Consider the following 72,089-nt stretch of genomic DNA (forward strand, 5'->3'; position numbering starts at 1 on the left):
ACTAGTGAACAAGTTTTGGGATCTGATGGGATATTTGGTGATATTTATATCTCTATACATAGGACTTGTTTCGATGTTACCGAAGAAATTATCATCTGAATAGCGAACCAAGCAGTTGTTGTACCAAATTATACCCTTTGGACATGAAAGACACTTTGCGTATATTTGATCCGTTGCAGTGTTCACACATTGAGCACAGAGGCGAACGGGAAGGTCACCTCGACACAAGAAGAGGCCCCACACCATTTCTTCCACGTCAACAGTATAGAATTTGTTGTCATTTGCGGCATTGTCAGACAAATAAGAGAGAAGTAATTTGAAGTTTTTGTTAGTAATTGTCCGGTGGTTTCTTGAGCAATTATAAGAAAGATAAATTGGATCTTGTGAAAATCTAGAATCTTGTTTCGAATCATTTGTTTGAGGAACAAACTCATTTGGTGATGGAGCGTTAATAGACCGATAAAAAGGATATGGTTCATACCTAATATTACAACTAGGATATAAATTTCTCCCACCTATGTTTCCATCATACGCATTTAAAAGTTGCCTAATAGCACGACCGAGGCATGTTCTGCAATCACTGAGCAACAAATCCGGCGTGCACTGAACTAGACAGTAAAGGGTCTGTGATTCAGAAATTTGTGCTTCTTTTGTGGCAAACATCTTGTTCTTGTCACCAGTAAGTGGACCTGCTGCTTGCTCTGCTGTTTTATTCATCGTCGAAAACAATAAATGCATGAAGCTTTCTGCGTTTGAGACGACGTCTGTGTTAAACATGCAAAAACCAGAACTTGTATCAACGGTGGAAAAGAAATAGTTATCAGAGTAACGAACAAGGCAGTCGTCGTAATAAATCACGGCTTGTTTGGATAAAGGGCAGTCTAAGGACAATTTTTGGGTTGCATTAACTATGCATTCATGACAGACTTGATGGGAGACGTCACCCCTGCACATGAACAATCCATAGACAGAATCCGTTGGATTTATACCAATGACTGTGGTGTTGTAGAATTTGGTGTTGCCTATGGCTTTTGATGACAATGAAGAGAAGAGTTTTTTGAGATTGCTTTGGAAGTTGCTGCTGGGTGTGGTAACATTGATAGGACAATTTCTATAAATATATAATGGAGAGTCTTGTGCCATAGTTGCACAAAAGAGGAATCTAACATGGATAAAGATAGATAAAAGGAGAATTGTAGAGTAAGCCATGGAATTTCTTTTTTAATGTGTCTCTTTGATTTGCAATGATGTTATAGACACAATTTTATCAAGGTGAACACTATAGCACATTGTACGCAAAAAGCTAATGTCCTCATCTATCATGAGTATTTTGAAAAATAAATGCTACATTGAATTATTGTACCACTTTACATATTTTTGATAGATCAATTAATAGTACGGCTGTATGCACGACATGCCATTTCCATGAAATCGCACGACTTCATGAACGCTTATTCTTAGTACTGCCTGTGGGCTTCTAAACATGAGATGTGCGTCAAAGCTCATTTACAATTGAGAAATATAAAGAATTAATGATAAAGATAGTTTTAATGGTAAAAACATTATAATAGTTTTTATTCACTGGTACAAAGTGGTTGGCTAACAATATGTCAGAATATTAGAAAATGATAAAGAATATTATTGTGCCCATTTTTTATTTTTTATATATCATTGACCGTTTTTTTATTTTTTATATATAAATTTGTATAATGTGCATGATTTTTATATTAAATTATTTTTGAGGGAATATATTAAATTATACTTAATTCGTCCCAAATTATAAGTCATTTTAATCATTTCACGCATATTAAGAAATATAATTAATTTTGTCTGTGAAAGAGATAGTATGAGTAGTTTTACAAAAGTGTCCTTACTAAAATGTAGGAAGGATAAATTAAAGGTTGGAAAGACGAGATATTAATAAATATTTAAGATTATAATAGAAAAAGTAACATTAATACTTCATTGATATTGTAAAAAAACCTTATAATTTTCGACAAAATTATTTTTCTCAAAACAACGTATAATTTGGAATGGAGTGAATAATTTTTTTTTTTAAGAAGCCAAAATAACAAACCAAAATTGACATCGAGGAGAGGAGTACAATCCATTTGATCAATTCAGGAACAAAGCTTACAGATGTCACGATGGTGGTTCTTGTGCTGCGGCGGACTAGTACGGTGGGGGGAACTCTAGTACCTACAAAACCGACACACGCTTTGACGTTCAAGTCAGTATTTGAGAGAGAGAGAGGCACGTAAAAGTGTGATTATGGCGTGGCAGAGGTGCCACGCTTATGTAGACATTTGGGTCATGGATGACTGTTAGATGAAGAGATAAAAGTCATTCCCAGATTGTGATGCTGATATAGTGGATTTTACCTATCTTCGTACAACAGCAAGTATGTCGATTTTGTCAAAAAATAATGTTGTATTTAGAAAACAATGAAATATGGTTAGAGCATAATCTCTACATGGCTAGGACCGTAGTAAGTGCAAATTACTTCTTATTTTGCATATAAAAAAAGAGTAATTAGAAAAGCAAAATATAATAAAAAAAGTTCTAAAATTCAATCATGTCATAGAAACCAATGAAATAATCAAAGAGATGACAAAATCCAAAAGTGAAAAGTGAGGAAATAAAATGTTTTACAAAATAAAAAATTGAAAAATGCTTTGAGAAAGTATCGATCAACAAAACCCACAATTTATACTACAAACACTTAACACTCTCAAAATCACGTTTCTTCAAAAAAAAACACTCTCAAAATCACATATATCTATTGAAACTTTATTTTTAAATATAATATTAATACGACAATAGTAATTTATAAAAAGTTGTAACTAAATTCAAGGGATGGAATTGAAAACTAAAAATAATTTAAAGGAAAAGAAAGTATAATTTAGCCGATAAAACATTTAGTTAACTACAAATAAAATAAAATTATTATACAAGAAGAATGATATTTTTCCTCAAAACTTAATAAATAAATAAGAAGAATTGTTTAAATATGGATTTTAATCTCCTTGCAATTTTTTTGTTCTGATTGAATTCCTACAACTTTAAAAACAATTGTTTTTAATGTAACCTATAATAAAATAATGTAAAGTGGCCCAATCAAATATACTTTTTGTTTGGCCTTTAGTCCTTTATTTTCCACACCACAGCACAAGCTTTTTCCAGTTGTTGTTTTTGGCTAATTATTGTTCATTTTCGCTTGACCTGCCTTAACCATTGACTTGCTCTCATCTTTCATTCTTCCCGTGCAAACCCAAAAAAAATAATCTCTCTAAAATTTTAAAAGTGGATTTAGTTTAGTTCATCTCTCTAGACCAGTTACTTTCTCCGCCTTAAATTAGATGTTTTTTTTTTTCAAATTATTTGTCTATTTTATAATAAAAAATACAATATTTTTCTAAGGGTTCAATTTGTGCGTGGTACGTATAAGTATTTGAGACTTTCGTCTATTTTTTTTTTTTTTGAGAGATTGAGACTTTCGTCTATGATGTGTAAGGTTCATGTGTGGCAAAAAATCAATTCTTAGAGCAACAAATGCCTATCCAAAGCAGGCCACGAGGTAATGATTAAGTCGATTTTAGAGGCCATCTCTTCTTATGTTATGAGCTTTTCCTTCTACTCACCTCATGATGAGTCAATAATTAGTGTTTTAAATATATTATACCTCATGATGAGTCAATAATTAGTGTTTTAAATATATTATTTGAGTCTATTTTATTTAGATTTTATTTGTTTTTATTTCCTTTTTAGAACTATTTTACTTCAATTGCAAGTTATTTAATTTGAGGAATAAATATTCTAAAGATTGAGTCTTGGAGCAAAAGAAAGGGATTTAGAGTTGATTCGGGCTGAAAATACGAAGATTCAATACAAAAATATGACGTCCCCCAAGTCAGAAGCTTGACACGGCTAGTGCCACCAGCCACACGGCCGTGCCAGCTCCCAGGATCTCTTTTGTTGCTTTTAGCTTCATGGACAAGCTACCTATTAGTTTATTTCTGACCTAAAAGCACATGGTTTCTTGTGGAACATTCTAGTGATATATTTCTTAGGGCTTAAGTCATTGTAAACTATGAATAGAGTAGCTAGCTATCACAAGCGGGGGATTCATTTGAAGCCAGATTTTTAGCTATGTATGGACTTGCCCACCGAAATTGACACCAGAGGGAATCAAACCTGGGACCTTGAGAGAAGCACACTCCAAGATCCCAAGCTTTTTATCTCTCAACGTGTCAGGCGATATCGTTATAATCCTTAAATATACCAAAATTGAAAACACATCTCTAGTGTGTTTTTAGTAATTTTTATATATTTAAGGATTGAATTAATAGGGTCTTACGTATTTAAAGACTAAAATAATTGTTTATCTATTTAAGTTACAAACGCATGACACTTTAGCTCTTTAAGTTGCTAACGCAGGAGGAAAATCGTATAATAGATGTGATTTAAGATATAAAACGTTATAATCCTTAAATATACCAAAATTGAAAACACATCTCTAGTGTGTTTTTAGTAATTTTTATATATTTAAGGATTGAATTAATAGGGTCTTACGTATTTAAAGACTAAAATAATTGTTTATCTATTTAAGTTACAAACGCATGACACTTTAGCTCTTTAAGTTGCTAACGCAGGAGGAAAATCGTATAATAGATGTGATTTAAGATATAAAAAAGTAACAAAAATTTAAGAGAACAAAGTGTCATTAAATGATAGAGCAAACAAATTCAAGGGATGGAATTGAAAACTAAAAATAATTTAAAGGAAAAGAAAGTATAATTTAGCCGATAAAATATTTAGTTAACTACAAATAAAATAAAATTAGAATAATATTTTTCCTAAAAACTTAATAAATAAATAAGAAGAATTGTTTAAATATGGATTTATCTCCTTGCAATTTTTTTGTCCTGATTGAATTCCTACAACTTTAAAAACGATTGTTTTTAGTCTCTGATGTAACCTATAATAATGTGAAGTGGCCCAATCAAATATACTTTTTGTTTGGCCTTTAGTCCTTTATTTTCCACACCACAAGCTTTTTCCAGTCGTTGTTTTTGGCTAATTATTGTTCATTTTCGCTTGACCTGCCTTAACCATTGACTTGCTCTCATCTATCATTTCTTCCGGTGCAAACCCAAAAAAAAAATAATCTCTCTAAAATTTTAAAAGTGGATTTAGTTTATTTCATCTCTCAGTTACTTTCTCCGCCTTAAATTAGATTTGTTTTTTTTTTTCCTTCAAATTATTTGTCTATTTTATAATAAAAAATACAATATTTTTTTAAGGGTTCAATATGTGCTGGGTACGTATAAGTATTTGGGACTTCTGTCTATGATTGGTAGGGAAAGAACAAAACGTTTTCTTATATTAAAGATCGCGTGTGGCAAAAAAATCAGTTCTTAGAGCAACAAATGCCTATCCAAAGCATGCCACGGCAAAAGTTATTATGCATAAGGAGATCCTTATACACCGTGCATAATTGCTTTCTACACCCAACATAATTGCTTTCTACACCCCAAATGAAAAGAATTATTTGGGTCCACTATAAAATCTATTTATTTGTGGGCCTAATAAAGCCCCATATTATAATTTTTTTCTTAACAATTTATTTATGAAAAATTGCTTATTCGAAATAGTTTATTTATGCAAAACAACTTATTAGAATGATTTTTTAAAAACCGCTTATTCAAAACAACTTATTTATGCAAAACAGCTTATTCCGATTAATTTTAAAAACCAACTTATTCAAAATAGCTTATTTATGCAAAACAGCTTATTCGAAACAACTTATTAGGATCACTTTTTTTAAAACCGCTTATTCAAAACAGCTTATTTATGCAAAACAGCTTATTTGTTCAAAACAGCTTATTCAAAACAGCTTATTTATACAAAACAGCTTATTCCGATTTCATTTTAAAAAACAACTTATTCAAAACAACTTATTTATGCAAAACAACATATTTATGCAAAACAACTTATTCAAAACAGCTTATTTATGCAAAACAGCTTATTCGAAACAACTTATTTATACAAAATAGCTTATTTGTGCAAAACAACTTATTCAAAACAACTTACTTATACAAAATTGCTTATTTGTGCAAAACAGCTTATTCAAAACAGCTTATTTATACAAAACAACTTATTCCGATTTCATTTTAAAAAACAACTTATTCAAAACAACTTATTTATGCAAAACAACATATTTATGCAAAACAACTTATTCAAAACAGCTTATTTATGCAAAACAGCTTATTCGAAACAACTTATTAGGATCACTTTTTTTAAAACCGCTTATTCAAAACAGCTTATTTATGCAAAACAGCTTATTTGTTCAAAACAGCTTATTCAAAACAGCTTATTTATAAAAAACAGCTTATTCCGATTTCATTTTAAAAAACAACTTATTCAAAACAACTTATTTATGCAAAACAACATATTTATGCAAAACAACTTATTCAAAACAGCTTATTTATACAAAACAGCTTATTCCGATTTCATTTTAAAAAACAACTTATTCAAAACAACTTATTTATGCAAAACAACATATTTATGCAAAACAACTTATTCAAAACAGCTTATTTATGCAAAACAGCTTATTCGAAACAACTTATTTATACAAAATAGCTTATTTGTGCAAAACAACTTATTCAAAACAACTTATTTATACAAAATAGCTTATTTGTGCAAAACAGCTTATTCAAAACAGCTTATTTATACAAAACAACTTATTCCGATTTCATTTTAAAAAACAACTTATTCAAAACAACTTATTTATGCAAAATAACATATTTATGCAAAACAACTTATTCAAAACAGCTTATTTATGCAAAACAGCTTATTCGAAACAACTTATTAGGATCACTTTTTTTAAAACCGCTTATTCAAAACAGCTTATTTATGCAAAATAGCTTATTTGTTCAAAACAGCTTATTCAAAACAGCTTATTTATAAAAAAAACAGCTTATTCCGATTTCATTTTAAAAAACAACTTATTCAAAACAACTTATTTATGCAAAACAACATATTTATGCGAAACAACTTATTCAAAACAGCTTATTTATGCAAAACAGCTTATTCGAAACAACTTATTTATACAAAATAGCTTATTTGTGCAAAACAACTTATTCAAAACAACTTATTTATACAAAACAGCTTATTTGTGCAAAACAACTTATTCAAAACAGCTTATTTATATAAAACAACTTATTCCGATTTCATTTTAAAAAACAACTTATTCAAAACAACTTATTTATGCAAAACAACATATTTATGCAAAACAACTTATTCAAAACAGGTTATTTATGCAAAACAGCTTATTCGAAACAACTTATTTATACAAAAGAGCTTATTTGTGCAAAACAGCTTATTCAAAACAACTTATTTATACAAAATAGCTTATTTGTGCAAAACAGCTTATTCAAAACAGCTTATTTATACAAAACAGCTTATTCCAATTTCATTTTAAAAACAACTTATTCAAAACAACTTATTTATGCAAAACAACATATTTATGCAAAACAACTTATTCAAAACAGTTTATTTATACAAAACAGCTTATTCGAAACAACTTATTTATACAAAACAGCGTATTTGTGCAAAACAACTTATTCAAAACAGCTTATTTATACAAAACTGCTTATTCGAAACAACTTATTTATACAAAAGAGCTTATTTGTGCAAAACAACTTATTCAAAACAACTTATTTATACAAAATAGCTTATTTGTGACAAACAGCTTATTTATACAAAACATCTTATTCCAATTTCATTTTAAAAACAACTTATTCAAAACAACTTATTTATGCAAAACAACATATTTATGCAAAACAACTTATTCAAAACAGCTTATTTATACAAAACAGCTTATTCCGATTTCATTTTAAAAAACAACTTATTCAAAACAACTTATTTATGCAAAACAACATATTTATGCAAAACAACTTATTCAAAACAGCTTATTTATGCAAAACAGCTTATTCGAAACAACTTATTTATACAAAATAGCTTATTTGTGCAAAACAACTTATTCAAAACAACTTATTTATACAAAATAGCTTATTTGTGCAAAACAGCTTATTCAAAACAGCTTATTTATACAAAACAACTTATTCCGATTTCATTTTAAAAAACAACTTATTCAAAACAACTTATTTATGCAAAATAACATATTTATGCAAAACAACTTATTCAAAACAGCTTATTTATGCAAAACAGCTTATTCGAAACAACTTATTAGGATCACTTTTTTTAAAACCGCTTATTCAAAACAGCTTATTTATGCAAAATAGCTTATTTGTTCAAAACTGCTTATTCAAAACAGCTTATTTATAAAAAAAAACAGCTTATTCCGATTTCATTTTAAAAAACAACTTATTCAAAACAACTTATTTATGCAAAACAACATATTTATGCAAAACAACTTATTCAAAACAGCTTATTTATGCAAAACAGCTTATTCGAAACAACTTATTTATACAAAATAGCTTATTTGTGCAAAACAACTTATTCAAAACAACTTATTTATACAAAACAGCTTATTTGTGCAAAACAACTTATTCAAAACAGCTTATTTATATAAAACAACTTATTCCGATTTCATTTTAAAAAACAACTTATTCAAAACAACTTATTTATGCAAAACAACATATTTATGCAAAACAACTTATTCAAAACAGGTTATTTATGCAAAACAGCTTATTCGAAACAACTTATTTATACAAAAGAGCTTATTTGTGCAAAACAGCTTATTCAAAACAACTTATTTATACAAAATAGCTTATTTGTGCAAAACAGCTTATTCAAAACAGCTTATTTATACAAAACAGCTTATTCCATTTTCATTTTAAAAACAACTTATTCAAAACAACTTATTTATGCAAAACAACATATTTATGCAAAACAACTTATTCAAAACAGTTTATTTATACAAAACAGCTTATTCGAAACAACTTATTTATACAAAACAGCGTATTTGTGCAAAACAACTTATTCAAAACAGCTTATTTATACAAAACTGCTTATTCGAAACAACTTATTTATACTAAAGAGCTTATTTGTGCAAAACAACTTATTCAAAACAACTTATTTATACAAAATAGCTTATTTGTGACAAACAGCTTATTCAAAACAGCTTATTTATACAAAACATCTTATTCCAATTTCATTTTAAAAACAACTTATTCAAAACAACTTATTTATGCAAAACAACATATTTATGCAAAACAACTTATTCAAAACAGTTTTTTTATGCAAAACAGCTTATTCGAAACAACTTATTTATACAAAACAGCGTATTTGTGCAAAACAGCTTATTCAAAACAACTTATTTATACAAAACAGCTTATTTGTGCAAAACAGCTATTTTGCACAAACAGCTTATTCGATTCCTAGGTCGCTGATCCCAAACGGAATTGCAGATCATCCCTATTCTTCTGAGGTATGTGTGTATTGTAATTCGTGACAAGTTTGCGTGATTGTGAATTTGTAGAGATTTCAATTTTGAGTTGCGGAACGCTATGCGTGAAATCGTGTAGATTTATAATCTTGAAAGAGTTCAGAGGAAGAGTCATAGACAAGTTGAGCTTCTTTCTCCGATCCCAAAACCACCTTCAGAACAAGAGAAAAAAATTAAAGAGAAAGAGAAACCTAAGCCAGAGGAAGAAAAGAAAGCTGAAGAGGTTAATTAATTATTATTTTTTCTTTTTAAATTTATCTGAATCTGTGATGGATCATTTTTATCATTTTTATTTTATTATATGGTGCAGCCTAAGGTTATGATAGTGATTCTGAAAGTTCACATGTATTGTGAAGCTTGTTCACAAGAAATCAAGAGACGCATTGAGAAAATCAAAGGTATGTTATTGTGTTCTGTTTTGATTGAAATTCATATTTTCTTCACTTTTATTTCATTCACTTGTTTTGGTTCAATTCTCAGGTCCCATCCTTTCAGGAATTTGTCAACTGTTACTACCGATGATTTTGTGTTTGAATTCGAATCTTGCTATGATTTTCAATTTTGGTTACATATAGATGATGGGTTTGATTGGTTTGGTGATGAAGTTTGCTGGAGATTTTCAAGTTCCTTTGCATTCTTGATTTTTGGAAGAAAAAGGACGACGTTGATTGTGAAAGGACGACGTTGAAGAGGAGGAGAATTGGGAGTAATGAGTTGGAGGGATTAGGGATTGATTTGAATTTGGGAAAATTGATGATGGACTTGGTTTGAGAAATTGTCGAAATCAAATTGGGAATTTTTCTGAGAATTGTTATTCTGTTGCTAAGAATTCAAAGTTGGTGCCTGAATCTGATGGTTTTGAAAATGTTCTGTTATGGTTAGAAAATTCCATATGTTTTTTATTTTTGATTGTGATATGCACCATGTTGGATCAAAGAAAACCATTAAGTACATCTAATGGTTTTGGAGTACAACTCACATAAACCATTTCCACAACAAAATGGTTTTGGAGTACAACTCACAGAAACCATACCCATAGCAAAACCATTAAACAATTAGTTTGGTTTCGTGTAGAACACTATCAAAACCATTAAACCACAATTATGGTTTCAGTAATAGTTTTTATTTAAAATCATTTGTCAATAATAATTTTCACTATTCTTTTATTTTATTTACCATTTGACAATTATTTTTCTTTCACATACAAGGCTATTAAAACCATTAAAGCGCGATTATATTCAGACAAAGTCAGAAATTCGTTTTACAACGTAAGAATTAAAAGAGAGATGACGAGGCTTTACAAAAAAGTGGTTACTTATTGATTAATTCACATTAGGTTATAAGTGTGTACTATTAAGTGGTTACTTAATAATGATTTAAATGTTTATCACAATTTTTTTTATTACAAAACCATTTTCACTGGAATTGGGAAATGATTCGATGTGAAATCTGTTGGTATAAGCTGGAATTCGGATTTGATGAATTATTGAGAATGTTGTGATGAATTGTGTTGTTTATGATCAATCCGGTTCGGATCTGGTGTTAGCATTACTCACGGAAACCATTTTCACTGCAAAATGGTTTTGGAGTCTGATGACATCCTGTCATTACGTAATATTAGGGACTTATTGTGACATTTTGATAGAGTTCTCATGCAATTTATACTATTCTGGAGTGCAAAAAGCTTAAAATTTGAAGTCTGTTCGAAGGAAATCGCGCCACGCCAATTTCAAGCCGTGCTGCGATTTTTGAAGCAAAATTTCACACTTCATGTAAAGAGGAAATCGCGGCACGCCTATATACATGGCGCGGCGCGATTTTGATGGGTCAGGCCCATGACTTCTATAAATACTGCACTCAATCTGAAGAACAAGGGTTACGATTTTGGAGAGCAAAGTGCGATTTTGAGACATCGGAGACGGCTAGAAGGGCGATTTCTTCATCCTTTTACCCATTCATGTATGTTTTAATTATTTCATTGATTATGCTATTTGTAAACTCGATTATGAGTAGCTAAATCTCTTAGAGATTAGATCCGAAATGAATCTCTGTAACCCTAATTGACACATGTTGCTGTGAAACTCTATTTTGTTTATGAATTCAATTCTAGTTTATTCAATTCAATTGTTCTTAATGCTTTTTATATCTTGATCACATATAACTTGATTTCGTGAGAATGAATGACCACTGACCATGGCTTTCAACTTAGACCTAATTGAATTGTTCTAATAAACAGGGTTAGTCTAGGAATAGATAATCGTTTGTTAGTGATAATAGGTTAACGTTCGGTAAAACCTTCAAGAATTATTAGACCACCTAAGGAATTAGGGGCTGTAGTTTAAGAAGAGGGTCCTAACTCAAGGGATTGATTAGGACTATTTTGTTAATCATCGTAAATTAGAAAAGGATTCATAACAAATAGGTGCAGTAGACCAATTAGGGGAACTTAGAGGATTCGACGGATCTGATTTCATCTTTCTCTCCTATTTTCTTAATCAAAACGTTATTTCTTTTATTTGATTTCGTAAAATCAAACCAAATCTACTGCCTAGTGGCAAACCAAAAATAAACTTTAATACATCCTATTCTTATAACGCGATTGAATTATTGAAGTTAAAACAGTCCTCGTGGGATCGATATTTTTACTACTTCGATAGTATTTGGTGCACTTGCCAAACGTCTATCAAGTTTTTGGCGCCGCTGCCGGGGACTGTTGATTTATTTCAACAAGGCAATTACGTTATAATTTAGGATTTCTGTCATTTATATTTTTGTATATATATTTAAAAAAAAAAAAAATATTATGCTCTTTGTTTTCTTCTCATTGTACTGTGCTACTGAAAAGTTTATCCAAGTTTTGCAGCTATGATAGACAGGGTACTCCTCTATGACACAGAAGAGATTGCTAAGTTGCAGTATGAAAAATATATGCTATCTTTTAAGATCAAAATTTTGGACAACAAAATCTCGAGTTGTGGTCATTATGAGGCGAATCAACCAGGTAGTGATGGTGAAGGGAAGAAAGAGGTGATCAACATCAATTACAATACTCAACTTCAGAATATTTTAGATGACTTCTTGGTGTCAAATCAAGTTTCATTTGAGAAGTTTGATGTTCAGTGTGGTGATCTTGTTGAGAAAGCACATGAGTCTCAGAGGAAGCTGGTTCAGATGAAGAGTGAGTGTCACAAGGTTGAGGTGGAAGAAAAACCCAAAGTGAGGAGTGTTGATATTTTCCCGAAGTCTGAACCAACGGAGGTTGAGGAAATCACTCGTGTGCAGATGGATGCACGTCCTTCTCTATGGTGGGAGAGCTTAAACTCTAAAGGTTTAACAGTGAGAGCATGGGAGCATCTACTTCTTTGCTACAAATTCATGGAATTCCTACCAAACAAGAGGAAGAAGAAGGATGATATATTCTTTCTGACATATTTGCCACCCTAACAGTGGTTGAAGCGTCAAGCTCAATGACGTAAAAGAAAGCGCTGGGTGGGAGGCAACCCACTGTTTAATTTTCAGGTATGATTTTATTGCTTTCAAAAACAAAAACACAAAAATATTTTTCTTTTCTTTTAATACAAGGCAGGAAAGTCTAAAAATTTGTTCAAGTATACCTCCTGCCAAGAAAATCATGCAAGGTACTGATGTCTTGCATGATTCTCTCCTCAAAAGTTTTTCAGAAATTAAAGGAACTCAGGCATTTTTCAAGAAAACAAAATTTTTGGCCTGAGGAAGCAAAACATGCTCCCTGTTTGACCAAAATCGCGCCGCGCCTCTATATGGTCGCAGCGCGATTTTCACAAGCAAAGAACCAAACTCCCTGTTTTGAGGAAATCGCGGCACGCCTGATATTAGCCGCGGCGCGATTTTCCTCCTCAGCCTATAAAAACCTCACTGTTCATCATCATTTTCATTCCATTCTTCCTACTTTTCTTTACCAAACTTTCCCTAGACTTCCCATTCACGAATCTCTTCCATCTTTATCTACTTTATCACTTCCTAAACATCATCAAACCACAATCCAACCACAAATTCATCAATCCAAACCATTATCATTCACAGTCCTTCACAATTTTCCCAAACTTCACAAAACTTTCCTTTCACCATCTTCCTAAACCACAAATGGCCTCCAACCAAAGAAACACCCGCTCCAAGAAAGCCACCAACCCCAAACCATCCACAAGCAAATCCAAACGCCCTCGTGCCGCATCCGAACCACCCGAAAACGCCATCCATTTCATCAATGACTTAGCCCAAGAGTTCCATCAATCTATGAAGAGTTTTGAAGTCATAGGGGAGAGGAAGTTTGATTTCACAAAGCTTGTGAAATATCCTTTCTTTGAGTCCGAATTACGAAGGAGGGGGTGGACGAGATTGAATGAGATGATCGACGAGGCAAACAACAAAACGGTGATCGTCGAATTCTTTGCAAATGCAAGGGTGTCCGATACACCCTTTCAATCTTTTGTTCGAGGGAAGTACATTGATTTCAGCCCGGATGCTCTCAACGCATGGCTGAATGTTCAAGCACCGGAAGAGTGTTGGGTTGAAAAATTGAGGAGGGAGAGATTTGCTATTACGGAGGATACCTTCGATGAGATCATCACCACCATGTGTAGGCCTGGGTCGACTTGGAAAAAGTCCAGGATGCTTACTTATGCGGAGATGCTGCCGGTACCCAAGGCATGGGTGTCTTATGTGGTCCAGACTCTTGAGAGTGCATCCTGCACTTCTGAAATTCCTCTCAAGAGGGTGCTTGCTGCCTATGCCATCATCAAGGAGCACCCTATAGATATTGGCCGCCTCTTGGCCAATAGTCTTCATGATCTAGCAACCGGAAACACCACACAATTGGGGCATGGGAGTCTAATTAATTGGTTGTGTGAGCAAGAGTTGGTACCGGCTTATGATAGTGATCTCAACACAAGCAATATGAAGCCAATCACCGACTCGGTAATGGATGGATTTATGAAGAAATATGAGGGATATATGAAGGAGAGAGAGAGGGAGGCAGCAAGGCAACAACGAATGGAGCAAGGAGGGAGTAGTAGCCAAGGGGGTTATGCTCCTCTTCACCCAAAGCTTGAGGAATTCATGCATGTGCAAGCTAATTGGATGAATGAGAATTCGGACCAGTTGTGGGTGAACCGTCCTAGGTTCTCAGCTGCGTTTGCTGCGGAGGCTCAATTGCATATGGGTCCGATTCGTGGGTCTTATGAGAGGTTTGGAGGCTCCCGTGAGCACATGGAGCAATATTTTACACATCAAGAAGAGTATGGGCTGCGCATGAGGAGGGAAATCACTGATGATTTCAATACCACCGAGCAAGATCAAGGGGATGGCATCTTTGAAGGATTGAGGACACCGGGGGCTGGACACTCGGATGATGATCAAGACATGGGCTGATCTACTGATGGATTAGCATTTTCTGCTTTGTATTTTATTTTTCAGTCATTTTTCTTTTAATGTATTTTCTTTGTATTTTCTTTTTAATGTCAAAGTCCATTGAACTTATTTCCCTATTGTAATTGCTCCTGCACTTGTTTTATTAATGAATTTGTTTTGTTTCTTGTGACCTATTCCAGTTTAGTAACAGTTGTTTGATGAAACGGTATTCCAAAAGTTCTAAAGGAGGGGTGACTTGATTCAAAGGCGAAGTATACGGCGTTGCTAGGTAGTCACATACTCCCAGAAATCTCAGCCATAAGGTTCATTGCCAAATTTGTTTTCAATTTACTTATATTTAGATTAGTTTTCCATGCAACTACATTTCTAGAACTTGCATTGTTTCTCTATTATCGATTGGTCTTTGTCAATTACACACTGAGGCAAAAGTGCTTGGTCCTGTGAGCCTTTTTGAAGCCTACCCTGTTTTAAATTGTTAAAATTATCCTTTCTTAACCAATTTTGAGCCGGTAGGATTAGAACTTTTTGTTCGGTGACAAACTACATTACAAGCCTAGAGACTTTTAGGACTTGTCCCTTAATGTATTTTCTGAGTTAAGGCATTGTAGAATGTTGCTAAAGATTAAGTTTGGGGTTGCTATTGGAATTTGCAACCAACTAAGTTTGGGGTGGGGGTACTAGAGAATAAGAGAACAAAAATGAAAGAAATGTGAAATTGTCATGCAAAATACACACAAAAATGGTGTATCAAAAAAAAAAAGAAATTGAATGATGAAAAAGGGACAAAACATCTAAAATCCGAGTAACTTCAAACTCGAGTGTCCCTAAATGTTAAAAATGTTCTCTAGTACCTTTGCATTGATTGTATTTCCACAAGGTGAATGAATGAAGGAATGAATTTTGTGCTTTAACTCCCGTAGGAATGCCTAACTCAAATTTTGTGTAGCCTACTTATCCAAATATATCCCACCTTTCACCTAAGCCCCGTTATAACCCTAAAGACCTCAAAAGTGTGTAATGATATTGACTTTGATTGATGTTTAGAAACTTTTCAAGCGTATGGTAATATGTAGACCTGCATGTCGACTGGTAGAACCCCATTTCAAATTGATGCGAGGAGTTGTGAATTGGTGGATGCGAACAAGTCAAACTAGCTCATCTTTAGCTAGAAGGAGAATGAACTTTTGGGTACTATCGTTTTGTCAGGTAACTGTTATTTTACTGTCGTTTGTCACTGTTGCAAGCAAATTCCTTGAGGACAAGGAATGGTTTAAGTTTGGGGTTGTGATGACATCCTGTCATTACGTAATATTAGGGACTTATTGTGACATTTTGATAGAGTTCTCATGCAATTTATACTGTTCTGGAGTGCAAAAAGCTTAAAATTTGAAGTCTGTTCGAAGGAAATCGCGCCACGCCAATTTCAAGCCGTGCTGCGATTTTTGAAGCAAAATTTCACACTTCATGTAAAGAGGAAATCGCGGCACGCCTATATACATGGCGCGGCGCGATTTTGATGGGTCAGGCCCATGACTTCTATAAATACTGCACTCAATCTGAAGAACAAGGGTTACGATTTTGGAGAGCAAAGTGCGATTTTGAGACATCGGAGACGGCTAGAAGGGCGATTTCTTCATCCTTTTACCCATTCATGTATGTTTTAATTATTTCATTGATTATGCTATTTGTAAACTCGATTATGAGTAGCTAAATCTCTTAGAGATTAGATCCGAGATTAATCTCTGTAACCCTAATTGACACATGTTGCTGTGAAACTCTATTTTGTTTATGAATTCAATTCTAGTTTATTCAATTCAATTGTTCTTAATGCTTTTTATATCTTGATCACATATAACTTGATTTCGTGAGAATGAATGACCACTGACCATGGCTTTCAACTTAGACCTAATTGAATTGTTCTAATAAACAGGGTTAGTCTAGGAATAGATAATCGTTTGTTAGTGATAATAGGTTAACGTTCGGTAAAACCTTCAAGAATTATTAGACCACCTAAGGAATTAGGGGCTGTAGTTTAAGAAGAGGGTCCTAACTCAAGGGATTGATTAGGACTATTTTGTTAATCATCGTAAATTAGAAAAGGATTCATAACAAATAGGTGCAGTAGACCAATTAGGGGAACTTAGAGGATTCGACGGATCTGATCTCATCTTTCTCTCCTATTTTCTTAATCAAAACGTTATTTCTTTTATTTGATTTCGTAAAATCAAACCAAATCTACTGCCTAGTGGCAAACCAAAAATAAACTTTAATACATCCTATTCTTATAACGCGATTGAATTATTGAAGTTAAAACAGTCCTCGTGGGATCGATATTTTTACTACTTCGATAGTATTTGGTGCACTGGCCAAACGTCTATCAGAGTCTAACTCACGGAAACCATTTTCACTGCAAAATGGTTTTGGAGTACAACTCATGGAAACCATTTTCACTGCAAAATCGTTTTGGAGTACAACTCACGGAAACCATTTCCACAGCAAAATGGTTTTGAAACCAACTCACAGAAACCATAGCCATAGCAAAACCATTAGACAATTATTTTGGTTTCTCATAGAAGACTATCAAAACCATTAAACCATAATTATGGTTTCAGTAATAATTTCAGTGTATAACATCTTAATCATTATTCAAAACCATCTAACAATAATAATTTCATTAAAAATCATTACACATTTATCTTGGTTTCACATACATGATTATCAAAACCATTAAACCATAATTATGGTTTCAGTAATAATTTCAGTGTATAACATGTTAAACAACGTTCCAGTAAAGAAACTCATAATTCATACTCATTTCTCTCTCTAACTCATAAAAAGCTTATTCAAAATAGCTTATTTTGTGCAAAATAGCTGTTTTGTTTTGCACAAACAAGCTGTTTTGTATAAATAAGTTGTTTTGAATAAGCTATTTTGCACAAATAAGCTATTTTATATAAATAAGTTGTTTCGAATAAGCTGTTTTGTATAAATAAGCTGTTTTGCACAAATAAGCTGTTTTGTATAAATAAGTTGTTTTGAATAAGCTGTTTTGCACAAATAAGCTATTTTGTATAAATAAGTTGTTTCGAATAAGCTGTTTTGCATAAATAAGCTGTTTTGAATAAGTTGTTTTTGCATAAATATGTTGTTTTGCATATATAAGTTGTTTTGAATAAGTTGTTTTTTAAAATGAAATCGGAATAAGTTGTTTTGTATAAATAAGCTGTTTTGCGCAAATAAGCTGTTTTGTATAAATAAGTTGTTTTGAATAAGCTGTTTTGCACAAATAAGCTATCTTGTATAAATAAGTTGTTTCGAATAAGCTATTTTGCATAAATAAGCTGTTTTGAATAAGTTGTTTTGCGTAAATATGTTGTCTTGCATATATAAGTTGTTTTGAATAAGTTGTTTTTTAAAATGAAATCGGAATAAGCTGTTTTGTATAAATAAGTTGTTTTGCACAAATAAGCTGTTTTGTATAAATAAGTTGTTTTGATTAAGCTGTTTTGCACAAATAAGCTATTTTGTATAAATAAGTTGTTTCGAATAAGCTGTTTTGCATAAATAAGCTGTTTTGAATAAGTTGTTTTTGCATAAATATGTTGTTATGCAAAAATAAGTTGTTTTAAATAAGTTATTTTTTAAAATGAAATCGGAATAAGTTGTTTTGTATAAATAAGCTGTTTTGAATAAGCTGTTTTGCACAAATAAGTTGTTTTGTACAAATAAGTTGTTTTGAATAAGCTGTTTTGCACAAATAAGCTATTTTGTATAAATAAGTTGTTTCGAATAAGCTGTTTTGCATAAATAAGCTGTTTTGAATAAGTTGTTTTTGCATAAATATGTTGTTTTGCATATATAAGTTGTTTTGAATAAGTTGTTTTTTAAAATGAAATCGGAATAAGCTGTTTTGTATAAATAAGTTGTTTTGCAGAAATAAGTTGTTTTGTATAAATAAGTTGTTTTGAATAAGCTGTTTTGCACAAATAAGCTATTTTGTATAAATAAGTTGTTTCGAATAAGTTGTTTTGCATAAATAAGCTGTTTTGAATAAGTTGTTTTGCGTAAATATGTTGTTTTGCATATATAAGTTGTTTTGAATAAGTTGTTTTTTTAAAATGAAATCGGAATAAGTTGTTTTGTATAAATAAGTTGTTTTGCACAAATAAGCTGTTTTGTATTAATAAGTTGTTTTGATTAAGCTGTTTTGCACAAATAAGCTATTTTGTATAAATAAGTTGTTTCAAATAAGCTGTTTTGCATAAATAAGCTGTTTTGAATAAGTTGTTTTGCATAAATATGTTGTTTTGCATATATAAGTTGTTTTGAATAAGTTGTTTTTTAAAATGAAATCGGAATAAGATGTTTTGTATAAATAAGCTGTTTTGTATAAATAAGTTGTTTTGAATAAGCTGTTTTGCACAAATAAGCTATTTTGTATAAATAAGTTGTTTCGAATAAGCTGTTTTGCATAAATAAGCTGTTTTGAATAAGTTGTTTTGCGTAAAAATGTTGTTTTGCATAAATAAGTTGTTTTGAATAAGTTATTTTTTAAAATGAAATCGGAATAAGTTGTTTTGTATAAATAAGCTGTTTTGCGCAAATAAGCTGTTTTGTATAAATAAGTTGTTTTGAATAAGCTGTTTTGCACAAATAAGCTATCTTGTATAAATAAGTTGTTTCGAATAAGCTGTTTTGCATAAATAAGCTGTTTTGAATAAGTTGTTTTGCGTAAATATGTTGTTTTGCATATATAAGTTGTTTTGAATAAGTTGTTTTTTTAAAATGAAATCGGAATAAGTTGTTTTGTATAAATAAGTTGTTTTGCACAAATAAGCTGTTTTGTATTAATAAGTTGTTTTGATTAAGCTGTTTTGCACAAATAAGCTATTTTGTATAAATAAGTTGTTTCAAATAAGCTGTTTTGCATAAATAAGCTGTTTTGAATAAGTTGTTTTGCATAAATATGTTGTTTTGCATATATAAGTTGTTTTGAATAAGTTGTTTTTTAAAATGAAATCGGAATAAGATGTTTTGTATAAATAAGCTGTTTTGTATAAATAAGTTGTTTTGAATAAGCTGTTTTGCACAAATAAGCTATTTTGTATAAATAAGTTGTTTCGAATAAGCTGTTTTGCATAAATAAGCTGTTTTGAATAAGTTGTTTTGCGTAAAAATGTTGTTTTGCATAAATAAGTTGTTTTGAATAAGTTATTTTTTAAAATGAAATCGGAATAAGTTGTTTTGTATAAATAAGCTGTTTTGCGCAAATAAGCTGTTTTGTATAAATAAGTTGTTTTGAATAAGCTGTTTTGCACAAATAAGCTATCTTGTATAAATAAGTTGTTTCGAATAAGCTGTTTTGCATAAATAAGCTGTTTTGAATAAGTTTTTTTGCGTAAATATGTTGTTTTGCATATATAAGTTGTTTTGAATAAGTTGTTTTTAAAAATGAAATCGGAATAAGCTGTTTTGTATAAATAAGCTGTTTTGCACAAATAAGCTGTTTTGTATAAATAAGTTGTTTTGAATAAGCTGTTTTGCACAAATAAGCTATCTTGTATAAATAAGTTGTTTCGAATAAGCTATTTTGCATAAATAAGCTGTTTTGAATAAGTTGTTTTGCGTAAATATGTTGTCTTGCATATATAAGTTGTTTTGAATAAGTTGTTTTTTAAAATGAAATCGGAATAAGCTGTTTTGTATAAATAAGTTGTTTTGCACAAATAAGCTGTTTTGTATAAATAAGTTGTTTTGATTAAGCTGTTTTGCACAAATAAGCTATTTTGTATAAATAAGTTGTTTTGAATAAGCTGTTTTGCATAAATAAGCTGTTTTGAATAAGTTGTTTTTGCATAAATATGTTGTTATGCAAAAATAAGTTGTTTTAAATAAGTTATTTTTTAAAATGAAATCGGAATAAGTTGTTTTGTATAAATAAGCTGTTTTGAATAAGCTGTTTTGCACAAATAAGTTGTTTTGTATAAATAAGTTGTTTTGAATAAGCTGTTTTGCACAAATAAGCTATTTTGTATAAATAAGTTGTTTCGAATAAGCTGTTTTGCATAAATAAGCTGTTTTGAATAAGTTGTTTTTGCATAAATATGTTGTTTTGCATATATAAGTTGTTTTGAATAAGTTGTTTTTTAAAATGAAATCGGAATAAGCTGTTTTGTATAAATAAGCTGTTTTGCAGAAATAAGTTGTTTTGTATAAATAAGTTGTTTTGAATAAGCTGTTTTGCACAAATAAGCTATTTTGTATAAATAAGTTGTTTCGAATAAGTTGTTTTGCATAAATAAGCTGTTTTGAATAAGTTGTTTTGCGTAAATATGTTGTTTTGCATATATAAGTTGTTTTGAATAAGTTGTTTTTTTAAAATGAAATCGGAATAAGTTGTTTTGTATAAATAAGTTGTTTTGCACAAATAAGCTGTTTTGTATTAATAAGTTGTTTTGATTAAGCTGTTTTGCACAAATAAGCTATTTTGTATAAATAAGTTGTTTCGAATAAGCTGTTTTGCATAAATAAGCTGTTTTGAATAAGTTGTTTTGCATAAATATGTTGTTTTGCATATATAAGTTGTTTTGAATAAGTTGTTTTTTAAAATGAAATCGGAATAAGATGTTTTGTATAAATAAGCTGTTTTGTATAAATAAGTTGTTTTGAATAAGCTGTTTTGCACAAATAAGCTATTTTGTATAAATAAGTTGTTTCGAATAAGCTGTTTTGCATAAATAAGCTGTTTTGAATAAGTTGTTTTGCGTAAATATGTTGTTTTGCATAAATAAGTTGTTTTGAATAAGTTATTTTTTAAAATGAAATCGGAATAAGTTGTTTTGTATAAATAAGCTGTTTTGAATAAGCTGTTTCGCACAAATAAGTTGTTTCGTATAAATAAGTTGTTTTGAATAAGCTGTTTTGCACAAATAAGCTATCTTGTATAAATAAGTTGTTTCGAATAAGCTGTTTTGCATAAATAAGCTGTTTTGAATAAGTTTTTTTGCGTAAATATGTTGTTTTGCATATATAAGTTGTTTTGAATAAGTTGTTTTTTAAAATGAAATCGGAATAAGCTGTTTTGTATAAATAAGCTGTTTTGCACAAATAAGCTGTTTTGTATAAATAAGTTGTTTTGAATAAGCTGTTTTGCACAAATAAGCTATCTTGTATAAATAAGTTGTTTCGAATAAGCTATTTTGCATAAATAAGCTGTTTTGAATAAGTTGTTTTGCGTAAATATGTTGTTTTGCATATATAAGTTGTTTTGAATAAGTTGTTTTTTTAAAATGAAATCGGAATAAGTTGTTTTGTATAAATAAGCTGTTTTGCACAAATAAGCTGTTTTGTATAAATAAGTTGTTTTGAATAAGCTGTTTTGCACAAATAAGCTATCTTGTATAAATAAGTTGTTTCGAATAAGCTATTTTGCATAAATAAGCTGTTTTGAATAAGTTGTTTTGCGTAAATATGTTGTTTTGCATATATAAGTTGTTTTGAATAAGTTGTTTTTTTAAAATGAAATCGGAATAAGTTGTTTTGTATAAATAAGTTGTTTTGCACAAATAAGCTGTTTTGTATTAATAAGTTGTTTTGATTAAGCTGTTTTGCACAAATAAGCTATTTTGTATAAATAAGTTGTTTCGAATAAGCTGTTTTGCATAAATAAGCTGTTTTGAATAAGTTGTTTTGCATAAATATGTTGTTTTGCATATATAAGTTGTTTTGAATAAGTTGTTTTTTAAAATGAAATCGGAATAAGATGTTTTGTATAAATAAGCTGTTTTGTATAAATAAGTTGTTTTGAATAAGCTGTTTTGCACAAATAAGCTATTTTGTATAAATAAGTTGTTTCGAATAAGCTGTTTTGCATAAATAAGCTGTTTTGAATAAGTTGTTTTGCGTAAATATGTTGTTTTGCATAAATAAGTTGTTTTGAATAAGTTATTTTTTAAAATGAAATCGGAATAAGTTGTTTTGTATAAATAAGCTGTTTTGAATAAGCTGTTTCGCACAAATAAGTTGTTTCGTATAAATAAGTTGTTTTGAATAAGCTGTTTTGCACAAATAAGCTATCTTGTATAAATAAGTTGTTTCGAATAAGCTGTTTTGCATAAATAAGCTGTTTTGAATAAGTTTTTTTGCGTAAATATGTTGTTTTGCATATATAAGTTGTTTTGAATAAGTTGTTTTTTAAAATGAAATCGGAATAAGCTGTTTTGTATAAATAAGCTGTTTTGCACAAATAAGCTGTTTTGTATAAATAAGTTGTTTTGAATAAGCTGTTTTGCACAAATAAGCTATCTTGTATAAATAAGTTGTTTCGAATAAGCTATTTTGCATAAATAAGCTGTTTTGAATAAGTTGTTTTGCGTAAATATGTTGTTTTGCATATATAAGTTGTTTTGAATAAGTTGTTTTTTTAAAATGAATTCGGAATAAGTTGTTTTGTATAAATAAGCTGTTTTGCACAAATAAGCTGTTTTGTATAAATAAGTTGTTTTGAATAAGCTGTTTTGCACAAATAAGCTATCTTGTATAAATAAGTTGTTTCGAATAAGCTATTTTGCATAAATAAGCTGTTTTGAATAAGTTGTTTTGCGTAAATATGTTGTTTTGCATATATAAGTTGTTTTGAATAAGTTGTTTTTTTAAAATGAAATCGGAATAAGTTGTTTTGTATAAATAAGTTGTTTTGCACAAATAAGCTGTTTTGTATTAATAAGTTGTTTTGATTAAGCTGTTTTGCACAAATAAGCTATTTTGTATAAATAAGTTGTTTCGAATAAGCTGTTTTGCATAAATAAGCTGTTTTGAATAAGTTGTTTTGCATAAATATGTTGTTTTGCATATATAAGTTGTTTTGAATAAGTTGTTTTTTAAAATGAAATCGGAATAAGATGTTTTGTATAAATAAGCTGTTTTGTATAAATAAGTTGTTTTGAATAAGCTGTTTTGCACAAATAAGCTATTTTGTATAAATAAGTTGTTTCGAATAAGCTGTTTTGCATAAATAAGCTGTTTTGAATAAGTTGTTTTGCGTAAATATGTTGTTTTGCATAAATAAGTTGTTTTGAATAAGTTATTTTTTAAAATGAAATCGGAATAAGTTGTTTTGTATAAATAAGCTGTTTTGAATAAGCTGTTTCGCACAAATAAGTTGTTTCGTATAAATAAGTTGTTTTGAATAAGCTGTTTTGCACAAATAAGCTATCTTGTATAAATAAGTTGTTTCGAATAAGCTGTTTTGCATAAATAAGCTGTTTTGAATAAGTTTTTTTGCGTAAATATGTTGTTTTGCATATATAAGTTGTTTTGAATAAGTTGTTTTTTAAAATGAAATCGGAATAAGCTGTTTTGTATAAATAAGCTGTTTTGCACAAATAAGCTGTTTTGTATAAATAAGTTGTTTTGAATAAGCTGTTTTGCACAAATAAGCTATCTTGTATAAATAAGTTGTTTCGAATAAGCTATTTTGCATAAATAAGCTGTTTTGAATAAGTTGTTTTGCGTAAATATGTTGTTTTGCATATATAAGTTGTTTTGAATAAGTTGTTTTTTTAAAATGAATTCGGAATAAGTTGTTTTGTATAAATAAGCTGTTTTGCACAAATAAGCTGTTTTGTATAAATAAGTTGTTTTGAATAAGCTGTTTTGCACAAATAAGCTATCTTGTATAAATAAGTTGTTTCGAATAAGCTATTTTGCATAAATAAGCTGTTTTGAATAAGTTGTTTTGCGTAAATATGTTGTTTTGCATATATAAGTTGTTTTGAATAAGTTGTTTTTTTAAAATGAAATCGGAATAAGTTGTTTTGTATAAATAAGTTGTTTTGCACAAATAAGCTGTTTTGTATTAATAAGTTGTTTTGATTAAGCTGTTTTGCACAAATAAGCTATTTTGTATAAATAAGTTGTTTCGAATAAGCTGTTTTGCATAAATAAGCTGTTTTGAATAAGTTGTTTTGCATAAATATGTTGTTTTGCATATATAAGTTGTTTTGAATAAGTTGTTTTTTAAAATGAAATTGGAATAAGATGTTTTGTATAAATAAGCTGTTTTGTATAAATAAGTTGTTTTGAATAAGCTGTTTTGCACAAATAAGCTATTTTGTATAAATAAGTTGTTTCGAATAAGCTGTTTTGCATAAATAAGCTGTTTTGAATAAGTTGTTTTGCGTAAATATGTTGTTTTGCATAAATAAGTTGTTTTGAATAAGTTATTTTTTAAAATGAAATCGGAATAAGTTGTTTTGTATAAATAAGCTGTTTTGCGCAAATAAGCTGTTTTGTATAAATAAGTTGTTTTGAATAAGCTGTTTTGCACAAATAAGCTATCTTGTATAAATAAGTTGTTTCGAATAAGCTGTTTTGCATAAATAAGCTGTTTTGAATAAGTTTTTTTGCGTAAATATGTTGTTTTGCATATATAAGTTGTTTTGAATAAGTTGTTTTTTAAAATGAAATCGGAATAAGCTGTTTTGTATAAATAAGCTGTTTTGCACAAATAAGCTGTTTTGTATAAATAAGTTGTTTTGAATAAGCTGTTTTGCACAAATAAGCTATCTTGTATAAATAAGTTGTTTCGAATAAGCTATTTTGCATAAATAAGCTGTTTTGAATAAGTTGTTTTGCGTAAATATGTTGTCTTGCATATATAAGTTGTTTTGAATAAGTTGTTTTTTAAAATGAAATCGGAATAAGCTGTTTTGTATAAATAAGTTGTTTTGCACAAATAAGCTGTTTTGTATAAATAAGTTGTTTTGATTAAGCTGTTTTGCACAAATAAGCTATTTTGTATAAATAAGTTGTTTTGAATAAGCTGTTTTGCATAAATAAGCTGTTTTGAATAAGTTGTTTTTGCATAAATATGTTGTTATGCAAAAATAAGTTGTTTTAAATAAGTTATTTTTTAAAATGAAATCGGAATAAGTTGTTTTGTATAAATAAGCTGTTTTGAATAAGCTGTTTTGCACAAATAAGTTGTTTTGTATAAATAAGTTGTTTTGAATAAGCTGTTTTGCACAAATAAGCTATTTTGTACAAATAAGTTGTTTCGAATAAGCTGTTTTGCATAAATAAGCTGTTTTGAATAAGTTGTTTTTGCATAAATATGTTGTTTTGCATATATAAGTTGTTTTGAATAAGTTGTTTTTTAAAATGAAATCGGAATAAGCTGTTTTGTATAAATAAGCTGTTTTGCAGAAATAAGTTGTTTTGTATAAATAAGTTGTTTTGAATAAGCTGTTTTGCACAAATAAGCTATTTTGTATAAATAAGTTGTTTCGAATAAGTTGTTTTGCATAAATAAGCTGTTTTGAATAAGTTGTTTTGCGTAAATATGTTGTTTTGCATATATAAGTTGTTTTGAATAAGTTGTTTTTTTAAAATGAAATCGGAATAAGTTGTTTTGTATAAATAAGCTGTTTTGCACAAATAAGCTGTTTTGTATTAATAAGTTGTTTTGATTAAGCTGTTTTGCACAAATAAGCTATTTTGTATAAATAAGTTGTTTCGAATAAGCTGTTTTGCATAAATAAGCTGTTTTGAATAAGTTGTTTTGCATAAATATGTTGTTTTGCATATATAAGTTGTTTTGAATAAGTTGTTTTTTAAAATGAAATCGGAATAAGATGTTTTGTATAAATAAGCTGTTTTGTATAAATAAGTTGTTTTGAATAAGCTGTTTTGCACAAATAAGCTATTTTGTATAAATAAGTTGTTTCGAATAAGCTGTTTTGCATAAATAAGCTGTTTTGAATAAGTTGTTTTGCGTAAATATGTTGTTTTGCATAAATAAGTTGTTTTGAATAAGTTATTTTTTAAAATGAAATCGGAATAAGTTGTTTTGTATAAATAAGCTGTTTTGAATAAGCTGTTTCGCACAAATAAGTTGTTTCGTATAAATAAGTTGTTTTGAATAAGCTGTTTTGCACAAATAAGCTATCTTGTATAAATAAGTTGTTTCGAATAAGCTGTTTTGCATAACTAAGCTGTTTTGAATAAGTTTTTTTGCGTAAATATGTTGTTTTGCATATATAAGTTGTTTTGAATAAGTTGTTTTTTACAATGAAATCGGAATAAGCTGTTTTGTATAAATAAGCTGTTTTGCACAAATAAGCTGTTTTGTATAAATAAGTTGTTTTGAATAAGCTGTTTTGCACAAATAAGCTATATTGTATAAATAAGTTGTTTCGAATAAGCTATTTTGCATAAATAAGCTGTTTTGAATAAGTTGTTTTGCGTAAATATGTTGTTTTGCATATATAAGTTGTTTTGAATAAGTTGTTTTTTTAAAATGAAATCGGAATAAGTTGTTTTGTATAAATAAGCTGTTTTGCACAAATAAGTTGTTTTGTATAAATAAGTTGTTTTGAATAAGCTGTTTTGCACAAATAAGCTATCTTGTATAAATAAGTTGTTTCGAATAAGCTGTTTTGCATAAATAAGCTGTTTTGAATAAGTTGTTTTTGCATAAATATGTTGTTTTGCATATATAAGTTGTTTTGAATAAGTTGTTTTTTAAAATGAAATCGGAATAAGCTGTTTTGTATAAATAAGTTGTTTTGCACAAATAAGTTGTTTTGTATAAATAAGTTGTTTTGAATAAGCTGTTTTGCACAAATAAGCTATTTTGTATAAATAAGTTGTTTCGAATAAGCTGTTTTGCATAAATAAGCTGTTTTGAATAAGTTGTTTTGCATAAATATGTTGTTTTGCATATATAAGTTGTTTTGAATAAGTTGTTTTTTAAAATGAAATCGGAATAAGATGTTTTGTATAAATAAGCTGTTTTGTATAAATAAGTTGTTTTGAATAAGCTGTTTTGCACAAATAAGCTATTTTGTATAAATAAGTTGTTTCGAATAAGCTGTTTTGCATAAATAAGCTGTTTTGAATAAGTTGTTTTGCGTAAATATGTTGTTTTGCATAAATAAGTTGTTTTGAATAAGTTATTTTTTAAAATGAAATCGGAATAAGTTGTTTTGTATAAATAAGCTGTTTTGAATAAGCTGTTTCGCACAAATAAGTTGTTTCGTATAAATAAGTTGTTTTGAATAAGCTGTTTTGCACAAATAAGCTATCTTGTATAAATAAGTTGTTTCGAATAAGCTGTTTTGCATAACTAAGCTGTTTTGAATAAGTTTTTTTGCGTAAATATGTTGTTTTGCATATATAAGTTGTTTTGAATAAGTTGTTTTTTAAAATGAAATCGGAATAAGCTGTTTTGTATAAATAAGCTGTTTTGCACAAATAAGCTGTTTTGTATAAATAAGTTGTTTTGAATAAGCTGTTTTGCACAAATAAGCTATCTTGTATAAATAAGTTGTTTCGAATAAGCTATTTTGCATAAATAAGCTGTTTTGAATAAGTTGTTTTGCGTAAATATGTTGTTTTGCATATATAAGTTGTTTTGAATAAGTTGTTTTTTTAAAATGAAATCGGAATAAGTTGTTTTGTATAAATAAGCTGTTTTGCACAAATAAGTTGTTTTGTATAAATAAGTTGTTTTGAATAAGCTGTTTTGCATAAATAAGCTATTTTGTATAAATAAGTTGTTTCGAATAAGCTGTTTTGCATAAATAAGCTGTTTTGAATAAGTTGTTTTTGCATAAATATGTTGTTTTGCATATATAAGTTGTTTTGAATAAGTTGTTTTTTAAAATGAAATCGGAATAAGCTGTTTTGTATAAATAAGCTGTTTTGCAGAAATAAGTTGTTTTGTATAAATAAGTTGTTTTGAATAAGCTGTTTTGCACAAATAAGCTATTTTGTATAAATAAGTTGTTTCGAATAAGTTGTTTTGCATAAATAAGCTGTTTTGAATAAGTTGTTTTGCGTAAATATGTTGTTTTGCATATATAAGTTGTTTTGAATAAGTTGTTTTTTTAAAATGAAATCGGAATAAGTTGTTTTGTATAAATAAGCTGTTTTGCACAAATAAGCTGTTTTGTATTAATAAGTTGTTTTGATTAAGCTGTTTTGCACAAATAAGCAATTTTGTATAAATAAGTTGTTTCGAATAAGTTGTTTTGCATAAATAAGCTGTTTTGAATATGTTGTTTTTGCATAAATATGATGTTTTGCATAAATAAGTTGTTTTGAATAAGTTAATTTTTAAAATCAAATCGGAATAAGTTGTTTTGTATAAATAAGCTGTTTTGAATAAGCTGTTTTGCACAAATAAGTTGTTTTGTATAAATAAGTTGTTTTGAATAAGCTGTTTTGCACAAATAAGCTATTTTGTATAAATAAGTTGTTTCGAATAAGCTGTTTTGCATAAATAAGCTGTTTTGAATAAGTTGTTTTGCATAAATATGTTGTTTTGCATATATAAGTTGTTTTGAATAAGTTGTTTTTTAAAATGAAATCGGAATAAGATGTTTTGTATAAATAAGCTGTTTTGTATAAATAAGTTGTTTTGAATAAGCTGTTTTGCACAAATAAGCTATTTTGTATAAATAAGTTGTTTCGAATAAGCTGTTTTGCATAAATAAGCTGTTTTGAATAAGTTGTTTTGCGTAAATATGTTGTTTTGCATAAATAAGTTGTTTTGAATAAGTTATTTTTTAAAATGAAATCGGAATAAGTTGTTTTGTATAAATAAGCTGTTTTGAATAAGCTGTTTCGCACAAATAAGTTGTTTCGTATAAATAAGTTGTTTTGAATAAGCTGTTTTGCACAAATAAGCTATCTTGTATAAATAAGTTGTTTCGAATAAGCTGTTTTGCATAACTAAGCTGTTTTGAATAAGTTTTTTTGCGTAAATATGTTGTTTTGCATATATAAGTTGTTTTGAATAAGTTGTTTTTTAAAATGAAATCGGAATAAGCTGTTTTGTATAAATAAGCTGTTTTGCACAAATAAGCTGTTTTGTATAAATAAGTTGTTTTGAATAAGCTGTTTTGCACAAATAAGCTATCTTGTATAAATAAGTTGTTTCGAATAAGCTATTTTGCATAAATAAGCTGTTTTGAATAAGTTGTTTTGCGTAAATATGTTGTTTTGCATATATAAGTTGTTTTGAATAAGTTGTTTTTTTAAAATGAAATCGGAATAAGTTGTTTTGTATAAATAAGCTGTTTTGCACAAATAAGTTGTTTTGTATAAATAAGTTGTTTTGAATAAGCTGTTTTGCATAAATAAGCTATTTTGTATAAATAAGTTGTTTCGAATAAGCTGTTTTGCATAAATAAGCTGTTTTGAATAAGTTGTTTTTGCATAAATATGTTGTTTTGCATATATAAGTTGTTTTGAATAAGTTGTTTTTTAAAATGAAATCGGAATAAGCTGTTTTGTATAAATAAGCTGTTTTGCAGAAATAAGTTGTTTTGTATAAATAAGTTGTTTTGAATAAGCTGTTTTGCACAAATAAGCTATTTTGTATAAATAAGTTGTTTCGAATAAGTTGTTTTGCATAAATAAGCTGTTTTGAATAAGTTGTTTTGCGTAAATATGTTGTTTTGCATATATAAGTTGTTTTGAATAAGTTGTTTTTTTAAAATGAAATCGGAATAAGTTGTTTTGTATAAATAAGCTGTTTTGCACAAATAAGCTGTTTTGTATTAATAAGTTGTTTTGATTAAGCTGTTTTGCACAAATAAGCAATTTTGTATAAATAAGTTGTTTCGAATAAGTTGTTTTGCATAAATAAGCTGTTTTGAATATGTTGTTTTTGCATAAATATGATGTTTTGCATAAATAAGTTGTTTTGAATAAGTTAATTTTTAAAATCAAATCGGAATAAGTTGTTTTGTATAAATAAGCTGTTTTGAATAAGCTGTTTTGCACAAATAAGTTGTTTTGTATAAATAAGTTGTTTTGAATAAGCTGTTTTGCACAAATAAGCTATTTTGTATAAATAAGTTGTTTCGAATAAGCTGTTTTGCATAAATAAGCTGTTTTGAATAAGTTGTTTTGCATAAATATGTTGTTTTGCATATATAAGTTGTTTTGAATAAGTTGTTTTTTAAAATGAAATCGGAATAAGATGTTTTGTATAAATAAGCTGTTTTGTATAAATAAGTTGTTTTGAATAAGCTGTTTTGCACAAATAAGCTATTTTGTATAAATAAGTTGTTTCGAATAAGCTGTTTTGCATAAATAAGCTGTTTTGAATAAGTTGTTTTGCGTAAATATGTTGTTTTGCATAAATAAGTTGTTTTGAATAAGTTATTTTTTAAAATGAAATCGGAATAAGTTGTTTTGTATAAATAAGCTGTTTTGAATAAGCTGTTTCGCACAAATAAGTTGTTTCGTATAAATAAGTTGTTTTGAATAAGCTGTTTTGCACAAATAAGCTATTTTGTGTAAATAAGTTGTTTCAAATAAGCTGTTTTGCATAAATAAGCTGTTCTGAATAAGTTGTTTTACATAAATATGTTGTTTTGCATAAATAAGTTGTTTTGAATAAGTTGTTTTTTAAAATGAAATCGGAATAAGCTGTTTTGTATAAATAAGCTGTTTTGCACAAATAAGCTGTTTTGTATAAATAAGTTGTTTCGAATAAGCTGTTTTGCATAAATAAGCTGTTTTGAATAAGTTGTTTTGCATAAATATGTTGTTTTGCATAAATAAGTTGTTTTGTATAAGTTGTTTTTTAAAATGAAATCGGAATAAGCTGTTTTGTATAAACAAGCTGTTTTGCACAAATAAGTTGTTTTGCATAAATAAGTTGTTTTGAATAAACGGTTTTAAAAAAAGTGATCCTAATAAGTTGTTTCGAATAAGCTGTTTTGCATAAATAAGCTGTTTTGTATAAGTTGCTTTTTAAAATGAGATCGGAATAAGCTGTTTTGCATAAATAAGTTGTTTTGAATAAGCGGTTTTTAAAAAATCATTCTAATAAGTTGTTTTGCATAAATAAACTATTTCGAATAAACTATTTTGCATAAATAAATTGCTAAGAAAAAAATTATAATATGGGGCTTTAATTTAGTGGGCTTGGTGGGAGCTTTTTTAAGTGGGCTTTGAAATTTGGGGCTCTATTGACACCTCTACTTATTAGAATTAAGTTTTCACTTGAGGTGTAGAAAGTAATTATGTTGGGTGTAGAAAGCAATTATGCACGGTGCATAAGGATCTCCTTATGCACCATAACCACACCCGCCACGAGGTAATGATTAAGTCGATTTTAGAGGCCATCTCGTCTTATGTTATGAGCATTTTCGTCTACCTCCCTCGATTTTTTTTACTGACCCTTATGCCAAATAAATTGATAAATTTGCGCTCTGATCAATTTATTATTTTTTTATCAAAATGCCCCTGTTTGGACTTGTGTTTGGCGAACAAAGGATCTTTACTTATTAATTTTATTAGGCCTGCAGCAACTTAACCTAATAATCTCTTATTTATAAATGTTCTCCACGCAATTAATCTAAAAAATCTGTATTGAAAAAAGCCTTTGCAGGGATTCGAACTTGGGTCTTAATGGCTTCTTCTCAACAATTTCACCACTAAGCCACTGACAATTTTCTCTTACTTATAAATCTTAACCCGTCTCGCCAAATTAAACCTAATTTTAACCTATTTCTCTCGCCTAATTTCCCTCCACACTTTTGCATTTAGTGTCAAATATTTACTTTCTAAAATATTATGTTATTTTACAGTACCAAGGACGATGTCATGGAAATATTATATTATGGTACAGTACCAACATATATGCTTCTTAATATTTTGACCTTCAACTAAACTATTTTGTTACCTATTACCGTCAAATATTACCTTCGATCAGACCCGTGCGTTAGCACGGGTGTCTAGTTTTCCTCTAAAATGTTGCATTAGGTTAGCAACAATTTAACCTAACAAATTCCATCTAAAATGCAGCGCACCAATTTAACCTATCAAATTCCCTCTAAAATGCAGCAATCCCTAATATTTCTCATCACTGATGAACTTTTCATTCCTATCCTATTGTGTCAACGTTTGTATATATCTATTGTTTCCGTAGACTTTTTTTTTGACAAGTTGTTGTACACTTATATAATACGTTTAAAAACAGAATACCCTAATTTCCATGCAGACTCGGCTACCCTAATTTCCATGCAAACTCGGCTATATATAGCAAACCCTAAAACGTGTTTCTCTCAAAAGAAAAACCTAAACCGTAGTATATTTTCATTTGTTAAATAATTTTTTGTTTAATGAATTAATGGCTACTTCAATTTCAGCATTATTTGTTTCAATAAATATAGTTTTTTATTTGTTTTTGAATTTACAAATTTGTTAAGAAAAAATTGAAGGAATATTTGCTATTTTTTTTCAACTGATTTTTTTTCTTCGAATTTTTATCATATCCACTAAAAAATTCATACTACCAAACACTATTTTTGAAATTTAATGGCCAGTATAATTTTTGAATCTCAAACATGCTCTGATTATTTTTTAATGTTAATTAATAGTAAAAAAAAATCTCTAAATTATTGAATGTCAAAATCATTTTTATTTAAATTTGTTACAAACAGGGTCTATGGGGTTGTTCGTTATAACTTTTAAAAAAGATCACTTTTAAGAGCATTATTTCTCTTTGTTATTATCATTTTTTTAAACGGGATCTAAAAAAAATCTAAAAACAATTTCAAATTAAAAGATATTGAAATTATATTTTTTATTGGAGGCGGGAGAAAATAAGCATCAAAAGATGAAAGTAATTTTGTAACAAAATATTCGGATACAATACATAGCGAATTTCACTCATCCTTAATTATATGTCTAACCTGGGCAATGCCGGGTAAAAAAACTAGTTTTTTCTTAATTTATTTTAGTTTTTTGGACTTTACTTTGGCGAACAAGCATTTTTTTATTAATTTTTTCTAGTTTGTACTTTACTTTGGCGAAAAGCCTTTTTTTTCTTTTCAGTATCGTGACACGTTTTAAGCAATGTCGAATGACACCCAATTTTAACTTAGAAAAATTCTTGAAGAGCTTCAGAGGAAAGGCAAATCGTGTCACGTTTTGGCAAAACGTGTCACGATTTGCACAGTATTGGTCATGAAAAAATTTTCTTCCTCTGTCTGTTTCAGCTAAAATCTTTTTGTATTTTTGAATATTTGAAAGCAAAAAAAAGAAATAAGAAATACTACCTGAAATCTAAATGTGGGTTGCCTCCCACAAAGCGCTTCTTTACCGTCACTAGCTTGACTTCTGATGACCCCTAAGGATCATTCAAAATAAGTCCTACCCTTGCTTTCGGTAGGTCGCTCTTGTTGTTCACCAGGCTTCCTCAGCTCCATTGCTTCATCAGTAGAAGTGTTCCTTACCAACCTCTTGTCATAATACCTTCTAGCTCTCTCTATTGTGTCCGAGAAGATGGAAAGCATACACCATTGATAGGTCGCAGGCCTATTACGCATTCCAAAGGGCATTTTTCTGTAATCAAATATACCAAATTGACCATTGGAAGTAGACTTTTCTTTTCCTTTATTCAAAGTTCCCGATCCCCCATACTTGTCATCTAGGATGTCTTCAGGTGGTGGCGGTTGCATCTGTTCTTTACTTGCTTTAAGTGGCTTGACACAATCATTCACCTCAAGATCTTCATCAGGCTCACAACTCTCTATATAATTTACAATTGCTCTTTCAAGAGGTTGTGGTGGTTGAGGTTCACGAGAGTTGTCTTCTACTATTTCTTCAACAACATCAACTCGGTAACACTTGGGGTTTTCCTCTCGGTGTTTCATTGCTTCAAATATATTGAACACCACTTGCTCATTATGGAATCTCAACATTAGCTCTCCCATCTCAACATCAATTAAGGCACGACCCGTTGCAAGGGTCTTCCTAAAATTAGTGGCATATCTTCATCTTCAGCCATGTCTAAGATCACAAAGTCTGCTGGAAATACAAGATCATTCACCTTCACTAACACATCTCGGAAAGAGAAATTTCATCATCTTTAGGCTTCCTTCTTCCCGTTAGCAAATCTTTCATGAACTTGGCATACAAAGGCATTTGATTAAAAGCTTCACTGAAAGGAATATTCATCCGAAGTTGTGGGATAAGTTGCATGAACTTCTTGAATTGTCCTTCCTCCTTCTTTTTCTTCTTCTCTAGATGAGGATAGGGAAGCTTCACATATGATGGAATAATTTGTGGCTTGTCTCCATCTTTCAAGATTTGACTCTTTGACTTCCTCAAGATTGAATCTTCATCTATTAATTTCTCACTTTTTTCTCCCTCTATTTTTTTCTTCTTTTTCATTTTCAACTACTCCTTGATCATTCTCCTTTTCAACTACACCATTTTCAATTTCTTTTTCGACTTCGCCATCTTTCTCCACTTCCACTACTACTTCATCAACTTTCTTTGGAGGTTTTGGAACTAAAGGTGTCAAAACCTTTTTGCTCCTAAATTCAATAGCATTACAAGACTTGTTCTTAGGATTTTATTTAATATTACCTGAGAATCCGCCTTTGTTTTGTTCAGCCAATTGCTTAGCTAATTGCCCAAGTTGAGTTTCAAGCATCTTCCTGGAGGCTTCGTTGTTCTTTCTCTCAGCCTCTTGACTCTTCTTCATCTCCTCAAAGTTGCCTTGCGTCATCTTCATAAAGTTCATCATAGTTTCCTCAAGAGCTGAAGGCTTTCTTTGTTGTTGTGGAGGAGTAAGCATTTGAGAGTTCAAAGCATTGTTATTTGAGTAGCTCAAGTTGGGGTGCTTGTTGATACCTGAATTATAGTATTGATTTTGCCTTTGGTAGCCCCCCATGTAGTTTGCTTCCTCGCTAGATCCTTCGGGAACACATTCACCATTTGGATGTTCTTCACCACATAAGTCGCACTTGATTGCAGCCACTTGTTGTTGCTTATGAGCCAAAGTAAACCCTTGAAACTCCTTAGTGAGAGCCTCAATTTGTTTGTTCATGGCTGCTTGGTTAGCTAGAATTGCTGTTTGTTCACTCACCCCAAACACTCCTCTTTCTTTCTTTTTCGCTTCAGCACGATACTCATTGCCCGCCATGTTTTCTATTAGAGCTTGGACTTCATGATCAGTTTTGCTCTTGAGACTACCTCCCGCAGAAGCATCTAAGAACATTCTAGTGTTTGGTGTCACCCCCTCAGTGAAGATTTGGAGGTATTGTTTCTCGGTGAACTCGTGGTTTGGACATCTTTTAAGAAGCAAGTTGAATCGCTCCCAAGTGTGACACCCTAAATCCTAAAGATAATTATTACTACTATATATTAAAAAATAGAGTTTGATTCGCAGTGGAGAATGTCAAGTAAAAACTTTTCTATTAATATAACAATTCTTCCACAAGATTTAGGATATCACATTGACTCATAACAAACATAATTTACATTTCACTTCCTTGAAAATAATAATAGTATTTACATTGAATCATTTGCTTTTGAAAATACTTTCTTTTACATCACAGTTTTTCTTGTACAAAACTAAATAAGAAAGCATATCCATTTCCCAGTGTCACTATCAGAGCGGATCTTTTCCCCCAAATTAACGGACGACACAAGACAAGTCTTCACGGAAGATATGTACTTGACTCCAAGACTCATAACCTATAGAACTACGGTTTCGTAACCGTAGGGCCAAGCCAGCAAACACAAACAACGAAGGGGTGAGTTTCGAGAACATGTAATAGTATAAACTAAATGAGAAGAGCACGCAAGCAATTAAGTCAAAGTCATATCACGTCTCAAACATAGTATTCAAAACCTGGAAGAATATACTATATCAACTCAGTCCACATTAGTAAAAAAAAAATATCATTACATCATAAGAACCAAAATCTTCACAAACACAATGTCACAATTCAATTCCAAAATATTCACAACACATATAGTCATTAATAACCATCTTCATAAAAACATCGACAGATAATCTCATTCGTCGTCTCACACAATTACACTTATTCACCAAATACAAATTATCATCAATTTTTTTATGCATATGGACTCAGTCCTAAGACCTATATGAATGTGGTACCACACCTATCATCACCAAGTTGCCAGAGATATGTTACTGGACTTTTCATCACCAAATTGCCAGAGATATGTTACTGGACTTTTTCATCACCAATTCATCACCATTTTTCCCTAGACTCAATTTTAGTATGCATGCATGAGGACCGATTCGTCAAGTAAATGCACATCATTCACATCATCAACACATCACCTATTAATGCAAGACTCTCTCTAATTACGCACAACATCACGACAAAAACAATAACATCACCATAGTTAAACGTCACCACTTTCATCACCAAATATAAATATACATCAATATTATATCATCACAATAATTTAAATAATCGTCACATTTATCATCACCATAATTAAACGTCACCATTTTCATCACCAAATATAAATATACATCACCATTATCATCACCATAATTTAAATAAACTTCACCATCCTCATCATCCTTATAAAATGGACATCGTCATTGCTCATCATATTTATATATATACTAGAACGCCGACCCGTGCGCTGCACGGGTCTTATAAGAAGAACGATTTCATATATAATTGAATGATAACTAAATTTAATGTTGAAAACTATAAGTTCTTTGAAATTTTGTCAGCGCAAAATTACATACGACACAAATTTTTTTTTTAGTTTCTTAAAACAACATATAATAGATCAATTCATATCAAACATTTCGAAATACTTCGCCGTAGACTACGTTAGACGTCTCATACGTATCTTTACCATCTTCATCAGTATCTTCAGCTCTTCATCCATATTTTAATCATTATCAGAAACTCAACCGTTAATTCAATAGTGACCTATATGTATATGTAGACGTGAGGTGTGTATTTACCACTTTGCAAAAAATAAATAAAAACAAACCCTATCATAAGAAAACTACTCCATTATCCATTGATTTCCACGTATATTAACATTCAATTCGAAATGTGTACATCAAATGTCTTTAACTAATAAGGAACTAACAATACATACATCTTAATAAAATAACTTAAAGTCAAGTCAAGTTTTGCCACAATTACTTTCATTGATAGGCCTAAGTCACTGCAATAATAATTTGATTTGGGAAATAGATTTTGAAACAAAATCTGGTAAAGAATAATATTTTTCGAGACCTCACCTATAACTGTTTGATATACAACTCAGGTGCATGTTTCCTTCAGCTTCGCATTGCACGTGATAGTTTGATATATTCATTTACACCTCACAACGATTGATCTGCACAGTTTACCTCAGAGACAGTTTGCATGCTATGTTTTTCAACCATGAGTAAAGCTATGACTCTCAAATCTAATTACAATCACCAAAATTCAATCACATAGCTATGCCTCTCCCAACACAAAACTGCCCCAGGAAAGCTCCCAACACAGACAGCAGCTGTCCAAACCAAAACAACAGCAGACATGCTGCGCAACAGACAGAAAACAACACCAACAGCCGTTGTTCCGTCATGACAGCAGCACCAAAAACGGTACTCGGACCACCCCACAGCCGAAGCACTCTGAAACACCACAGGATAGCAGCAACATTACCTCAAAAGACACTCCCGAGGCACCAACTCCACTCATAAAACAAACACAACGGTACTTGCATTCTCGTCTACATATGAAAAAAATTAAGAATCAACTTGTAATAATAATTGTATTAGAAGCACTGATTTCTGGCTGATGGACTTTGAAATGAACTATAAATATGAGTGAAAATAAGACTTTAAGATTTGTTTTAGGGCAAGAATACAAATAAATTTTTACAAAATAAAACTTTGAAATTGTTACATTATGTTGATCATAGAATTACTCTTATATTCCACTCCCTATAGTCACATAACTTGGTGCAGTGCATATACAAAATGAGATATTATATTTTCTAACATCTCTATCAATGAAGCAAACTAAGGAAATCAAAATAAATTACTACCAAAATCATAACATAAGCATAAATGTAGACTTTGTTCTAGATATCTACATCAATACTAAATAAGACTTTTACAACCTGTCAAAATGGCCTGAAAATAAAATAAGGCAATCAAAATGTTTAAAATTTATGAGCATGTTAAGCAATTAAAGGTAAAAGCAGTGCTTCATTTTAGCTAAGTGATGAATTGAAGCATATTCTTGAATGGTTCTGTGGACCTATTTTAAGAGACCAATTCAAGCTTTTTTTATTTTATTGACTGGAATGTGAATCTATAAAAGATAAGAGATCCACTCCAATGATCAAACCAATCATCCTACTATCATGTTTATCTTAAATCTCCATAATTGTTACTCAATCAAACATGATTGAAGAAATTTAAAGGAAAAAATATCACCAGGAAAGCATACTTTTCAACAAAGAAAAAATCAAATTTGATTTGTGATGAGGAAGACTCTAAGAAGATTAATCAGAAGAAACATGATTAAAGGCAACAATGGTCGGACTCACCAAGCAAATGATGGCCAAATGTGCAGCCAACTGATTTCCTTTATTAAAGTCAGTGTCAGATCACCAAGAAAGGGGATCTACAATCAGAAACCCTCCTAAGATACTTGATCCTTCAATGTGCATATTTAAAGAACAATTGTCATAGAGAAAGAGAAAAGAGCAAAACAGGAACTTGTAGCAAGAAACAATGAATGAGGGACAAAACATCATGCTCTAAAGCCTAGCCAACGATCAAGATGACCAAAATAGTCAGGGAGGATGAACTAATTACTATCGCCATCCAAACCAGAAGATAGAAATAAATAAAAAAGAGCTACAAAATATAAACCTGATTTTTTAGCAGCAACAACACAATGAAACAGAAAGGCATATGAAACATGGTGAGTAATTAAGTAGCAAAAAAACATTGTCTCACACAGTCACTAATCAAGATATGAAAAAAAAAATGATATGAAGAAAAAGACCCCTAAATAAACTTGTTTTTTGTTATTTTAGAGATAACGTGATTTAATGTCGTTGAATCGTTACAAAGAAAAATAGCTAAAAATGTAAACATCATAGATTAGTATAACGTCGCAATGGAATTCTTAAGAAACACACTAATTATTTTCTTACTATATCCAGATTTTGGTTGTGCTACATCAAGGCAATAAGATAAATGCATTGGAAGTCATAACAAAATAAAATCTGAGGTAGAACCTTGTTACCTTGGCCATGTTTCAAATTGAAAGCAATATAACAATCAGCTGCCTGGATAGAGTAAACATATTGATCACTCATGTCAGATAGCCAAAAGGTTTGTTACGACTTACCTACCATATTTTAACTTTTTAAACACAGTAAAGAGGAAAGCACACATGATAAACTGTAAGTATGAGGTAGGGTATGCACCAGAACTAACTCAAGCATCAATTTTCAATGCACACACATATTCTAAACAAAAAAAATCATGAGAAGGAAATCTTACCCCGAACTCTAGTTACTTCTCCAACATATATACATAGTTGGCTCCGTAAATCATGAGTGCTAATGGAGCAGTCAATTCTTATATCTTTCATTGACTCCTTTTAGCCATGCCCAATTCACTGAAAATCACATTGCAACAAATCAATGCCTTCTATTTTAAACAAAGCAACAATATCACAACTAAAATATAATCATCATTAACAAATTGATACCTAAATATCTGATAAAAAAGACTGATATAAATATTTTGCAGAAAGAAAAGTTAAACTCATCACCTGCTTGTATCCCCTTTACTTTACAAATTGATCCATACCAAATCCATGGTAGACATTTGTTTCTTTATTTCATTACTTAATAAATTGCACTCATTTCATTCCTTAATAACCTCAACTGAATTAATTGACACACATTCTTCTTCCAAACAATGCCATTCAGGGTGCATAGATGTTGAAAAACTCACAAACTAAGAATTTTAGCTCTGCAAACATACAAAACAGGCTTAAGTGCAGGAAATTATTAACTTAAAAAATATCTTGTCTTCAATGTTACTTTGACCAGAATGACTGCTTAGGAAATACAATGTGTCAATCAAATTTGTTCAATTGGTCAACTATAGTGTTGTCTTCGGCTGTTATAATGGACCCAACCCATATGAATCCATTACAGCCAAATATCAAATCAATAAGATACTTGTACTGTTATAAAAGATCTGAAATTGCTCAAAGTAACTTATGATGGATTACTCTTAAACTCTTTTAAAGCATCAACTCTAGTTAATTACAAAGCTTACTAATGAAAATAAGACCATTGAAAACATTAAAACACAAAATGATTCAAATACACAAAGAAACGAAACTGTTTTTACAAAGTCAACCCAAAAAATTTCTCAATCTAAGGATAAATGCTATTGATAGGATCTGAAAAGGAAAATAAAATAAAATTCAGCAAAAACAATAAAAATCAAAGAAAAGTAAACAATTCAATTGCTCTAAATTCAGCTACCATTAGAGAAGCAGATCTCAGCACTACCTCAATGGTGGAAACCCAATTGTCGCCGACAGTTTCTAAAAGTTGTATTGGTGTATTCAACAAAGTAAATAGTCTTTAACTATATCTCTTTAAAGCTTCTAATCATCTTCACATTATCCTCATGGAATTCATATCTTCATCACCGTAGAACCACTCGTCATCACCGTTGAGACATATGACAATACATTGTCATTGAAGCATATCAGTAGTGGTTGTCAAAATGAGAGTCGCAAAATATTTAGCTCAAAGTAGATAGGCAAAACCAACAAAATCATAAAACAGTGGATTCGCTGATAATCTAGTTTTTAACATAACCAAATTAATTACCAAATATTCTCTCTTCCACAGTGGATTTCAAAACAGTTTTGAAAGATAAACTCAGTCAAAAAATTCAAGTAGTAAAAGAGGAATAAGGTGAAAAGAAAAATGTTGATATACAAATCTAAACATGCGCATCTATGAGTACCACATTAAAAAAGCTCATCCGTGTTCAGTTATTTTTGTCGGGAGCGAACCAAATATGACCTGCAAAAAACATAAACATTAATTTGATTAGCGAAAACATATATGAGGGAGTTCTGATCTAAGAAAAAAGACAATGAAGAAGTAAATTACCTTAAATTAAAAGGGAAGTAAACAGAAACATGTACTTAATTGCCACTAAACCTTCACAGGAAAAAAGAAAAATTAATTTGATTGGTAAAATCAAGTACGAAAATCTCAAAATTGACATACAAACCAAACCCCAACAAACACTTAACACTTACATCCCAAAATAAGATTACATTTGCAAATGAACCTTCAATGGTTGTCGCCGGTGCGAACACGCCGAAAGAGAAAAACGTAGAGGAAGATAAGAATTACAATGTTTTTCCAGCAATCTTGAGTGTTGACATCGACGTCGAATTCGATTATGCATCTCGTGACATGTATTCAGCGGTGGAGAGAAGCAACGTGAAGCGGAGTGCGGTTATCGTAACTTGTGGCGGTGGTAGGATTAGAGATTTAGAATTTCCGTTGCGGTAGTTTGTGGAAGGATGGTGAAGATGGCGCCGTAATCTCATGATTCTTGCAGATGACAACTCTCGTATTCTCTCTCCTCCGCCGTGAACATTAGCAGTTGGTAGTCTTCTAAGAACGATGGCCGGAAATAGAAGCGGTAAGGGAGACTGGATTGTTGTGAGAGATGAAGAAGAGAATAGATGAATTTGTGTGGAGAAGATTGTAGATATTCAGTATTGATTTTTGGGTAATAGCTGAGAGTAAATGAATGTGATGTACAGTGGCATTGGAAAGTGATGAATTTACAGCACATGTCAAAGATTGCAGAGAAACTTTGAATATGCTAGGAGAACTCAAAAGCCACGTTCATTCATTGGAAAGAGATCAGCATTAAGTGTAGATGATCAACGGTTGATTTTGAATGGTGCTTAAATGATGAGCATCCAATGGTTTAGAAAAGCGGAGGAAAAATATTAGGGTTAGGGTTAGATTGGGGGGAAAATAGAAGAGATAAATATAAAATAGTTGTTTCGGAAAATAGAAAAGATAAATATGAAATAGTTGTTTCAGAAAACAGAAGAGATAAATATGAAATAGTTGTTTCGGAAAAATAGGGCTATAGATAAATATATAAATATATGAAATAGTTGTAGGGCCAATTTGTTTCGGAAGTAGAGATAAATATGAAATAGTTGTTTCGGAAAATAGAAGAGATAAATATGAAATATGATCAATAGCTAAAATTGAATGGCGCCTAAATGCGCAAGATCCAATGGCTTAGAAAAGTGGAGGAAAAAATGGGGGGAAAAAATTAGGTTTAGGGTTAGCTTTACGGGTTAAACTTTAGTAAATAAGATATATATACATTTATATAAAATCAATCGTCATCACTCTTCGTCACAGCCATAGGGTTCCCCATCTCTACTCTCTATCAAGCTGATTATATCACCACATTATCTCCTCATTAAGCCTAACTTGTTCCTACGCCAACATCCCTCTATTCTATTTTTATTATTCATTTTACGGACATGTTCTATTCTCTCGTCTATCCTAGGCTCTCTAGATACTTTATTGTGATAACATACCATATTCCTCATTCTTAGTGTTTAAGATGTCTACCTCCCCATCAACATTCCTTATAATGTCTCCCCTCTATACAACTAGGTTTTATCTCTCCCTCGTCATAAACTCTTTCATACCTACTCTTCTCATTAACACAACTTTATATCTTATTACTTTGTCTCACATTCGTTGTCATCTATAACATCGACCAGTCACTTACACTTAACGTCACTCTGATTTTAAGTTATCATCTCACCTGATCATTACTTTCGACTTATGCAATTTTCCTCACTAAACCTTCATTATAATTTAGGATTTTTTTCTCTGGATACCGGTCGTTATTATTATCGTCAAACATAACTATTACCTCTTATCTTCTTTCCTATTCATTTTGCTCTCTTCTAATTGATCCTCATATTTTTCACCATTATTAACAATTCTTCCACAAGATTTAGGATATCACATTGACTCATAACAAACATAATTTACATTTCACTTCCTTGAAAATAATAATAGTATTTACATTGAATCATTTGCTTTTGAAAATACTTTCTTTTACATCACAGTTTTTCTTGTACAAAACTAAATAAGAAAGCATATCCCTTTCCCAGTGTCACTATCAGAGCGGATCTTTTCCCCCAAATTAACGGACGACACAAGACAAGTCTTCATGGAAGATATGTACTTGACTCCAAGACTCATAACCTATAGAACTACGGTTTCGCAACCGTAGGGCCAAGCCAGCAAACACAAACAACGAAGGGGTGAGTTTCGAGAACATGTAATAGTATAAACTAAATGAGAAGAGCACGCAAGCAATTAAGTCAAAGTCATATCACGTCTCAAACATAGTATTCAAAACCTGGAAGAATATACTATATCAACTCAATCCACATTAGTAAAAAAAAATATCATTACATCATAAGAACCAAAATCTTCACAAACACAATGTCACAATTCAATTCCAAAATATTCACAACACATATAGTCATTAATAACCATCTTCATAAAAACATCGACAGATAATCTCATTCGTCGTCTCACACAATTACACTTATTCACCAAATACAAATTATCATCAATTTTTTTATGCATATGGACTCAGTCCTAAGACCTATATGAATGTGGTACCACACCTACCATCACCAAGTTGCCAGAGATATGTTACTGGACTTTTCATCACCAAATTGCCAGAGATATGTTACTGGACTTTTTCATCACCAATTCATCACCATTTTTCCCTAGACTCAATTTTAGTATGCATGCATGAGGACCGATTCGTCAAGTAAATGCACATCATTCAAATCATCAACATATCACCTATTAATGCAAGACTCTCTCTAATTACGCACAACATCACGACAAAAACAATAACATCACCATAGTTAAACGTCACCACTTTCATCACCAAATATAAATATACATCAATATTATATCATCACAATAATTTAAATAATCGTCACATTTATCATCACCATAATTAAACGTCACCATTTTCATCACCAAATATAAATATACATCACCATTATCATTACCAAAATTTAAATAAACTTCACCATCCTCATCATCCTTATAAAATGGACATCGTCATTGCTCATCATATTTATATATATATATATACATTTATATAAAATCAATCGTCATCACTCTTCGTCACAGCCATAGGGTTCCCCATCTCTACTCTCTATCAAGCTGATTATATCACCACATTATCTCCTCATTAAGCCTAACTTGTTCCTACGCCAACATCCCTCTATTCTATTTTTATTATTCATTTTACGGACATGTTCTATTCTCTCGTCTATCCTAGGCTCTCTAGATACTTTATTGTGATAACATACCATATTCCTCATTCTTAGTGTTTAAGATGTCTACCTCCCCATCAACATTCCTTATAATGTCTCCCCTCTATACAACTAGGTTTTATCTCTCCCTCGTCATAAACTCTTTCATACCTACTCTTCTCATTAACACAACTTTATATCTTATTACTTTGTCTCACATTCGTTGTCATCTATAACATCGACCAGTCACTTACACTTAACGTCACTCTGATTTTAAGTTATCATCTCACCTGATCATTACTTTTGACTTAAGCAATTTTCCTCACTAAACCTTCATTATAATTTAGGATTTTTTTCTCTGGATACCGGTCGTTATTATTATCGTCAAACATAACTATTACCTCTTATCTTCTTTCCTATTCATTTTGCTCTCTTCTAATTGATCCTCATATTTTTCACCATTATTATCATTCTTATTATCTTTCGTTACTTAATACACAACTCCCTATCTCTCTTTACATTTAATCTTAACGATCACGTAATTCGACTACGCTCTATTCTTTGTACATTTTTACACCTTATTCGTTCCTATTTAACAATCATCTTATGTACTTTAATTACCTTGACTCTTTTACTCTTCAACTTAACAATATTTCTATGCTCATTGTTGCTTTAAGGTTTGACTTCATCATGTACTCGAAAAAGCACTTACTCCACATCCCTTCTTATCATCGTCTTTCTCACTTCTTTATTTCGTTCATATTTTATACCCTCGCAACCGACTTGCCACATTGGACTACTACACAGCCCCCACAGTTAAGATCATAATATACCCTAGAGATGAAGAGATTCTCTCTCTTACATCTAATCTCTCCCCTCGTTGGCCTAAGATACTCCTAAAGAGCATCGTCTACACCACAAGCTAGAACCATCACTACTTTGTCATCTAAAGAATAACATCAATGCTTATTCATCTCAAATCAACATCTCATTCATCAACACTTATCATATTTTCAATTAGTCATAATCATATTCCAACCAACATTCCAATTTCATCATATACATGTGGCACACCAAAAACTAATAACACAACTTTCAAGTATACATTACATAACATCACATTTATATCAATCATTGAATAATTAAACAATCCAAATAATTGCTGTAAATCAAGCATGAGCACGCACAAAATTTATCAAATATCACATATTGACATAATTTAAATCAAGCAACACCTTAATAAATAATGTTTCTAAATCCTCTTTTAACCTCACACTTCTAAATTTACACATTAATTAATTATTCTCTCAAAGGGCTACGACCGTCGCGGTGTGCCCCGAATGAACTTTTGGAAATACGACTTTCCCGTTCATCTCAATTAATTTACACTCATGATCTCGAACTCTTTTCTCTCACCCCATACCTGGATTGGAGATCTCGCTGAACATAAGAGGATATAGAGGACTTCATGGTGGCAAATATACTCGGGCAACTTACTGAATATGTGTTCAGCCTTCGTTGATTAGCGTATCCCGTAATCCGCAAGCCAATAAAATAAATACTATGAACAAACAAAGTGGATGCTGCAAATCGACCCCCCCTTCACTCTCGGTTTTCACACATCACCAAATAGATGCGCCGTTTTTTTCTTTTATCTCACAATGCTCCATTGGCTAATTAGGTTGGCTGCTTATATACTAATGGTTTTGTTAATTAGGTTTCTGGAAGTGGTTATATATAACAACTTCAAGCCCATCTGTATACATTTTCATTCGGTACTATTGTCATATTTTAAAAATAATAAATTTTTCCCATAATTAAAACTAATAATATTATTTTTAGAAAATAGATTTAGCATCTATAATTTAAATTAACTAATAATATAAACACGTAGGATTATCACATCAAAGCAAACATACTTAAAAGAAAGTTAATCACTCAAATATGAACTAAAAATACTAACAAGAATTTTGGGGTGTTACAACTCTCCCCTCGTTAAAGAAATTTCGTCCTCGAAATTTTGAAAAGCGATAAGAGAACTAACTGTTAACTAATTTATGAATGTCATGAACTTCCACAAAATCATTTACTTATGAAATGAGCTAGATTCATAATTCATTCGAAACACGTTGTCTTAGACCTTAAAACCACAACAATTTCATGACCCACCCCCCCTTTTTTTTGTATTTGGAAAATCAAATTGAGAGAATAATCCGGGAAAGATACATGCCTTATAAGAACCTGGGATCCAAACAAGTATAAGGAAAGTACAGCAAAAAGCACCAAAACAACACAAGGACACAAGGCAAGTTAAAAAAAAATAAAAAAAAATTCCAAGACAGCCAGTAACCACCGACATTGCACCACAACCCCAAAAAATCTAAACAAGAAAACAATATGGAAAGAAGCTATACACCACAAAAACTACAACTAGGAAAGAAAACCACATGCAGGTCGAAACACAAACAACACAACTTACAGAGCTACCACATAATAAGCTCAACTAGAAGCAAAAGACATATGAGATGTTCTACACACAATTTTGATTTTTAGTAGAAATTTTTTACAATTTTTTTTTTTTACATAGTTTGCTTGCATATCATGTTAACACATGTGATAAATCTTACAAGATCATGCAAGCAAAAGATTAAATCAGCACAAGGTTACACAATCAACAAAAGATACAACATTCCAAAATTATAAACATGGTCAAGACAAAGTTATACCCATTATACCAAATAAGTTAGGTTACTATACCAAATAGAAAGAAAAAGAATAAAAAAGTTCAACTAACATGAAAATATTTAAATTACTATTTGGTTTGAGAAAATAAGATCAATAAAGAACGAACAAATTGCATGCAAATAACACATATAAAAATTAAAATTAAAAAAAAAACACATACTAATACATAGACCACAAAAATTTAGGCTATTGATAATCTTAAGTGACAAAAAAAAGAGAAAGAGAGCTATATTTAGAAGTGATCTACTGGTAGAGAAAAACAAAACAAAATATAAAAGCTGAAGTGGGCAAACAAAAAAGAACACAATGGATACATAATCTAGACTGAACCGACCTGCTCTGATACCACTAATGTGACACCCTAAATCCTAAAGATAATTATTACTACTATATATTAAAAAATAGAGTTTGATTCGCAGTGGAGAATGTCAAGTAAAAACTTTTCTATTAATATAACAATTCTTCCATAAGATTTAGGATATCACATTGACTCATAACAAACATAATTTACATTTCACTTCCTTGAAAATAATAATAGTATTTACATTGAATCATTTGCTTTTGAAAATACTTTCTTTTACATCACAGTTTTTCTTGTACAAAACTAAATAAGAAAGCATATCCCTTTCCCAGTGTCACTATCAGAGCGGATCTTTTCCCCCAAATTAACGGACGACACAAGACAAGTCTTCATGGAAGATATGTACTTGACTCCAAGACTCATAACCTATAGAACTACGGTTTCGCAACCGTAGGGCCAAGCCAGCAAACACAAACAACGAAGGGGTGAGTTTCGAGAACATGTAATAGTATAAACTAAACGAGAAGAGCACGCAAGCAATTAAGTCAAAGTCATATCACGTCTCAAACATAGTATTCAAAACCTGGAAGAATATACTATATCAACTCAATCCACATTAGTAAAAAAAAAATATCATTACATCATAAGAACCAAAATCTTCACAAACACAATGTCACAATTGAATTCCAAAATATTCACAACACATATAGTCATTAATAACCATCTTCATAAAAACATCGACAGATAATCTCATTCGTCGTCTCACACAATTACACTTATTCACCAAATACAAATTATCATCAATTTTTTTATGCATATGGACTCAGTCCTAAGACCTATATGAATGTGGTACCACACCTATCATCACCAAGTTGCCAGAGATATGTTACTGGACTTTTCATCACCAAATTGCCAGAGATATGTTACTGGACTTTTTCATCACCAATTCATCACCATTTTTCCCTAGACTCAATTTTAGTATGCATGCATGAGGACCGATTCGTCAAGTAAATGCACATCATTCACATCATCAACACATCACCTATTAATGCAAGACTCTCTCTAATTACGCACAACATCACGACAAAAACAATAACATCACCATAGTTAAACGTCACCACTTTCATCACCAAATATAAATATACATCAATATTATATCATCACAATAATTTAAATAATCGTCACATTTATCATCACCATAATTAAACGTCACCATTTTCATCACCAAATATAAATATACATCACCATTATCATCACCATAATTTAAATAAACTTCACCATCCTCATCATCCTTATAAAATGGACATCGTCATTGCTCATCATATTTATATATATATACATTTATATAAAATCAATCGTCATCACTCTTCGTCACAGCCATAGGGTTCCCCATCTCTACTCTCTATCAAGCTGATTATATCACCACATTATCTCCTCATTAAGCCTAACTTGTTCCTACGCCAACATCCCTCTATTCTATTTTTATTATTCATTTTACGGACATGTTCTATTCTCTCGTCTATCCTAGGCTCTCTAGATACTTTATTGTGATAACATACCATATTCCTCATTCTTAGTGTTTAAGATGTCTACCTCCCCATCAACATTCCTTATAATGTCTTCCCTCTATACAACTAGGTTTTATCTCTCCCTCGTCATAAACTCTTTCATACCTACTCTTCTCATTAACACAACTTTATATCTTATTACTTTGTCTCACATTCGTTGTCATCTATAACATCGACCAGTCACTTACACTTAACGTCACTCTGATTTTAAGTTACCATCTCACCTGATCATTACTTTCGACTTAAGCAATTTTCCTCACTAAACCTTCGTTATAATTTAGGATTTTTTTCTCTGGATACCGGTCGTTATTATTATCGTCAAACATAACTATTACCTCTTATCTTCTTTCCTATTCATTTTGCTCTCTTCTAATTGATCCTCATATTTTTCACCATTATTATCATTCTTATTATCTTTCGTTACTTAATACACAACTCCCTATCTCTCTTTACATTTAATCTTAACGATTCGACTACGCTCTATTCTTTGTACATTTTTACACCTTATTCGTTCCTATTTAACAATCATCTTATGTACTTTAATTACCTTGACTCTTTTACTCTTCAACTTAACAATATTTCTATGCTCATTGTTGCTTTAAGGTTTGACTTCATCATGTACTCGAAAAAGCACTTACTCCACATCCCTTCTTATCATCGTCTTTCTCACTTCTTTATTTCGTTCATATTTTATACCCTCGCAACCGACTTGCCACATTGGACTACTACACAGCCCCCACAGTTAAGATCATAATATACCCTAGAGATGAAGAGATTCTCTCTCTTACATCTAATCTCTCCCCTCGTTGGCCTAAGATACTCCTAAAGAGCATCATCTACACCACAAGCTAGAACCATCACTACTTTGTCATCTAAAGAATAACATCAATGCTTATTCATCTCAAATCAACATCTCATTCATCAACACTTATCATATTTTCAATTAGTCATAATCATATTCCAACCAACATTCCAATTTCATCATATACATGTGGCACACCAAAAACTAATAACACAACTTTCAAGTATACATTACATAACATCACATTTATATCAATCATTGAATAATTAAACAATCCAAATAATTGCTGTAAATCAAGCATGAGCACGCACAAAATTTATCAAATATCACATATTGACATAATTTAAATCAAGCAACACCTTAATAAATAATGTTTCTAAATCCTCTTTTAACCTCACACTTCTAAATTTACACATTAATTAATTATTCTCTCAAAGGGCTACGACCGTCGCGGTGTGCCCCGAATGAACTTTTGGAAATACGACTTTCTCGTTCATCTCAATTAATTTACACTCATGATCTCGAACTCTTCTCTCTCACCCCATACCTGGATTGGAGATCTCGCTGAACATAAGAGGATATAGAGGACTTCATGGTGGCAAATATACTCGGGCAACTTACTGAATATGTGTTCAGCCTTCGTTGATTAGCGTATCCCGTAATCCGCAAGCCAATAAAATAAATACTATGAACAAACAAAGTGGATGCTGCAAATCGACCCCCCCTTCACTCTCGGTTTTCACACATCACCAAATAGATGCGCCGTTTTTTTCTTTTATCTCACAATGCTCCATTGGCTAATTAGGTTGGCTGCTTATATACTAATGGTTTTGTTAATTAGGTTTCTGGAAGTGGTTATATATAACAACTTCAAGCCCATCTGTATACATTTTCATTCGTTACTATTGTCATATTTTAAAAATAATATATTTTTCCCTTAATTAAAACGAATAATATTATTTTTAGAAAATAGATTTAGCATCTATAATTTAAATTAACTAATAATATAAACACGTAGGATTATCACATCAAAGCAAACATTCTTAAAAGAAAGTTAATCACTCAAATATGAACTAAAAATACTAACAAGAATTTTGGGGTGTTACACCAAGCATCATACAATGATTCATTCTCCCATTGCTTGAAGTTAGAGATCTCCATCTTCTTTTCCCAATACTTAGACATAGGGAAATATTTCTCGAGGAACTTAAGCTCTAGCTCCTCCCAAGTTTGAACAGTCCCATTGGGTATAGTCAGCAACCAATCTTTCACTCTTCCCGTCAAGGTGAAAGGAAACAACCTTAGTTTCTTCTGTGCATCGGTCACAGTGGCTGGTTGTACACAAAACTCACATGTTTTAGCAAAGCGGCTTAAGTGTTCATGTGGGCTCATGGCTTCGGTGCCATCTAATTGTCTGTCTCTCAAACCGTTGAGAACAGTAGTCTTGATGTCAAAAGCAACTGGGTTAGCGGGTTGAAAAGTGTGGGTCAGTTGACCGCAATGAGTGGCTAACCCATAGTCTCCTAGCTTTGGTCTTGGTGGTACAGGTTCTCCCATGATAGCAGATCTAGGAGAAGAGATTGTTTCAGATTCAGTAGAGATTGGCTCTGGTATAGGTGTTCATTCACTAGGTGGTACTGATTGAGACAACATTTGCAACCGGACAGCTTTCCGAAGTGCTCTAGCAGTCCTTTCTATCTCTGGATTGAACTCAAGATCGTCGGAACTTCTTTTACCTCGCATAAACAGCAAAATACCTTAGTAGCACTGCACAATACAAAGTAATCTAATGAATACTAAAACAGAAAATTTAAAAAATAAGAACAGAAATTTAAATTGCAGAAATCCTAAATTATAACGTAGTTGCCTTGTTGAAATAAATCAACAGTCCCCAGCAACGGCGCCAAAAACTTGATAGACGTTTGGCAAGTGCACCAAATACTATCGAAGTAGTAAAAATATCGATCCCACGAGGACTATTTTTAATCTCAATAATTCAACTACGTTGTATTTTAGGATGTATAAAAGTTGTTTTGATTTGCCACTAGGCAGTAGATTGGTTTGTTTGCATCAAAGTAATTGCTGAAAATAAAATTGGTTTTTAAGAATAAGAGAGAGATGAGTTTAGGTCTTTTGAATCATCGATGTTCCCCTAATTGTTATGTTGCACCTATTCTTATGAATGATCTTCTAATCCCACGATAGTTAACAAAATAGTCCTAATCAATCCCTTGAGTTAGAACCCTCTTCTCAAACTACAACCCCTAATCCCTTAGGTGGTCTAATAATCTTTGAAGGTTTAAAGCACGTTAACCTAATATCACTAATAAACGATTATCCATTCCTAGACTAACCATGTTTATTAGAACAATTCAATAGGTCTAAGTCGAAAGTTATGCTCAGTAGTCATTCGTTCTCACAAAATCATATTTATATTTGATCAGGATATAAAAAGCATTAAGAACAATTGAATTGAATAAAGACTAGAATATCATTCACAATAAATAGAGTTTCACAACATAATATCTCAATTAGGGTTACAACGAATCATCTCAGACCTAACCTCTAATGGATTTAGCTACTCATAATAGTGTTTACAAATAACATAATCATTAGAGGTAATAAAACATACACAAAGTGGTTGAAGGATGAATAAATCATCCTCCTGGTCTTCCTTGCAGTTGCAAAATCGCACTTTGCTCTCTAGAATTCATCACCCTCATTTTTGGAATAGACTTCAGCTTAAATAGGCACATAATATCGCCTAAATCGTGTCACATTTTAAGTAAATCGTGACACGTTTTCACCTTGTAGAGCAAGAAACAAGATTAGGGTTTCTCCAAATCGTGGCACGTTTTACCAATCGTGCCACATTTTCAAATGTCGAACCAACCTTCTGAAGCTTCCTCAAATCGTGGCACGTTTTTAGACAAATCATGACACGTTTTCTTTCCTTGCGTTTTCTTCAGTTTTTCTGCTCTTTTTGCTGCTTAAGTCTTCTTGTGAACTCCTTTTTGTGATGAAAATACATAGAAAATTACGTAATGACAAGATGTCATCACAACCCCAAACTTAAACCATTCCTTGTCCTCAAGGAATTTACTTGCAAAGCTGACAATCGACAATAAAATAACAATTACCTGATCAAGCAGTAGTACCCAAAAGTTCAACACCTTACCAGCTAAAGATGAGCTAGTTTGACTTGTACGCATCCACCAATTCACAACTCCACGCAACTAATTGAAAAGGGTTCATACACAATCGACATGCAATCTACTTATTACCATACGCTTGAAAAGTTTCTAAACGTCAATCAAATTCAATGTCAATGCACACTTTGAGGTCTTTAAGGGTTATAACGGGGCTTAGGTGATGGTGGGATAATATTTGGATAAGTAGGCTACACAAAATTTGAGTTAGACATTCCTACGAAAGTTAAAGCATAAAATTCAATCCTTCATTCATTCACCTTATAGAACAACAATTGCAAAGGTACTAGAGAATATTTATACATCAGGGACAATCGAGTTTGAAGTTACTCGGATTTTCAATGTTTTGTCCCTTTTTCATCATTCATTTTCATTTTTTTTTCATACACCATTTTTGTGTATATTTTTCATGATAAAGTTCAATTTTTTTTTCTTCCTTTTGTTCTCTTATTCTCTAGTACCCCCACCCCAAACTTAGTTGGTTGCAAATTCCAATAGCAACCCCAAACTTAATTATTAGCAACATTCTACAATGCCTAACTCAGAAAAACAATAAGGGACAAGTCCTAAAAGTCTCTAAGCTTGTAATGTAGTTTGTCACCGAACAAAAAGTTCTAATCCTACCACAGCTCAATTTGGCTAAGAAAAGGATAAAATTTAACAATTAAAATCAGGGTAGGCTTCAAAAGGCTCACAGGACCAAGCACTTTTGCCTCAGTGTGCTAATGACAAAGATCAATCAACAGTAGAGAAACAATGCAAGTTCTAGAAATGTAAATGCATGGAATATTCTAATATATGTAAATTGAAAAACAAAATTTGGCAATGAACCTTATGGCTGAGATTTCTGGGAGTTGTGACTACCTATCTTTACTGCCGTACACTTCGCCTTTGAAAACCAAGTCACTCCTCCTTTTCAACTTTTGGAATACCACTTGAACAACTATTTGTTACTAAACTGTAAAAAGTCAAGTAAACAAACAAATTCATCAATAATAAACAAGTGCAGGAATAATTACAAAACGGGGAGTAAAAACCGAGTTAAACTTAATGAAAGCAAATAAAATTGTTCAAACATGAAATTAAGAGTATATAACCAAAGTGCTGAAACAAAAACAGAAAAATACAAAAGATGGGCCATCAGTAGCCCACTCAATCCTGCATCTGGTCCTCCGGAATCCAAGTGTTGGGGTCCTCCTCTGCACAGGTATCCTCCCCAAAGTGATGTCTAGACTGGGCGCCACCAGCAGCAAAGTCAGCTCTGATCTCCTGCTCCCTATCCTGAGCTTGACCTCTGGTGACATCAAAATAGTGGTCCATAGCCTCCTCGGACCCATCAAAACGCTCAAAAGACCCAGTCATCTTCCTCCTGTTGAGGCAGACCGCCTCAGTGAACTCCTGACCAAATCTCAGACGGTTCCAGTACTTCTGATCTGACACCTCATTCATCCAGTTGGCATGGCCGAACATGTAGTCCAACATCATAGGATGAATAGGTGCATAGGCACCCTGCTGACTGCTCCCCTCTCCAGCAAAAGTCTGACTCTGAGGTGGTGGCTGTGGCTGATGTGGTGGTGGCAGCTGTGGCTGTCCTGCTGCTGCCTCGGCAACCATGATAGCATGCATGCAGTCATGATAATCCTTGACAAAGGCATCCATATATGTGTTGGTGATGGGCTTCATCATGGCTGCACTCAGATCGTTTCCGAACAAATCACACTCAGCTTCCTCACAAAGCCAATTGATAAGGCTCAAGTGAGGGAGCGCCTTCTTGGTACCTGAAGCAAGGCAATTAACTCACCAACATTGATGGGTGCACCATCAAGAATATCAGACAAGGTAAGCACGCGGGGCAGCGGAATCTCTGAAGTACAACAGGTGCCTTCAATAGTTTGCACCACAAAAGATGCCCACACCTTTGCATGGGGCTTGAAGTCAGCCCTCAACAGCATATGTGACCCTCCATGCCACTTAGCACCCTCTACACAAATCTGCAGAAGCAACTCTTCCCACCTATCATCATTCCAATTCTTGCACTCCTCCATCCTTCTCTTCGCATCACACACCTCTGGTGGCACAATCTCCAGCAATTGATTTATCCTCTCCAGGCTATAGTCAATCTACTTCCCCCTCACATAGGACACATACTTCCTCCCCATGTACCTAGCATTGGAATAGAATTCTATCCCAATAGTTTTGTTGGCCTGCTCAAAAATCATGCTCACAAGGGACTCCCACCCTCTCTCAGTGATCACCTGATGGAACTCAGGGTTGGAGATGAGTTTGGTGAAATCAAAACCTCTGTCCGAGATCACTATAAAGCCATATATATCTTTGAAACGGTCTCGGGCAGTGTTGTTATAAAACCGTTGGTTAACGGATGGTGGTGGGGCGGTGTTAGGGCTAGGTTGGACAATTTGTTTGCGTTTGGGGGCTATCTTGGCCTTTTTGGATGGTTGGGATGTGGCTTGTGACTTGCCTTTGTTGCGGGTCTCAACCATGGTTAGGGTTAGGGTTTGAAGAAAAATGAAAATTAGGGTTAGGGTGGAGATGATGGAGATGTTGGATTTGGGTTGTTTGTGGGTGATGCTGAAGGTTTATGGTGATGGTTTGGTGATTGGAAGATGAAAAAATGAAGATTTTTGGTAGAAAAGGGTTAGAAAATCGTAGGTTAGGATTCTGGGAAAATTTTGGCATAGTTTGGCTACTTTTGGAAGTGAATGGAATGAAAATCGTGTTGGGTTTATTTATAGGCTGGGAAAATCGTGTCACGTTTGGCCAAAAACGTGTCACGATTTGGTTTTGTAACAGTCAAAATTTGAAAACCACCAAAATCGTGTCACGTTTGGGCAAAACGTGTCACGATTGCTCATTTTTGAAAAATTTCTTGCCCAGAAATCGTGTCACGTTTTGGCCAACGTGTCACGATTTCTCAATGTCGAAATGCACCACTTTTCAGACCTAGAAAAATTTTTGGGTGGTAAAATCGTGTCACGATTTCAGTATCGTGACACATTTTAAGCAATGTCGAATGAAACCCAATTTTAACTTAGAAAAATTCTTGAAGAGCTTCAGAGGGCAGGCAAATCGTGTCACGTTTTGGCAAAACGTGTCACGAGTTGCACAGTACTGGTCATGAAATTTTTTTCTTCCTCTGTCTGTTAAAATCTTTTTGTATTTTTGAATATTTGAAAGCAATAAAAAGAAATAAGAAATACTACCTGAAATCTAAATGTGGGTTGCCTCCCACAAAGCGCTTATTTACCGTCACTGGCTTGACTTCTGATGACCCCTAAGGATCATTCAAAATAAGTCCTACCCTTGCTTTCGGTAGGTCGCTCTTGTTGTTCACCAGGCTTCCTCAGCTCCATTGCTTCATCAGTAGAAGTGTTCCTTACCAACCTCTTGTCATAATACCTCCTAGCTCTCTCTATTGTGTCCGAGAAGATGGAAAGCATACACCATTGATAGGTCGCAGGCCCATTACGCATTCCAAAGGGCATTTTTCTGTAATCAAATATACCAAATTGACCATTGGAAGTAGACTTTTCTTTTCCTTTATTCAAAGTTCCCGATCCCCCACACTTGTCATCTAGGATGTCTTCAGGTGGTGGCGGTTGCATCTGTTCTTTACTTGCTTCAAGTGGCTTGACACAATCATTCACCTCAAGATCTTCATCAGGCTCACAACTCTCTATAGAATTTACAATTGCTCTTTCAAGAGGTTGTGGTGGTTGAGGTTCACGAGAGTTGTCTTCTACTATTTCTTCAACAACATCAACTCGGTAACACTTGGGGTTTTCCTCTCGGTGTTTCATTGCTTCGAAGATATTGAACACCACTTGTTCGTTATGGAATCTCAACCCATCTCAACACCAATTAAGGCACTACCCGTTTCAAGGAAGGGTCTTCCTAAAATTAGTGGCATATCTTCATCTTCAGCCATGTCTAAGATCACAAAGTCTGCTGGAAATACAAGATCATTCACCTTCACTAGCACATCTCGGAAAGAGAAATGTTTTCATCATCTTTAGGCTTCCTTCTTCCCATTAGCAAATCTTTCATGAACTTGGCATACAAAGGCATTTGATCAAGAGCTTCACTGAAAGGAATATTCATCCGAAGTTGTGAGATAAGTTGCATGAACTTCTTGAATTGTCCTTCCTCCTTCTTTTTCTTCTTCTCTAGATGAGGATAGGGAAGCTTCACATATGATGGAATAATTTGTGGCTTGTCTCCATCTTTCAAGATTTGACTCTTTGACTTCCTCAAGATTGAATCTTCATCTACTACACCATTTTCAATTTCTTTTTCGACTTCGCCATCTTTCTCCACTTCCACTACTACTTCATCAACTTTCTTTGGAGCTTTTGGAACTAAAGGTGTCAAAACCTTTTTGCTCCTCAATTCAATAGCATTACAAGACTCGTTCTTAGGATTTTATTTAGTATTACCTGAGAATCCGCCTTTGTTTTGTTCAGCCAATTGCTTAGCTAATTGCCCAAGTTGAGTTTCAAGCATCTTCCTGGAGGCTTCGTTGTTCTTTCTCTCAGCCTCTTGACTCTTCTTCATCTCCTCAAAGTTGCCTTGCGTCATCTTCATAAAGTTCATCATAGTTTCCTCAAGAGCTGAAGGCTTTCTTTGTTGTTGTGGAGGAGTAAGCATTTGAGAGTTCAAAGCATTGTTTTTTGAGTAGCTCAAGTTGGGGTGCTTGTTGATACCTGAATTATAGTATTGATTTTGCCTTTGGTAGCCCCCCATGTAGTTTGCTTCCTCGCTAGATCCTTCGGGAACACATTCACCATTTGGATGTTCTTCACCACATAAGTCGCACTTAATTGCAGCCACTTGTTGTTGCTTATGAGCCAAAGTAAACCCTTGAAACTCCTTAGTGAGAGCCTCAATTTGTTTGTTCATGGCTGCTTGGTTAGCTAGAATTGCTGTTTGTTCACTCACCCCAAACACTCCTTTTTCTTTCTTTTTCGCTTCAGCACGATACTCATTGCCCGCCATGTTTTCTATTAGAGCTTGGACTTCATGATCAGTTTTGCTCTTGAGACTACCTCCCGCAGAAGCATCTAAGAACATTCTAGTGTTTGGTGTCACCCCCTCAGTGAAGATTTGGAGGTATTGTTTCTCGGTGAACTCGTGGTTTGGACATCTTTTAAGAAGCAAGTTGAATCGCTCCCAAGCATCATACAATGATTCATTCTCCCATTGCTTGAAGTTAGAGATCTCCATCTTCTTTTCCCAATACTTAGACATAGGGAAATATTTCTCGAGGAACTTAAGCTCTAGCTCCTCCCAAGTTTGAACAGTCCCATTGGGTATAGTCAGCAACCAATCTTTTGCTCTTCCCGTCAAGGTGAAAGGAAACAACCTTAGTTTCTTTTGTGCATCGGTCACAGTGGCTGGTTGTACACAAAACTAACATGTTTTAGCAAAGCGGCTTATGTGTTCATGTGGGCTCATGGCTTCGGTGCCATCGAATTGTCTGTCTCTCAAACCGTTGAGAACAGTAGTCTTGATGTCAAAAGCAACTGGGTTAGCGGGTTGAAAAGTGTGGGTCAGTTGACCGCAATGAGTGGCTAACCCATAGTCTCCTAGCTTTGGTCTTGTTGGTACAGGTTCTCCATTGATAGCAGATCTAGAAGAAGAGATTGTTTCAGATTCAGTAGAGATTGACTCCGGTATAGGTGTTCATTGATAGAAGTTTGGCAAGTGCACCAAATACTATCGAAGTAGTAAAAATATCGATCCCACGAGGACTGTTTTTAACTTCAATAATTCAATTGCGTTATATAATTAGGATGTATAAAATTTATTTTTGGTTTGCCACTAGGCAGAAGATTTGGTTTGATTTTAATTAAATCAAGAAACAGAAAATAAAGATTTGATTAAGAAAATATGAGAGAGATGAGATCAGATCCTTCGAATCCTCTAAGTTCCCCTAATTGGTCTACTGCACCTATTTGTTATGAATCCTCTTCTAATTTACGATGATTAACAAAGTAGCCCTAATCAATCCCTTGAGTTAGGACCCTCTTCTTAAACTACAACCCCGAATTCCTTAGGTGGTCTAATAATTCTTGAAGGTTTTAGCGAACGTTAACCTATTATCACTAACAAACGATTATCTATTCCTAGACTAACCCTGTTTATTAGAACAATTCAATTAGGTCTAAGTCGAAAGCCATGGTCAGTGGTCATTCGTTCTCACGAAATCAAGTTATATGTGATCAAGATATAAAAAGCATTAAGAACAATTGAATTGAATAAACTAGAATTGAATTCATAAACAAAATAGAGTTTCACAACAACATGTGTCAATTAGGGTTACAAATATTCATCTCGGATCTAATCTCTAAGAGATTTAGCTACTCATAATCGAGTTTACAAATAGCATAATCAATGAAATAATTAAAACATACATGAATTGGTAAAAGGTTGAAGAAATCGCCCTTCTAGCCGTCTCCGATGTCTCAAAATCGCACTTTGCTCTCCAAAATCGTCACCCTTGTTCTCACCAAAGAGTGCAGTATTTATAGAAGTCATGGGCCTGACCCGTCAAAATCGCGCCGCGCCATGTATATAGGCGTGCCGCGATTTCATTAAAACAGGGAAGATGAAATTTTGCTTCCAAAATCGCAGCACGACTTGAAATTGGCGTGGCGCGATTTCCTTCAAACAGACTTCAACAGTTCAGCTTTTTGCACTCCAGAACAGTATAAATTGCATGAGAACTCTATCAAAATGTCACAATAAGTCATAAAAATTACGTAATGACAGCATGTCATCACAACCCCAAACTTAAACCATTGCTTGTCCTCAAGGAATTTGCTTGCAACAGTGACAAACGACAGTAAAATAACAGTTACCTGACAAAACGATAGTACCCAAAAGTTCATTCTCCTTCTAGCTAAAGATGAGCTAGTTTGACTTGTTCGCATCCACCAATTCACAACTCCTCGCATCAAATTGAAATAGGGTTCTACCAGTCGACATGCAGGTCTACATATTACCATACGCTTGAAAAGTTTTTAAACATCAATCAAAGTCAATATCATTACACACTTTTGAGGTCTTTAGGGTTATAATGGGGCTTAGGTGAAAGGTGAGATATATTTGGATAAGTGGGCTACACAAAATTTGAGTTAGGCATTCCTACGGAAGTTAAAGCACAAAATTCAATCCTTCAATCATTCACCTTGTGGAATAACAATCAATGCAAAGGTACTAGAGAATATTTTTAACATTTAGGGACAATTGAGTTTGAAGTTACTCGGATTTTCAATGTTTTGTCCCTTTTTCATCATTCAATTTTTTTTTTGATACACCATTTTTGTGTATATTTTGCATGACAATTCTTTTTCTTTTTGTTCTCTTATTCTCTAGTACCCCCACCCCAAACTTAATTGGTTGCAAATTCCAATAGCAACCCCAAACTTAATCTTTAGCAACATTCTACAATGCCTTAACTCAGAAAATACATTAAGGGACAAGTCCTAAAAGTCTCTAGGCTTGTAATGTAGTTTGTCACCGAACAAAAAGTTCTAATCCTACCGGCTCACAATTGGTTAAGAAAGGATAAATTCAACAAATTAAAATAGGGTAGGCTTCAAAAAGGCTCACAAGACCAAGCACTTTTGCCTCAGTGTGTAATTAACAAAGACCAATCAATAATAGAGAAACAATGCAAGTTCAGGAAATGTAGTTGCATGCAAAACTAATCTAAATATAAGTAAATTGAAAAACAAAATTTGGCAATGAACCTTATGGCTGAGATTTCTGGGAGTATGTGACTACCTAGCAACGCCGTACACTTCGCCTTTGAATCAAGTCACCCCTCCTTTAGAACTTTTGGAATACCATTTCATCAAACAACTGTTACTAAACTGGAATAGGTCACATGAAACAAAACAAATTCATTACTAATAAACAAGTGCAGGAATAATTACATAAACGGGGGGTATAACCGAGTTAAACCAAAATAAAAATTAAAGACAAATTGTTTGACTCAACAATAGAAATAAAATACTGAAAATAAAGACATAATAAAAAGGATGGGTTGCCTCCCACCAAGCGCTTTCTTTTACGTCATTGAGCTTGACGCTTCAACCAATATTAGGGTGGAAAATATGATAGAAAGAATATATCATCCTTCTTCTTCCTCTTGTTTGGTAGGAATTCCATGAATTTGTAGCAAAGAAGTAGATACTCCCATGCTCTCACCGTTAAACCTTTGGAGTTTAAGCTCTCCCACCTTAGAGAAGGACAAGCAACCATCTGCACATGAGTGATTTCCTTAACCCCTGTTTGTTCAGACTTCGGGAAAATGTCAGCACTCCTCACTTTTGGATTTTCTTTCACCACAACCTTGTGACACTCAATCTCCATCTGAACCAGCTTCCTCTGAGACTCATGTGCTTTCTCAACAAGATCACCACACTGAACATCAAACTTTTCAAATAAAACTTGATTTGACACCAAGAAATCATCTAAAATATTCTGAAGTTGAGTATTGTGATCGATGTTGATCACCTCTTTCTTCTCGTCACCATCACTACCTGGTTGATTTGCCTCATAATGACCACAACTCGAGATTTTGTTGTCCAAAATTTTGATCGTAAAAGATAGCATATATTTTTCATACTGCAACTTAGCAATCTCTTCTGTGTCATAGAGGAGTACCCTGTCTATCATAGCTGCAAAACTTGGATAAACTTTTCAGTAGCACAGTACAATGAGAAGAAAACAAAGAGCATAATATTTTTTTTTAATATATATATACAAAAATATAAAAGACAGAAATCCTAAATAATAACGTAATTGCCAAATTGAAATGACTCAACAGTCCCCGGCAACGGTGCCAAAAACTTGATAGAAGTTTGGCAAGTGCACCAAATACTATCGAAGTAGTAAAAATATCGATCCCACGAGGACTGTTTTTAACTTCAATAATTCAATTGCGTTATATAATTAGGATGTATAAAATTTATTTATGGTTTGCCACTAGGCAGAAGATTTGGTTTGATTTTAATTAAATCAAGAAACAGAAAATAAAGATTTGATTAAGAAAATATGAGAGAGATGAGATCAGATCCTTCGAATCCTCTAAGTTCCCCTAATTGGTCTACTGCACCTATTTGTTATGAATCCTCTTCTAATTTACGATGATTAACAAAGTAGCCCTAATCAATCCCTTGAGTTAGGACCCTCTTCTTAAACTACAGCCCCTAATTCCTTAGGTGGTCTAATAATTCTTGAAGGTTTTACCGAACGTTAACCTATTATCACTAACAAACGATTATCTATTCCTAGACTAACCCTGTTTATTAGAACAATTCAATTAGGTCTAAGTCGAAAGCCATGGTCAGTGGTCATTCGTTCTCACGAAATCAAGTTATATGTGATCAAGATATAAAAAGCATTAAGAACAATTGAATTGAATAAACCAGAATTGAATTCATAAACGAAATAGAGTTTTACAGCAACATGTGTTAATTAGGGTTACAAAGATTCATCTCGGATCTAATCTCTAAGAGATTTAGCTACTCATAATCGAGTTTACAAATAGCATAATCAATGAAATAATTAAAACATACATGAATTGGTAAAAGGTTGAAGAAATCGCCCTTCTAGCCATCTCCGATGTCTCAAAATCGCACTTTGCTCTCCAAAATCGTCACCCTTGTTCTCACCAAAGAGTGCAGTATTTATAGAAGTCATGGGCCTGACCCGTCAAAATCGCGCCGCGCCATGTATATAGGCGTGCCGCGATTTCATTAAAACAGGGAAGATGAAATTTTGCTTCCAAAATCGCAGCACGACTTGAAATTGGCGTGGCACGATTTCCTTCAAACGGACTTCAACAGTTCCGCTTTTTGCACTCCAGAACAGTATAAATTGCATGAGAACTCTATCAAAATGTCACAATAAGTCCTAAAAATTACGTAATGACAGCATGTCATCATTCGTTCACTAGGTGGTACTGATTGAGACAACCTTTGCAACCGGACAACTTTCCGAAGTGCTCTAGCAGTCCTTTCTATCTCTGGATTGAACTCGAGATCGTCGGAACTTATTTTACCTCGCATAAACAGCAAAATACCTTAGTAGCACTGTACAATAAAAAGTAATCTAATGAATACTAAAACAGAAAATTTAAAAACTAAAAACAGAAATTTAAATTGCAGAAATCCTAAATTATAACGTAGTTGCTTTGTTGAAATAAATCAACAGTCCCCGACAACGGCGCCAAAAACTTGATAGACGTTTGGCAAGTGCACCAAATACTATCGAAGTAGTAAAAATATCGATCCCACGAGGGCTGTTTTTAATCTCAATAATTCAACTACGTTGTATTTTCGGATGTATAAAAGTTGTTTTGATTTGCCACTAGGCAGTAGATTGGTTTGTTTGCATCAAAGTAATTGCTGAAAATAAAATTGGTTTTTAAGAATAAGAGAGAGATGAGTTTAGGTCTTTTGAATCATCCATGTTCCCCTAATTGTTATGTTGCACCTATTCTTATGAATGATCTTCTAATCCCACGATAGTTAACAAAATAGTCCTAATCAATCCCTTGAGTTAGAACCCTCTTCTCAAACTACAGCCGCTAATCCCTTAGGTGGTCTAATAATCTTTGAAGGTTTAAAGCACGTTAACCTAATATCACTAATAAACGATTATCCTTTCCTAGACTAACCATGTTTATTAGAACAATTCAATAGGTCTAAGTTGAAAGCTATGGTCAGTAGTCATTCGTTCTCACAAAATCATATTTATATTTGATCAGGATATAAAAAGCATTAAGAACAATTGAATTGAATAAAGACTAGAAAATCATTCAAAATAAATAGAGTGTCACAACATAATATCTCAATTAGGGTTACAACAAATCATCTCAGACCTAACCTCTAATGGATTTAGCTACTCATAATAGTGTTTACAAATAACATAATCATTAGAGGTAATAAAACATACACAAAGTGGTTGAAGGATGAAGAAATCGTCCTCCTGGTCTTCTTTGCAGTTGCAAAATCGCACTTTACTCTCTAGAATTCGTCACCCTCGTTTTTGGAATAGACTTCAGCTTAAATAGGCACATAATATCGCCTAAATCGTGTCACGTTTTAAGTAAATCGTGGCACGTTTTCACCTTGTAAAGCAAGAAACAAGATTAGGGTTTCTCCAAATCGTGGCACGTTTAACCAATCGTGCCACGTTTTCAAATGTCGATCCAACCTTCTGAAGCTTCCTCAAATCGTGGCACGTTTTTAGACAAATCGTGACACGTTTTCTTTCTTTGCGTTTTCTCCAGTTTTTCTGCTCTTTTTGCTGCTTAAGTCTTCTTGTGAACTCCTTTTTGTGATGAAAATACATAGAAAATTACGTAATGACAAGATGTCATGACATCCCAACTAGGTTGGCACCCCACAGGACACCCATCCTCTACTGCGAACCTAATAAATAATATTATTAAAAAAAGGGGAAAAATAAGTACAAAGAGGGGGGACTAGACCAAAACGCTCGAGAAAAATAAAAAAAACAAAACAGAACAAACAAATAAAAAATGCCTACGGAAATCTATAGTTAGGCAGGCCATTTATGTCTCTAGCAAAATCTACCGAAAGAGAAGCCGGCATAGACTAGAACCAAGTATCGGAAGTCACATTTTGACCCAATGCAGCCAAAGCATCTGCACAACAATTACCATCTCTATAGATGTGTGAACAAATCACCATTAGTCCAAGCTGCATGCAATTATGCCAACGATTCCATAACTTCAACGGGATAATAGAATGATTATGGAAAGCCTGAACCGCCGTAGACGAATCACTCTCAAGCCACAACCTATTCCAATTGTGAGAAACCGCAAATTCCATAGCATACATCAGACCTGCAAGTTCGGCCTCTAAAACATTTCCATGACCAAGATTACAAGCAAAACTACCCAAATAAGTACAACGGAAGTCTCTGAAAATTCCCCCAAAAGAAGAATTAAGATTAAGAACCGAACCATCAGTGTTCGCCTTAACCCAAGAAATGGTTGGAGGTTTCCAAATTACCGCTATAATCTCTTTAACACGTCTGTAAGAAGGAGGGATTAAAAAATTATTTAAAACAGCCCCATCCGTAACAATACAATTACCTTTGGAGTTGGCACCCGACAAAGCAACAAGGGACGAGATTTTAGCCATGGAAGCATGAATGGATACGTGAGCGGAGCTGAAACGAATCGCATTCCGAGCCAACCAAATTGTGTGGACAGTATGAACAAGAGCAGCCGCAAACACACCAGCAGTTGGGAGCTGCAAGACCTCGGTATGCACTCAAGAATTGACGAGCAAGAGGCCAAGGAAATATTGCATCGTAATTGAACACTCAGCCATTTCCAAATAATTGTTGCAAATTCACAATGGAGAAACAGATGGGATGAAGTTTCTTCATGGCTGAAACTTAAAACAAAACCGACACTAAGGTGCAGCCACGGGAACAAAGATTCTCATCTGTCGGAAGCTTGGACAGCATCAAACGCCAAAAAACAAATGAATGCGATGGAGGAATGCAAGATCGCCATATAACAGCCAGCCAATCAAGTCTTGTGAGAGGAGGAGGCAAGAACAAATGCGCTAATTTGGAAGTAAGGACACCATCAGAAGCGTGTTTCCAAATTTGTTTATCGGGCAACGGTGAAACCGGTAAAGTAATATTCATAATAGCTTCTGCCACATTTGGAAAATCAATGAGAGGAGAAGGGATCTGCCATTTGCCATTGTTAATAAGTGCATCAAGAGTCATGGTAAGAGAGGGAAACATACTCGAAGGAATATTCAACAACCCGACCAAAGAAGTCCCCATCCAATTGTCCAGCCATAGATTAATATCCTTTCCATTGCCAACAATCCAAACTGAATTTTCCTTAACCGTGTTCATGAATTCCCTTACACCCAGCCAAATGGAAGACTTGAAATAACAGTTACGAGGGAGGCCATAAGAGAGAAAACGCTGCTGAAACATTCGTGCACATTCTGAATCTTGCGTGAAAATGGTCCAGCAAAGGTGCAACAACAAAGAAGAATTTATGGAGCGAGTGGATTTGAGATCAAGACCACCGCTTTCCCAAGGTAAACAAACCTGCTTGCTTCTCTTTTGTTTCTTATTTCACAGTTTGTTTCTTTATAGTTTTACGTTGTCTATTGTTCAATATGACTTGATTTTTATTTTTGTTGCATGTTCATGCCTGATTTTTATAGCCAAAACTAATTACTATCTATAATCTATAACATATAAGAAAAGTTTTGTTTCGAAAATTCCCTCAGCAATTATTATCGGTTAACAACGCACAATCTCCATCCTTCTGTTTAATTGTAATTAAACAAGCGGTTTATAAAACTGTGATCTCATTGGCTTTCGCCACTCACAATTAAACTCATTGCCAAAAACGCTTCATGCTCTCCCACTGTATAGACAGTTGAAATGCATACAGTTATAGCAACTAGCAAAGTACATGTGTGTGTGAGAGAGAGAGGAAAATATTGTGAAAAGGGGCCACGAGAAGTACGTCTAATTAAGTTTTTTTTTTGTAGAATTTAAGGATTTTTGTGATGTTTGATCATGAGAACGTTGAATTGGTTATGTAGTCATGGTGACTTGCATTTCAAGCAGTCATGGTTAATTTTTTATTTTTTTTTTGTTATTAAAATTTTTTCCCAACCGTTCACCATTCTAATAGCATGGGTTTTCAATTTCATTTCTTTTGTTGAATTCACATTCATGGCTGGAGTAGATTGAATCACTAACCTTCAATTAATTAGAGGATTAAACAGGACCACCATCTGGAATAAATTTTTCATCAAGTCCTTTATTAAGAGTTTATAGTTGGATTTACATCTTAAATTGGACAAAATTCATGTTACATGATTTCTATCTTGCCATTTTGTTGCTCAAAAAAAAAAAAAAAATCTTGCCATTTTGTGTAATGGTCCGCCAAACTTTGACAAAATTTTAAGCAAGAGTTTATAGTTGGATACTTGGATTTACATCTTAAATTGCAAAGTCCTTTTTTTTTATTACCTTTTGGTATGTTTTATATATCAATGCAATGGGTGAAGATCATCTCCATTTTAAGTTCTCTCCATTTGTTCCATTACCAAAGTTTTGGTGTATAAAGCATGGAGATGTGAATTTTTATACTTTAATTTAAGTGCATGTAGTGGGAAATTGTTTTAATTTAAGTGCATGTAGTGGGAAAACAGTAACAAGCATAAATTAAAGCAAATGAAGTAGCCTATAAAAAATAAGAAATGAAGTGAAGTACGAGGAAGATGACAAATCCCTTCAAAAGTCTGAATGGTGCCAATCGTGTTAAGCTTATTGGTTATTAATTTTATTTTCAATTAAATTGTATTTCGTTCATGTCTAAGAGTACGATCACAATTCTAAACAGCGATTGATGTAATCTATACCTATTAATAAAGCCACTAGACATGAATCAATGAGGGCAGTAGTATAAGCAAGCTTGAAAAAGAAGGCACTAGATATATCAAAGTACCAAGAGAAGGTGCAAAAAATATGGAAACAAAGCCACGTAGTAGGATGAAAAGGCCAAGTAGTGCGGGGGATGATTATATACATGCTCAAGTATTATGACACACAATTTGGAATAGTCCCAAAATAATGGTTACCATTTTTGTTTGTTTAAGTCACACGAGAAATTTGTGGCGTTCATGGTCTTTGTTTGGTGGTGTTGTAGTCATCACTACATCCTTTTATTTTAACTTTCAATTTGTAAAAGCTATATACTCTTTAAGAAAGTCTTTCAAATATCATTCATGTATCTTTATGAACTAAATGGAATGTGTTAAAATAAAAGATGGCTAAAAATTAAGTAAAAATATTCTATATATAAATGGTTGTTTTAATGTTATTTTCTTCTATTTCAAATCAGAAAAATCACATAAACATACGCACAATCACAAGTACACATCATTTCACTTTAGAGAGAGAAAAAATAAGGAAAGAATATCAAGAGAGAAAATCAAGAGAAAAGGTAGACAAACATCATGGAAGGAAGGAGAAGGAGAGAGTGATTCCAAGGAGAGGCTCCAATTTGAGTAATCTGTTGGACCCCAAATTAATTTATTTGAATGCCGTATAGAGATGTGTAGTACCAACAAAAATGTAGGGATCGATGAGTGCCCTTGATGACAAAAAAGCAACTGTTATTGTTTTTTGTTGCCGGATATTATTTGAAGCACGGTTTTTCTCTATTTTGTCTTTGTTTATTATCTATGAATATAGTTTCTACTAAAAAACTATTGTGCTAAATTTATACACTTTTGTTTTGGTGGTGTAACATCCCGCTCGTCAGCTAATGGAAATTTCATCTGCTAAATGTATCAGAGCACTAAGATTCATAGAAAGTGATCTTGATGAATGAAGTTAAGTACGATGAAAGATATTAATGGGTAATATCAGTCAAGCATGAGTTATGTATCAGAGTCAGGTAAACACGACTGAGACGAAGGGCGTTTAAGTAAACTCGCACAAAGGAGTATATAAGCGATTTTGGGGAAAAATATCTCATTTCCCACTTCACTTTCTCTCTCTAGGTTTTTGGGAAAACATTTCTCTCTTCCTTCTCTCTAGATATGCGCCCTCCTTCCTTCTCCAATCCATCCAAATCCTTCCAAATCCATGCAATAGATGGCTTAGCAAGCAAGAAACAAGTGGAGGGAGAGATTTAAGCATGGTTTAGAGGAAAGGGCTAAGGATCAAAGATGAAGTGGAATTAGGGTTTGATGCTTGAAGCTTGAAGATCAAGTGCAAATCATTAGGTGAGTTCTTAGATAGAACCCACCATTGGGATTATGTGTTTAATTGCTAGCAAAACATGAATTTTGTTAAGTTTAGAAAAAATGAGAATTTTATACCCTTGCCTTGATCTTGCTTTGTACATGTTATTATGGCCATGAAATAAGTTTAGAAATGTATATGTATGTTGCTGGATGTTTTGGTGCATTGCAGGAACCATTAGAATGAGTTTTGGGTCAAAAATTGGAGATTTGGTACCACAGACCCGAAGAACTACGCTATTAGCGAAATTCTACGCTAATAGCGTAGCTCCCCAGAAAAGCCACGCTCCAGGGGCGCTATTAGCGCAGCCCTCTGGAATGGCCAACTTAATTTTGGCCTGTTGGCCCTCCCTCGGGTCGGTGGTGCGTTCCGATGCATTTCTTTCATCGTTTTACAACTTTATAACCCCAAAACAACATCTAGGCAATGCACATAACATCAAATGATTCTTGAAATGAAAATCATGGTGATCTTAACATGTATGGCAAGGTTGACATAGAGAGTTTAGCCGAATTACTCGGGTAGCAAAGAACTAGGCACGGGATGAAAATAGAGCCTTGACATAGCTTGTCAAGAACTAGAATAGTTAGTAAAGAATAGAATGCTAGACATGATTAGTATGCTTGATTAGATGCGAAGTGATATAGAGTATTCTCTTCGCATAAAAACTAGAGAGCCATACAAGTATGGCAAGACGTGAATTGATTAGACATCTCTTCACATAGCAAGTTAAGCAAACATATAGTTTACCTCTAGTTGGATCGTATAGGCATCCGAGGTAAAAGAGATAGCTAGCATAGATTTAATACTCATGTATATATAGACCAAGACTTTAAAGTTAAGGTGCCATGTCTCTTGAGTCCACACTAGGTTGGCTCAAGAGGTTTCCATTAGGTGAAACGGGTTTAGCCGTAAGGAACCCGCATGTCACTTAGTAAGTAAGATGTAGTGGTCGTGTCTCTTGAGTCCACACTAGGTTGGTTCAAGAGGTTTCCATTAGGTGAAATGGGGTTAGCCGTAAGGATCCCGCACGTCACTGCAGGAGTGCCGTTGGTTATACCTTAGATAGGTTTCCATCGGATAGATAGGGATTGCGCTCGGGGTTACTCCACTCGGGGCTTTCCGTAAAATGAACTCAGATAATGTTTGTTTGTTAAACGCTAACTTTATGAATGAATCTGACTGTGCATATTATTAGATATATTATGTTATGTCATAGAGCCTTGACGTAGATCGTCAAGAATAGTAGAGCCTTGACGTAGATCGTCAAGAATAGTAGAACATAGACGTAGATCGTCAAAACTAGTATGATAGTAAGATAGAATATGTTGTGAGATATAACATAGTTATGCATAGAGCAAGTATAGAGAAAGATATGCCGATGACGATCTTAGGTTTCCCCTAATCGTCCGGTTTAGAACCGTGTCATGTTTATGTTAGAATTAGGCCTTGATACGTAGAGCGTATTCTTGGCATTGCGGTTTTAGATTCCCCTTGACCGCCATGACACGTATAGGAAGTGAAGCCTATAACAAGTGAGTTAAGACTATGACGGCCCTAGTATGCACGACCGTCTAAGTATGCAAGTCCCCACACACGTATAATCAACCGGCAGGTTGTATTTTAGACACGTGGTGACCGTAGGTTTTCCCTGAGGTTGCCTATAGCCTAGGATTTAGGGGAACTCACTGAGACATTATGTCTCATCCCAATCCTTTTTGTTTCAGATAAACAGGTTGGATTAGCAAGCTAGTAGCCGAATGGATGATGCGACAAGTGTTCGTTCGTACCCGCTGCAGGATGAGATGGATATTCAAGGATGTATCTATTATATTTTTAGAGAAGTTGAGTTATGTTCTTTGTACGAACGCATTTGGTTGTATATATATATATTCATTCGTAGTTTATTGTTGTAAATTTTTAATGTATCCAGTACTAAACTTAACGCCGTGCTAGACATTCTAGATACGTCTAGTATGGGTGTTACATTTGGTATCAGAGCAGGTCGATTCAGATCGTGCCTTGGGTCATTAAGTTACAACAAAGGTAGTGGGACCATTGGGTTCCGGGTAAATGTTCTAGTTGTTGTTGTTAGTTGAGCCTGATCAACTCAATTTAGCATTCGACGATTAGAATGGATGCCTGAGAGCTGAATAGGACCCTGGAGGAACGAAGTATGTGATGAAGATACACCGGAAAGTGTGAACTCGGAAGTGAGAGCTCGGAATGAGTACTAGTAAGAAGTTGATCGTGCCAGTAGGTGGCCGGTGAACTAAGCAAGTAGAAGTATGAATCCTCCGGGAATGTAAGGGAATGTTGAGAAGGGCCGTTCCGATAGTGTTGGGTTAGTTGTTAATGATACTTCATATACCCTTAAGTGAAGAATACAGAAATATCTTAGCAGGACCTGAAGCTTCAGTAAGGGTCGTAGTTGGAACAGAATTGTATTCCAGAAAGTAAGCGCAAGGCTACAAGATAGAGAGCCGTCGACGTAGGTTGACGGGATTAGTGGACTCTCA

At 32.7% G+C, this 72,089-nt stretch overlaps 1 protein-coding gene and 2 long non-coding RNA genes across 10 annotated transcripts in view; 1 reads left to right on the forward strand and 2 right to left on the reverse strand.

Moving 5' to 3' along the window:
- Positions 1-1,492, reverse strand: part of LOC146916578 (cysteine-rich receptor-like protein kinase 15) — a 5,275-nt gene extending 3,783 nt beyond the window's left edge. For both annotated transcript variants that reach the window (XM_085718610.1, XM_085718611.1), the window contains exon 1: positions 1-1,492. This exon is cut by the window's left edge and continues 319 nt beyond it. In XM_085718610.1, coding sequence (XP_085574736.1) covers positions 1-1,209 — 1,209 coding nt within the window. In that variant the 5' untranslated portion in view covers positions 1,210-1,492.
- Positions 1,493-9,565: 8,073 nt separating this feature from the next.
- Positions 9,566-10,371, forward strand: LOC146916579 (uncharacterized). Its single transcript, XR_015013947.1, has 3 exons — positions 9,566-9,695; positions 9,783-9,870; positions 9,953-10,371. It is a non-coding gene; the product is annotated as an uncharacterized LOC146916579 (long non-coding RNA).
- Positions 10,372-37,704: 27,333 nt separating this feature from the next.
- LOC146916580 (uncharacterized) lies at positions 37,705-42,602 on the reverse strand. 7 transcript variants are annotated; one of them, XR_015015145.1, is made up of 8 exons: positions 42,004-42,602; positions 41,852-41,902; positions 41,703-41,761; positions 40,483-40,685; positions 40,209-40,326; positions 39,949-39,991; positions 39,242-39,351; positions 37,705-38,416 (listed from the first exon to the last, which is right to left on the reverse strand). It is a non-coding gene; the product is annotated as an uncharacterized LOC146916580 (long non-coding RNA). The 7 variants fall into 7 exon arrangements; XR_015015143.1 differs by having other exon boundaries at positions 39,242-39,318; positions 41,237-41,761; XR_015015144.1 differs by having other exon boundaries at positions 37,705-38,318; positions 41,237-41,761.
- Between the last annotated feature and the right edge of the window lie 29,487 nt (positions 42,603-72,089).

The sequence above is a fragment of the Medicago sativa genome, chromosome 6 (assembly GCF_051527215.1).
Source record: "Medicago sativa cultivar Bolivia chromosome 6, Bolivia_mono, whole genome shotgun sequence".
Taxonomy (NCBI): Eukaryota; Viridiplantae; Streptophyta; class Magnoliopsida; order Fabales; family Fabaceae; genus Medicago; species Medicago sativa.